Source organism: Miscanthus floridulus, chromosome 4 (genome assembly GCF_019320115.1).
Source record: "Miscanthus floridulus cultivar M001 chromosome 4, ASM1932011v1, whole genome shotgun sequence".
In the NCBI taxonomy this organism is placed as follows: Eukaryota; Viridiplantae; Streptophyta; class Magnoliopsida; order Poales; family Poaceae; genus Miscanthus; species Miscanthus floridulus.
This window is the reverse complement of record NC_089583.1, coordinates 4835908-4907191: the sequence shown is the minus strand read 5'-3', so window position 1 is coordinate 4907191 and position 71284 is coordinate 4835908. Positions and strand designations below refer to the sequence as shown.

The window sequence follows — 71284 nt, the reverse complement described above, 5'->3', positions numbered from 1 at the left end:
CCGGTCCTCCGACGGTGCTCCCCGCCGTGGCACGGCGAGGGCCGGCCGACTAGGCAAGAACGGCCGGCGGGCTCCGACGACACGATCTCCGCCCGGTCGGTTTCCACCGGCAGGTCGACATCGGTCCCCCACTGCTGCGCTCCGCCGACTCCTAGACACTTCAGTGCCAGAGCCGCCCCCTGCCCAGGAACCCATCACTGATGACAGTATTCCTAGGACGATCAGCAAGCGATGGAAGACGCCACTCTAGCCTCGTCGTCGTGCCTTGCTCCACGGAGCTGGAGGCCGCAGAGTGTGACCTCGGCCTGGCTCTGGTCGCCGTCATTGCCGGCACCAGGCCGCAAGTGTCCCCTGCGATGATGCGCGACTATCTTGCAACTTACCTTAGAATCGTTGACGCCACGGTGCAGATTCATGAACCGGAGGACTTCATCGTCAGATTCTCACGTCTCCAGGATTTGGAGGCGGTGCTGTACACCAGGGTGCCCAACCCCCCCTTCCGCCTCATCTGGCACTGGTGGAGGCGGACCTCGCTCGTGTCCGCCAGCTCCTTCCGCTACAGAGTTCTGGTGGGCATGACGCACGTTCCCCTTCACGCTCGCTCTGTCGTGGTGGCACAGACAATTCTGGGCCGGGGGTACGCCTAGATTGTGCCCGCACCACCAGAGGTGGCCCCAGTGGACGATGACCGCGAGTTCTTTGTTGCTGCCTGGTGCCTACACCCGCGGCTTATCTCAGACGAGGAGTCCATCTTCATCCCGGAGCCTAGGGCTCGCATCCCTGGTGATGCGCTCGACCTCTGCGTGGACTGAGACCGTCCTCCATGGCTTTTCGGGGCTATGCTATCGGGTACGCCTTCGCATTCGTCGAATGCCAAGACTGGAACACGCCGCCAGCCTCTTCGGAGGGGGGGGGGGGGGGGGGCTCGCTGGTGGCGACCCGGACGACGACGACTCGGATGACAGCAACTTCAACCGACTGGCACCCCGGCATGGACCGAGGCGGTGACTATACGCGCGGACCTCGTTTACACAGGTTCGCTGACGCCAATGATGATGCTCCACGTCTTGGTGGGCGACGCGAGACCACCTTCATGCCGCGACAGTGCATCACCGTCGGCTCCGTCAGATGTCCGCTTGTCTCCTTCGAACGGGTTGTGGTCGGACCCCGCTCGCTTGGTCCGACCCCCCCTCACCACAGACGCAACCGTTCCCTATCCGCAGCACACACTGCCGGATACTCGGCCGACCTGGAGCCCGTGCCACTCCTGCTGGAACACGCAGAGCACTCTCAGACACCAGCGGCCAATATCTCCTCCAACCCATTGCTTCAGGACTTCTGTGATGACACCCATCTCCTCGGTGGCGGCCCTACGGTTGAGCCGCAACACGGCTTCCTGGGCTCCCTTTTGGGCTCAGACCTATCTCTTCTCGAGGCCCCATGGTCGGTGCAGCTGGTGACGCTAGCTGAGACGACCCCTTCCTCACCGCCAGCGGACCTCTGCTTGCTCCTGGACTGGAGCCCCTCTGTATTTCGACCACCTACTTCACCCTCAGTCGTTGATGAAATCTTCGAATTGCAGCTTCAGCAGAACTGGGTTTGCACAGGTGCTGCTTACTCTCCTACGAGAGCACTGGCTGCGGACATGCTCAACGATGCCCTGCATGCCCAGACTCCCCAGCTAGTGGTATGCGCCTCACCTGGGAACCACCAGGGCGATGACACCACCGCCCCGTCGACGCCTATGGCCGATGTGCCTGCTGTGCAGCCTGCCACGGTATGCGCCTCACCTAGGAACCACCAGGGTGGTGACACCTCCGCCCCGCTGCCGCCTGTGGTAGATGTGCCTGTTGGGCAGCCTGCCGCACGCACTGCAGCCTCGGTTGCCTCCTTCATTGAATCGCTGAAGCTGCCACTGGAGGAGCCCCTGGTCTGCACCCCACCGCGCGCCCGGACAGCCAAGATCGTCGACGATGACTGGATTCTGCATCGCAGTGACCGATTGGCTGCCAAGTCGGCCTTCCGTGACGCGCAGCCAGAGAAGCAGGCGCGTCGCGTCCTGCTCAACAAATGGGCTGGGCGTCCGGACCACACGGCGACGGGAACGCTGGACGACTCGATTGCATCCCAATTCCACGAAGCTTTCGGTGGGTCCGTCTCTACCTCGAAAAGGGCGGCCATGCGCGAGATCTTCCCCATGCGCGGCGCACGCTGGGCGAGGACCGTGGCGAGGCTGGAGCTATAGCGCAGTTGGCCGAGCACCGCGGTATACGTCGCAACAACGTTCTACCATGAGTACGAACCACCTGTTAGTCTGGAATGCACGCGGCCTGAACAACCGTGCGCGCCGCAACGTAGTGCGTGACGTCGCCGAGCAACAGCGAGCTTCCATCGTTTGTCTTCAGGAAACCAAAGTCGCCAACTTGTCTGCCTCCATGAACACTGATCTTACTGGAAGCCGGTTTTGATTTTGCTTGTTTGCCTGCGATCGGCGTGGCCGGAGGGGCAAGAACCTCCTGGCGTCGAGACCTCTGGAGTGTCTCCAGCTCCTGCGTTCGCCGCTTCTCTGTCACTGTGAAGCTGTCACCTGCTGATGGCCACGCTGAACCTTGGTGGCTCACTAATGTTTATGGGCCAGCCACGAGAGCTGGGAAGCCGGATTTCTTCCAGGAGCTACGTGATAACCATGCAAGCTGCCCCGGCGCCTGCCTTGTTTGTGGAGACTTCAACGTCATCTACTTGGCATCTGACAAAAATAGTGGAAGGCTACACCGGGGACTCATGCGCCACTTCCGGAGCCTTATTGACGACTTGCAGATTGAGGAGCTCACCCTCTCGGGCCGCCTGTTCACTTGGTCTAACGGCCGGGATCAGCCGACGCTCGAGCGTCTAGACCGTGCGTTTCGCCATAGTTGAGTGGCTCGAGCGCTACTCGAGTCACCAGCTCCGCTGCCTCTCCTCGGACTGCTCCGACCACGCTCCTCTCCTCCTGGTGCTCAACACTGAACCTTGGGCGCGACCACGCTTCCGCTTCGACACGTACTGGACCAAGGTTGACGGCTTCCCGGACACCGTCAGCGCGGCTTGGGGGCCACCCAACCCCAACGTTGACGCCTGCAGATGCCTCGACCAGAAGCTACGCGCCCTGGCCAAGGCCCTACACAGCTGGCGCGCCACTCGGGTCGGCAACATTCGGCTGCAGCTCGCCGCAGCTAGGCTGATCATCTACGAATTCGACGTCGCGCAAGAGTCCTGTTCACTGTCGCCGGGCGAGCTGGAGCTCTACCGTGAACTTCAGGCGAATGTTCTAGGCCTAGCCTCGCTCGCTCGCTCAATGGCCAGACAGCATGCGCGGACTAGACACCTGCGAGAGGGAGAAGCCAACGTCTGGATAGCGGCCGGCTTCTGGAGCTTCACGCTGCTCTTCATGCCTACTGCCTAGCGGGCTTCCCCTAGCTCTCTGTCGCACAATTAGTCTAGACAGCACTACGACCTTGCTGCTCTACCGTTCGAGCCGGTGATCTTTGTATGTGTTCTACCCGTCGCGCCTATGGCAACTCGCCAACCGGGCCTTCGGGTTGTGTACCTTGATTCTCACTTCCTTTAATGAAGCATGTGCTAAGCACGCTTTCGAAAAAAGAAATACAAGAAATTAAACTACTCAACAGTGGCGAAGCTATATACATCATCTTAGGTGTGGATGTACCAGGAAAAATAGATTACCATTGAGTAGATCAATTTTTCATCATAGTAGCCGCTCAAGTCTACACATCTATAAGTCCTCTGATTTGCTCTACTTCGCCACTGCTACCAAACATATTTTTTTCCAAAACAGGACGGGCCCCATTTCCATTTTCAGCGAAACAGAAATACATGGGTTGCTAAGATAGAAGAGCAGAGAGGAGACAGTTCCTAGTAGATCTGAGCTCTGTCTTAGAGTCAGAAAACTACTACCTCTAAGACACACCCACAGTTTAAGCTAATCAGCAGGCTAAGAAAGAAGTAACCGGTTATTACAGACCAGAAGATCCCCAGGGCCACGCTGGCCAAAATAAGACTCCAAAGATAGCAGCTAGACAACAGAGCATTGCACCCATGCTTTCCGTCCATCCTTCCGCATCTCCATCGCTAGTTCTGATTGCCACCATCTGGACGATCATCTTGCTTCAGGCGCTTGTACTGGTCTTCAGCAGGATTCTGGGGAAGGAGAATGTTAGACGCCACCTTGAGCATGGTATTTACTCCATTGATGAGCATCCTTCTGTCGACTTCAGCATAGAGACCTGTCCAAAAACACATTAAAAAGCTGCAGCATGACATAAAATTTCTATTGGATTTCTTATAGTCTTTCCGTCGAAGCATTGCCCTGTTTCGGTCTTTCCAGATTGCCCAGCAAACGGCCGACACACCCCACAAATGAAACTTCTTGCCCAGTGGGAGCCATGATTCACACCATTCCCAACATCAGGAAATGGAGGTGGGTATATGTTAGTGGCGCCAATCACAGTTGCAATAACCCCCCAAACTACTTTTGCAATGGGGCACGTAAAAAAACAAGTGATCAATAGTTTTTGCCTAATAAGATTGTCCTAAGTTAATATAGCATCACTGGTCATCAACGAGATGAAAATTTTTATCTTTGGTGGTACTTTGCTTTTCCAAATTATTTCATGGTATAAGGACTTCACAGAAAACACCTTTTTTTGCCAAGTTGCCAAAGAACTTGGTCTTCTGAGTTCTGAAGCAGAAAATTATCAACATCAGTCATGATCTTATTCCAACATAAAAGCAGCTCATCTGTAAACCATCTTCTAAATGATATTTGGACCCTGCCCTCTTTTACCTCAGCAACACTTACTTCTTTTTTATCACACAGAATAAACAGGGTGGGAGCAATATATAGAATAGGCTTATCATAAATCCAAGGATCACACCAGAACCTAGTTCTTTCCCCATTTTGAATACAAACCCCCCCTACCCTGAAGGTATACTTCCTTAACTTTAAGAAGGTCATACCAAATAGGGGAATCAGTGGCTCTGTGTAGGGCTGGATATCGAGCCAGCTCGGCTCGGCTCGTTAATATTACGAGCTAGAGGGGCAGCTCAGCTCGGCTCGTTAGCGAGCTCGAGTTGGCTCGTTTAGCTCCCGAGCTACTACCAAAAAATAGGACACACATGTTTATAATGTTTATGCTACATTAATTCCAGAAGGTCACGTCCACCATTATGCAACCATACATGATTAATACATATCAGGTTCATCAAAAGTATCAACAATGCAACATAGTTGGTCCATCCATGATCCATGCAGTTCCAAAGTACTAATTAGTTGCTTGCCACCACAGACTTAGGAAAGTCCACAAATTCAATGTCAGCATCATCATTTTCTCCCTGTAAAACAATCCATAAATCAACATTTAAGTACCACGACAATTATAAAATCAAAATCAATATGAAACAACTGAAAATAAAGATAACATACCAATAGAATAGGTTGACATTTCTAGGTCAGCATCATCATCTTCTGGATTCATGGTCTTGGGCCGATAGGCCTCAGCTCGTTTCAACTTGTGAGCAGCTCGCGAGCTGGCTCGTTAAAACAGCGAGCTAGACTTCTAGCTTAACTTGTGAAAAAAGTTAAAACGAGCCGAGTCGAGCCGGCCACGAGTCAAGCGAGCCGTGAGTATTTTGTCCAGCAGTTAAGATTGAATTGTTTTGTTGTGAAGGTATTTTGCTTTAACAATATCCTGCCACAACCCTTCTTCCTACTCCAATTTCCACCACCACTTGGCTAGCAGGCTCACATTCATCTTCCTTAGATCCTTGATTCCAAGACCACCTTTTTTCTTACTTCTATAGATTTTACCCATCTCACTAAATGGTATTTTTTCTTGGTCCCACCACCTTGTCAAAAGAATGTTCTTATTAATTTTTTCATAAATTGTTTTGGGCACATGTATACAGACATTTGGGAGATAAGTGAATTATTAAGGCATGAGCATATCAATGTGGACCTTCCAGCTATTGACATCGTGCCCCCCCCCCCCCCCCCCCCCCCCCCCCCCCACACACACACACACATGTAGTCTTTTGTTACTTTTGTATACCAAAGGTGCCCAATCACTTAAGTGAAGTCTGCTGGGACTTACTGGGACCCCCAAGTATTTCATGGGAAACAAGCCAATTTGACAATTGAAAATATTAGCATACACTTGTCCCCAGTTATCATCATCATTGATCACAATTACCTCACTCTTACTGAAATTTATCTTCAATCCTGCCATCATCTCATACATATAGAGAAGTAATTTCAGGTTCCTGGCACCCTCAAGATCATGTTTGAGGAAGACAATAGTGTCATCGGCGTATTATAGTATATATAGCTACTCCATTTGGGATAATGTGATCAATCAAACCAGTGAATAACTTTCTTTCTTCAGCACTCTCTACCATCTTAGTTAAGCTGTCAGCAGCAAAATTGAATAAAATGGGGGACAGGGGGTCTCCCTGTCTGACCCCTTTGTAGCTGTTGATATAGGATCCCACTTTATCATTCATTTTAATGCTAACAGTCCCACCAGTGACTACTTGGGCAATCCAATTCCTCCATTTCTCATTAAAACCCCTCATTTGCATGTACTCAAATAAGCATTTCCAATTTACCTTGTCATATGCCTTTTCAAAATCACGTTTCAAAATAATTCCAACTTCTTTCTTCTTCTTAGTTTCCTGAAGAATCTCATGTAAGCACATAATACCAATCAGAATATTTCTACCTTTGAGAAAGGCAGTTTGAGCATTGTTAATCAACATATTAGCATAAGGCTCAACTCTAATGGTAAGAACTTTAGTAATCAGTTTATATAGGCAGTTGAGTAAGCAAATATGTCTGTATTGTTGAATCTTGTTTGCTTCTTCAATCTTTGGCAGAAGGGTAATGATCCCATGATTTAGCCTGCTGGCATCAGCTTTGTTGCTATGAAATTCATCAAATAGTTGGACAATATCAGATTTGACAATGCTCCAACATTTCTGAAAGAACTCAATACATATCTTGTCAGGGCCAGGGGCTTTATTTTTCTCCATCCGGAATAAGGCAACACTAATTTCTGCCTTAGAAAAAGGCTACAAAGGATTTCATTATCTGATTCAGATAATGTGTAACAATTATTCCAGATTGAAGGGTCCAAATGAATATCGTGCTTGATCCCTCAAAAAAAAAAAAATGAATATCGTGCTGAGGTACTGGACCAAATAGCTCAGAATAGTATTCAGAGGCATGTCTTAATAAATTGTCATCTCCTTCAATGCATGTTCCTTCACTCTGAAGAGTTATAATGGTATTCTTCCTCTTTCTACCATTTGCACATTTATGGAAATACTCAGTGTTGCTGTCTCCTTTAAGAAGCCATGACTCATGACTTCTTTGGAGAAAATATAATTCTTCCTGTTCTAGTAATCTAAGGTTTTCACATTAAATCCAGTGTTTTCTAAATATCTGCTCACTTGTTAAGTTCATGCTCTCTTCCAGCTCTTCTAAAGCAGCTAGCTCAATGTGAAGCTCCTTCCTGAGTTTTCTAGTTTCCCCTTGTTTGTTGTGGCCCCATCCCTTAAAGAATTGTTTGAGTAGTTTCAACTTCTGTTGAATTCTATCCAAGGCAGATCTGGTAGGGCCTGTTTGATAGAGCTCCATCTGATTTTGATTCTCTGATAGAAGTGATTTTGTGGCTAAAAGTGATTCTTTTTTATTCTTTAACATAAACTCTTGAAATCAAGATGGAGAATCACTTCACAGAATCAGGAGAAACTACTTTTTCAGTCTCAGCCTCCTAGTCCATTTTAGAGAATCACTTTACGGAATCAACAGAGAATCACTTCTCTCTAAAAAAATTGTTTGGCCGAGTTTCTGCTGGAGCAGAGAATCAGCTCTGGGAGCTCTGCCAAATGGGGCCTTACATGGTTTACTCCAGATCTTCCCAACTAGTGTATTAAAATCAGGATTGTTGAGCCAGCCTAGATCAAAATTTTCTAGTATTGAGGGATGACCAAAGGGTTGTGATCAGAGATTTTCCTAGGCAGTTTCCTAACCACAGCAAGAGGGAAAACATCTTCCCAATGTTTGGAGACAAGAATCCTGTCAAGTTTTTCTAGTGTTGGGGGATCTTGATTATTAGACCTGGTAAATAAACCACCAGTCATGACTAATTCCCTCAACTCAAAGAAATGAATAATGCTACCATACATAACGCTAATGAACATTTAAAAGCATCTCAGCTTTGCAACATGCCAACAGCGGCAGATTCAGCTTGGCCAACTATATCTTAGTAATGTTTATTAGTCCATCTCCGCTGGCAATGGCGATTTTCCACAAGCCCAATCTGGAAAGTAACAAGCACATATACAAGTTAAAAGTCATTTATATATACTAATTAACGTTACAAATGAGTTAATGCATGTCTTATCATCGATCAGTGCAATTCAAAAAATTGACAAGGTTGGGATTTATTTATAGTAGTGACAAAATATTAGCAACATAAAATTAAAGTGTTGGCCATGAAAAGGTTAGTTGAACCTTATAAATGAATAATTACATTTGGCATTGCATTGTCATATATTCAATTTGTCAAGCATGTGTGTTCATTCAACTAAAATCTACAAATTACTATCTATCAGAAGGTCAGAACATAGATATATAGCCATATACACATATAGGTCATATATACGGAAAAGTTCAGAACATAGAGGCCATATATTCACAGGAAGGATGACTACAAACAAGAAAGGGGCTTTACTATATACACCTATGTACCATGCATACCCGGAGAGTAGAACGTCATGAATACGGATTGTCGATCCAAGTGTCACATATCTTCCTTGCGCGCTCTGACTTGAGATCGATAACGAATGTGCCAGCATTTGTGCCCACGAAGATGGCATTCACACCCTCAGCAAAACCAATCACATTTGCACCATTGATGATACTACTATTGTCGTCATTCCCAGCGCCAGCAGGTGAAGATATCTTCATCGTCCGTAGATCTATGACCCTGGACTGCTCCCACCCTGCATTATTCGCCGTTCGCGATCACAGGTGAAGTGTAGAACGCCTAGTGCCGGCGAGCCCAAGCAATCCGTCCTCGGTTGTCATGAGCTCGACGTCGGTATCCTTGCTATAGAAGCCCGGCGAGTCAATCGCAGACAAGCAGTGCCTGCGCAGGTCATATTTCAGGATCTGGTCACCCAAGAACAACTGGAACAAGTAGACCTGGTATCCAATGACGACGGCACGGCTCTGGTGGAAATGATCAAAGCCACGGAGGTCCAAGTGAACCGGCGCGCCCCATGCGCAGAGCTGCGACATGTAGACGCGCGCACGCGTGTGCCACCCGGCCGGCGTACGGTGGAGGCCAACGTCAACGTAGAGCACAAGGATAGGGCTGCCGCGGCAGCTCGAGTGGTCGCAGCGGCGGCGGCGCACAACACCACCGCGACCTCAAGGCGGTTTTGAGCTAGGGCAGCTCGTGCCGGTCACTGGTGATGGGGTCCCAGACAAGGAAGGCATGGGCATCGTCTGCCATGTATCGCCGCTGGGGGAGGACGAGGCCATGGCGGCAGTCGAGGACCAGCCAAGGGCAGTGGTCGATCGCGAGTGCTCCCCCAGCCGCTGCGGCCACCGAAGAGGAGGGGGGCCTCGCTCCCGCTGCCATGGTTGGGATTGGGACGAAGCAAGGCCCGAGGTGGGAGTCGGAGGAGCAGAGGGTGAAGAAGCCAAGCAGCAGAGGGTTTCGGTGGTGGAGCCTATAGAGGCGGAGGAAGTCGGGGAGCGAGAGGACACGGCGCCACTGCTTGCACACGAGCGAGGCGCGAACGAGGTGCACTGGCTCTTCCGGCGGGAGGCGGAGGAGCATGTCTATGATGGTGTCATCGTCCAGCTCCGACGACGATCGTGTGCGTGGCGACGCCATGCATGGAACTTGGCTTTTCGGAGGCAACACTACCGGAGGCGGCTTCTTTGCTGAGTGCCTGAGGCACTCGACAAAGGACGATATACACTCGGCAAAGCTTTTGCCGTGTGTTACACTTGGCAAAGGGCGCTCGGTAAACAGTTTATCGGCAAAGACCTCTTTGACGAGTGCAGTTTATCGGGCACTCAGCAAAGGCTTTGCTGAGTGCCAATCCAACACTCGACAAAGAAAAGTGGCCATGATAGCGAGCGCCACCGTGACGGCAGCTTTGCCAAGTGTCAAGGTCAAGCACTCAGCAATGGTACCCCGATTTGCCAAGCGCCATTGACTTAGACACTCGGCAAAGGTGGCCACTTTGCCGAGTGTCTTGTCGGCGACACTCGGCAAAGTGGCCACCTTTGCCGAGTGCGAGTGCCTGGACCGTGGCACTTGTCAAATCTGTGATGTTTGCCGAGTGCAATGGCCATTGCACTCGGCAAAGCATGTTCCCAAGTAGTTCCCAGATGGTCACTTTGCCGAGTGTCATGGCCATTGCACTCGGCAAAGTGACTGAAAACAACCTTTTTTATTTGTTTTTTACATCCCATCCAAACAAACAGAAGATATATATAACAAACATCACCAACATCACATATATATCATCAACATCACATATATACCACCAACACCACATATATATCACAAACGTCACATATATATCACAAACATCACGTGTCTCACAATATATCACAAAAAAGTTCACAAGCAATCCAAGTGCTCCATCATCGTCAACCACAATTGCAAATAGAAGTATCATTAACAACCACAAGTATCGTCACTGATTTGGTGAAGAATTCGCTGAAGCATGAGGATCGTTCGATGCCGCCGATTGATTCTACACAAAGGAGAAGAGATTGCATGTGTGAGACAAGATAAATATATACCATACATGAATACAACTTTCATACTCCACTAGGTTTGACCATAAGCATGAACATACAAACTAAAACATTTATACTCACAGGAGTAGAATAGTGAGGAGGTGGAGGTGGAGGTGGAGCGAATAGCGAAGGTGGCGGAGCTACAACCGTAGTGGCCCCAAGACTTTGCATGTACTGAAGAATCTCCGCCATCCTCCGCTGCTCGGCCTCCTACTCGGCCTCCACCCTCTCCATCTTTGCCTGCATCTGCTCCCGTATCCTCCTCTCTTGTTCCAGCTGGGCCTACAATATATTCACCCCCAATGTTACAATAATACAAAGGAAAGGTATGAAAAAACCAATGAACGACGAATAAACCAGGAATAACCTCGAGTGCCTCCACCCGGTGGTGTGAAGTGTCCTACCGAGGTCGTATGGCCGGGCTCTTGCTCGTGCTGCTTGCTCGAATCTGGGAGAGACTGGGAGTAGCGGCCGAGTCGATTGCGCTGTCACCAATCTAATACCGCCCATGCTTCTTGCCTCCTCCCACCCTCATGACGACTTCTCCATCAAGGTCATCGGTGCTTGGATCGTACTCTAACCCATGGACCTCCCTTGCCATCGATGTGTACTTACTGAGGCGGTTGTGGACGGTCGCATTGCTGTACGCCTCGGGCCCGTCCTCCGGGTTGTAGCCGATGTCTGACGTTGCCTTGCCCTTGTGGGCCATACCAATGCCTTGAAGATGGAGCAAGGCTGGCCACCATGTGACGCCGACTGCGAGAAAAAATTCAAGATGATTAGAAATCATGCAGAATTGAGCGTTAGAATAAATAAATGAATTTGTGTACCCATGTTTCTGCGTATCCGCTAAGGCTGCGGCTACCTTGATGGTGTGCTACACCTGGCAGAATCAAACACCGCTCTCGGCACAAGTTGTGCGTCTCCTCTGACTCGCGTGAGCACCACCTGTCCACCATCTGTTCCTAGCACTAGGGATGCACGGCGCACCAATAAGGAATCATCTACAGGCCATCAAGTACATGACATATTAGAAGATGAAATTAAGCCTACTTAATCTCAAAAGGAATCAGTATTAATGTTCTATATTTACCTGCAGGTACTGGTCCTGGGTCAACATCATGGATCTTGCGTCCCTTTTGGTGACCTTCGTTCCAAGGATGGTCCCGTGGTAAGTTACGACGGCCTAGATACGCGCCTCGTAATGCATGTCCATGATGAGTTTTTTGCAGCATTTGGTAGCCATCGCATCCGCCCTGGCCTCATGTGCATCATGGCATCTAAAGAAATTCGGCATACAAACATGATGTATTCATTCATTATTTCAAGAATGTATTGAGCAATGTAGTGTGAGGAAGACTTACCCATAGCTCTTGCTTCACCCGCTCCGCCTTGTTGAATACCCTATGGGCCTGATCTGCAGCATCAGGGGCGGCAGCGTTGTGGTCAAACGAGTAGTCCGGCCCTGTCACTTCGGCGTACTCAACTAGGCCAGGGAAGTGCTCCTTGCACAGAAGACCAAGGATGCCATTAACTTGGCGTGTGTGACCACCTCCACTCACCACAATCGTCCAGTTCTTGCACAAGTGATTAAGAAAAATTATTAATTTCTATTTTGATTTTCAACATATCATATAAAGTAGTGATAACATCTAAAGTTACTTACTTTTCCCCCTCGGGTCGAATCAGCGGACGTCTCTCACGAGGTATCGGTCACTGAGGGAGGCTCGCAGGACCTCGCAAGTAGATGCTCGACGAACTAGAGGAAGCGGAACCCCCCGTTGTCACCTCATCCTCATCGTCCTCTTGCGCGTCCTCCTGCGCCTCCTCGGCGTCCTCCTGGGGCACCTACTCCTTCTCCTCCTCACGCGACGGGGCGGTAGGCGACGACTCCCTCCTACGGCTCCTCCTCCTCCTACTCCTACTCTCCCCCGGTGCAGTGGTCCTTGTCATTCGGTACAAGGACGTTAGCTTCCTCATCCCACCACCCACCATCTTTGTTCAATCACCTGCAATTAAAAAGAGTAAACCAATAAGCACAGATAAACAATAAGTACTTAGAAATAGATGCAAAATAAACAAAACGTAATTACATAAGGATTGAACCCATCTGTTGCTAGTGCAACACGTACATTACGAGCCTCTTTAGCTTTCTCATGATGAATGCCATCAAAGTGGGTCCATGCTTCACCATCGGATGCATGTACCATCCTAGCAGGATTGTATCGTTTGCCATTTTTGTGCCATGTCATCTATTTCGCGGATTCCTTGGTCATGTATAGCCGTTGGATCCTCGGTATGAACGGAAGGTGCCATAGGATTGTCACGGGAATGTTAAGCTGTCTCTTCTGGCCATCACCAGAATCTACCTCCAGGAACCTAGAGGATTTATACTTTGGACAATACTTTGCTTCCACATATTCTTTCCTAAATAGGACGCACCCCTTCAGACAAGCATGTATCTGCTCATACGGCATCTTAAGTGCACGAAGGAGTTTCTGTGACTCGTGCATGCTCTTTGGCAGAAGGTGACCCTCCGGAAGGAGGCTACCAATAACTGTCAACATACCATCGAAGGCGTCTCGACTTAGGCTATACTGGGACTTTAATACCATTATGCGTCCAATGGCATCCAGTTGAGAAACCTTTGTCTGGCCGTGACGGGGTTTCTGTGCCGCGGCAAACATATCGTAGAACGCCTTTGCGGTTGCCTCTGGCTCCTCCTCCATACGTCCTTCAGCGAACTGTGCCTCGTGATAGTCATTTAACATGTCTGCTACCCCCGCATCAGCATCATAATCCTCGACGCGTGGTCTCACCACCTCCTCTCTCATACGATCGGCTTCACCATGGTAGACCCACCGGGTATAGTCTGCCGTAAATCCATTCTTCCAAAGATGTTTCCCCATGACCTTCTTCGTTTGTATTTTCCTGTTTGCACATTTGCTGCAGGGACAACAAATTTTACTCGCTCCTTTAGCAGCCACGCCAAATGCTCGTTCCAAGAAAGCATCGGTCTTGTTGATCCATTCATTGGTGACCTAACCCTGACTTGCGCGGCCCGTGTACATCCACTCATGGTCCTCCATCCTCTAACATATATAGCGACAAGTAATACAAACATCAATTGCATCTACATGATGTTCCTACTATCTAATAGGTGAGGATAGGTCCTAATCCCACGCGAGGATGCGTATGTGGGGTTAGTTTCCATGCTCTACTCCTATCCAAGATAGAATTTCGGTAGTACCTCCCCGCTGTTCTCCAAATACATGTCCTGTCAGGGAGAGTGTGTATCTGGAGAACAACAGGGAGATGATGCCGAAACTCTATCTCGGATCGGAGCAGACCATGGAAACTAACCCCACCTATGCATCTGCGGGCTGTCCAAAAAACATGGACAATTAAAAAAAGATACGGTTTTAGATATGGAAATATCTGCATATTTCCAACTGTATCTCTTTCGAACGGGAGATGCCTAATTGGGTTACATGATCTACGACCATGATACGGAAAGAGGGGTTATACCTGGGTGGCGGTGGAGTCAGGCTAGCGGGGCCGTGGTGGGTTAGTGCAGTAGCGAGGTGACGCAATGCAGGCAGACCCGTAGTGGCGAGGAAGGCGATCGGGGTCACCGAGGTACTCTGGCTCCGCTCCGACGGGCTCTTCTCTACAAAAAAAGAAACATAAAACTGTCAATACAAAATTTCGGCAGCACCTCCCCTATACGGTGAGGTTTTCAAAATTTGCAAGAAAACCAACGACACGATGGCCGACATGCACAAGATTATATCCAACCACATATATATATAACAATGTCACAACCACTCCTACGACTACCACCACTGCTACTCTACCACTACTACTACCGTAACTACTAGTAATACTACGACGACGACGACGGTAGGGCATACCTAGTGGGCGTCGTAGGGCAGCGGTGGTGAAGGGGCCAGGGTGCCGGTGGACAAGGCAACGGCTAGGGAAGTGCCGGGGACGGCACAGGTGCGGGCGGGGGCAGCGGCGGGGCTGGCGCCTCCTTCTTCTTCTTCCTCCTTCCTCCTTCTTCCTCCTCCTCCTTCTCTTCCTCCTTCCTCCTCTCCTCCTCTCCTCCTCCTCCTCTCTTTCTCCTCCTCCTCCGGCGGCGCGGCGCAGGGGGCGATGCGGGCGAGGGCGGTGGCGGTGGGGCTGGCGCAGCGGCCTGGGTCGGGCCTAGTGTGGCGACGTGGGCGGGGGCTGCTGCGGGGCTGGCACGGCGGCACTGCCACAGGGGGCGCGGGCGACGGTGGCGGCACTGGCGCGGGCGTGCGTGCGGTGTGTGGGTCGGCTGGGCCAGGAGGTTAAATCCCCTCTTTGCCGAGTGCCAGAGTGCCATAGGTCCTAACACTCGGCAAAGAGACTTCTTTGCTGAGTGTCTTCTCCTGACACTCGGCAAAGAGGTTCCTTTACCGAGTGTCATTTTTTGACACTCGAGAAACCATATTTTTTTCACTTTTGACCTCCAAACTTTTTCTGCAGTCCTCAGACAATACCTGATACTCCATGTTCCAATGTGGCACATTTCTCGGACTTTTTCTATATTTCTTTCATTTATTTTATTTAATTGAATTTTCTTAGATAATTCAAATTATAACCGCTAGTCATTCGAATAATGAAAAAAATGAATGAAAAAAATGATATTCATGTTATTTAGTATAATGTGAGGCTGTATCCAGGAAACAGACCACCAATTTCGAACATCTTGTTCACGAAACATGACCACGAACTTGCGGTCGAGTTGTTTCTAAATTCTATAAAAAGCAAACGAAGTCCGAAAATCATGAAACTTGTCAAGATGTCAAGATATCATATGTGGAGGTTGTGATAAAAAATTGAGGAAGTTTCACGTAAGTTGTTATGTACGATGCTTGCAAACTGAAGTCGGCTAGTTCCGCTCGTTCCGGCTGGAATCTTCCGTTTCTTGGTTTCGGTACCGCCTTGCCACAGCATCTTTTGCAACGTGTACTCCAGACGGTCGTCCTGTACTCCTGCAGTCATTCGCCTAAAGGTTAAAGAACTCAGGCTGAAATGAATTGGCCAAAAGAGGCTCGTGTCATGTGTAGTTATGGGATAGATGACTAGAGAGGAGGTTTGATGCAGCTCCTTCGTCTCATAAAATACTACCGTACCTTTTAGGTATAGGAGATTAAATAGATATATGATGAAGATGCTCTACGGTGGTAGATGTTTAATAGAGACGTATGTAGTTATTGCAATTGCATCAATCTCGACACCCAACTCCTCTTAGGCTTTGTTTTGATACATGTATATTCATCTCAATCCATGTGTTGGAGTTGAATGGAATGAAATTTAGTTTAATTCCACTCCAATTCACTTGAACATATGTGGATTGAGATGAATACATACGCATTCAAACAAGGTCTTAAAGTTATTTGTGAGCGTCTACATCTAGTACTGTATTATATTGTTACCCTAGACGGAAGGAGCCACACGCGGGGACGTGGATGGAAATAAATAAAAGCGCGGCTATCTCGCAATGCAAAGTAGTGGCAGAGCACTATGTAGTATTGTGTGCTAGCCGTTGAAGCAAATTTTTTTTTGGTCTTGTTCTAAGAATCTGTCCCGAACCATTTTCTATGACCGCGGCCGATGGAGCTACTAGTTAGTACGTACTTCAGGAACGAAGAGGACACTATTGACTTGGCCATTTTGTTTTCCTTTCATGATGATGGCCGGATTAACATCAGACGTGATGACCAAATCAGCTATAGATTATTAACTAATCCCATGATGCCGATGTTCGATGATGCATAATGCTAGTTTCAATGCAGCTCTGATGCATGTCATACTGTCAGTTGTGCACCCAGCACCCACATGTGCGTACGTGTCTTCTGATTACAAAACGCAGGCAACGCGTATATCTCTCCATCTCGGTGGTAATAATTAACCTTGTTTACTCGTTTGACGGAGCTCGCCAGCTCGGTCGCATTTTCATATATCTCCTTTTTGTTTATGTCTCACGCGATCGGCGACCATCAATTTTTAATCGTGAATGAAGGTTCGTGAGACGCACGCTGATTTAATTTGAACCGGATCGGAATTCTTTCCTTCAGATCAAAGTCAACTTTGTTCGGAACATGCATGGACCCAGAAGCAAGTTCAGGAACAGCAAGAACAAGTCGCCCTTTATGTTTTCGCTGTGAATGATATGACTTGGTTAATGCTTAGGCCCTGTTTGTATCCCTATAGATAATAGCTATCGGCTAAAAGTTATCTCTTTTGCATCCAAACAGGTGTAACTTATAAAATAGGTAATTGCTCTAGATAATAATTATCTCATTAGTTGGATCAAATCAGATAATAACAGCTAATAGTTATCTTAGCAGCATTTTTCATAACTTGTATCAGTCCACTAGGGCGGTCGGGCCTTGCGCCGCTACTTCTAGACCTCCTAGGGCGCTCGTTTGAAGCGTGGCGTTGTGTTTAAACTCTTGTACCGTAATAAAAAAATAACCAAATCTTTTGCGCATTCACTGAAACTAGCCTTAGATAAAAAATGATTTAATTTATCTTGCCGAGATGAGGTTGATCGATTATTAGTTTTAGAAACCCTAGGTAGTTCATCTTTTCATCGTATCATACATGGGTTCTTACAACGGCTAAGAATAATTTGAGAGATGCGTGTTAACGATAAACTTAGCAAAAGTACCCGTGCATTGCAATGGGTCATTATCTGCTCTCCCTCACTCCTCACTCCTCACATAAGTTGGTGTGCTTGATAGTAACATATGATGAGTTGATGACAACTTTGAAGCGCCTATAGACACACATAATAGTTAGTTTGTCCACCTTCAACGTTGTAGTTGTGCACTTGTGGCCACTACTATAGTCTACATGTTTTCCTAACAAAGATTTTGCAGACAAAAATGGGGAAGAAATTTGCAGACGGAGGAGAGTGACTCAAACCGAGAATGGTGTATGAGGGACAATAGACAGAAGAGAGTGATGCCACAGAGTAGTTAAAGAGAGGGCCCGACCAAAAAAAGCCACTGAGTAGTTAGAGAGAAGCCAAAACCAAAATATAGTGAAGACATTTTGGCCCTTTAATATAGAAGTAACTATACCCGTGTGTTGCAACGGAACGTAATACATATAGAAATTGGACCTTGTATCATCATTATAATTTGTATCAACGCAGGTCATATGAGATACGTAGGACGAGATTCAATACGTATTGGAATTGGATATCGTATCCATCGTTCCTAGATGAGGCTGATCGATTATATTAGTTTTAGAATACCTAGGTAGTTCACCTTTTTTCTGGTATCATACATAGATTCTTACAACGACTAAGAATAATTTTAGAGGTGCGCGTTAACAATAAATTAATAAATGTTTAAGGAAATGAAGTTAGTATCGGATTGGTTAGTCAAAAAACTTGACTGAGTCATTGGAATCCTCGCATACTCTGAGGTGGCGTGCCAGGTCCTCCTTGTCTACGGGCTTGCCCCGGCACTCCACACCCAGGGGCGGCGTGAGGTTGCACGGCTCCATGGACACGGCCCGCCGGCACGGCGGCTCGGGAACCTTGTGGCCATACGCGGTGAGCAAGATCGTCGGCCGAACGCCAGCGAGGTTGCTGCTGACGTACCCGAACGTGGACCTCCCCGATGTGAGAAGCTCCTCAGAGAAGCTGAGCAAGTAGATCTCCGCGAGCGCTCTCTGGTTGTGCGCCAAGTTGTCTGTCGCCTGCCGCTCCTCGTGCGACGGCTGGAACACGGCCACCGTCTCGCCGCCCTTCGCCGCGTGCTCATAGTACCTCGACCTCAACCTCTCGTAGTAGTCCGCGTACAGAGACGCCACCAAGATGGCCGTGGAGTTGGAGCCATCGACATTGTCGTCGCTCCTCGTTGCCAGCACGCCATTGTCACTAGCACCGCCGCCGCCACCGCCGCCGCCGCCGGCGGTCTCCGGCAGTATGTGCTCCTGTCGCGAGCATGCGAGGATCTGGGTGTACATGTCGTCGGCGGGGATGGAGCCGTAACTGAACATCCTGATCTGCACACCGATCCTCCGCTTCGCCGAAGCCAGGTACGATCGGTAGTACCTGGTGGTCAGACTCCACACGGGGTTGGTCGGGTGGAAGAGGTACCGGGACAGGAGGTGGCTCACGCTCTCCTTTGCCGGGAACAGTCGCCGGAGCTCGTCCTGGAACTCGGCCACCGCGTACAGCGACTGCGCGAAGTAGAGGTCGCTGTACAGCAGCAGCCAGTTGACCTTGGCAAGCACGAGCTGGTGCTCACCGCAGAAGAAGAGCGGGTCCTTGAGCTGCCACCCCATGCTCAGGTACACGTACGCCGGCACGCCCGCCGTCGCGTTCGCGTCCGGGCCGACCACCTTGGCGTCGAGGAGCCTCGTGTACGACTTGTCGATGTGCTGCCCCCGCGGGACCAGGTCTTTGATGGGGAAGTCGTGGTCCACCGGGAGCCGCCACGTCGTGCCCGGGAACGGCTCGCAGAAGAGGTCAGCCGAGTCCGGCGGCAAGGCGGCGAGGAAGATGCGGTCGGTGAGCAGCGCGTAGAGGAAGGCGCTCACCATGGACAGCATGCGGTTGCCGAGGCCGTCGAAGGGGAGCCACACGACGTAGGTGCACTCCATGCCGTCGGCGCTGCGGCCGGACCGGAGCTGCTCCAAGGACTTGGCGTAGAGTGGCGTGCCGGGGGCGCACCGCCGGTGCCGAGCTTCGTAGGCGCGCAGCTTGCGCTGGAGGTACGGCGACGCCGCGTACGGGAAGTGCTTGTAGTACCGCCACGACTCGTACCAGCTCCGGCACGATCGCCGGTCCATGCCCGCCGGCAGAAGCCCGCCGAGGAGGTCGTCACGACCATGAGGAGCGTTCGTCGTAAGCCCTGGAGGCAGGTGACGTAGCTTAGTTTTGTCGATATGCAACAGTGCTCACATGCATACGAGGGAGGACCGTACTTACCTGCTGTTCCATTGTTCATGCCTGTGACCTTGGCGACGTCGATCTGCAGCCAGGCCACTGACGACGCGCTATCCCGGCGGAGGACGAAGCACGCGAGGAGCAGCAGCGTCATCAGGCTGCCGGCGGCGAGCAAAGCCCGGTGACACATACACACCTTCTTCAGCTTTGGCACGATGCTGGCTGCAGCGCCGCCACTCATCGTCATCTTCGTCAATCAGCTCTGTACCGTGCGCACATGGCCGATGACAACGACCGAGCTGCATGTAATGTACATGCAAGCGGCTGCGTGTGCCGGAGGTAGTCCAAGCTGGAGATGGACTTCCAGTGCTAGTGGTTTGCACGAACTAACGTGGGAGATTGGAGTGATGCGGTTGAGTTTTGTATATTCGATTTATTTATATTGGAATTCGAGGATCATGTAACATTTTTGTATCCTATAACGGTCTACCAAATCGAATTTTATTTATGATGGGTGCTAGCCCGTATGGAATTGCATATAAACTTTGACCAATAGTTACTCTATTCATATAATTTCTTTTTGACATAAATTAAATTAGCGTCCATGTACCATTTCATATTTGTTTTGAAAAATACTAACTATGATTATACTTTCTTATTCCCAATCAAAATAGCATCTTATACTGTATACATGACTAATGGTTTCCTGATCAAAATAAACTAGAAGCGTACCTGCGTGTTGCCGCGGGATTTTCTTAAAAATAAATCTGTTATATACGTAGCATCGTTGGTCTCCAGTAGTATGTTCTCCTGCTGGGAGCACGCGAGGATCTGGTTGAATATGTCATCGGTGGAGATGGAAGCGTAGCCGAACATCCTGATCTGCACACCGATCCTCGGCTTCGCCGGAGCCAGGTACGAGCGGTAGTAACTGGTGACCAGACTCCACACTGGGTTGTTCGGTGGAAGAGGTACCGAGACAGGAGGTGGCCCACGCTCTCCTTGGCCAGGAATAGCTGCTGGAGCTCGTCCTAGGAATTGGTCATATCCTATATATATACCTAATTCCATCACCAAATATAGGTATAGATGTTTAAACTAATGAATTCCACAAGTTTTGGTGAATTTATAAATATAGGAGGATTTATCCAGAAACTAGTCCCGGGACCACCATCATACACTTCAAACAAGAAAACGGACATCAATAAGTGATTCAACATGCGAAATATGCGAAAGTCAACTCTCAAGACGGAGTCTAGGCCCCGCCACCAGAGGGGGAGGCCCACCTGCCATTGGGGGAGGCCGGTAGGCCCCACCTATAGGCCGGCCAGCCTATGGGGCCCACATGTCACCCCCTCCTTCATACGTCGGTTTCCCACTGCCTCTAAGGTTCAATCTCCGCCATGGATCAAAGTCGGTTCGATTCGATAGTCCAGATTTGATGTTGCAATGAATTCATGGGACCACAGGACTCCTGGTGCCCCATATAAAAGGATCCCCAGACTCCCTCCAGAAGGCCATCGCATTCGAGAGAGACTAGTCCTCTAGTAGGCTCTACTCTTATTGTACATAGAAAATTGTGAGTTCAAGATTGAGTGAAAAGTTTGGAGGAAGTACCAGTCTGTTGGTGCTACCTCTACGCTTGTACTTTGGTGGATCTGGGCTTCTCCAAGTCTACATCTGAGATACTTCATGTAATTGATTTCTGTTTAAAGTAAGTATTGTGTTCTCTTTTTTCGGGTTGTGAGTTCTTTGAGATGCTTTAATCGTTGCTAGGCCTCTGGATTAGAGCAGTGATCGATAACATAAGCGTGGTGCTTGGGTTTTTGGTTACCTGAGTTTGCTCCCTGCTCCCTGGTCGCGTGGTAGCAGTGGGTGGTGACAGCCCCATTTATCCTCTGTAGTCGATCCCATGTTGAGCAGGTTCTTAAATTAGTAGGATCATAGCCGCGTCGTCAGAGTTATCTTTTAGCTGTGCTTTACCATCTAGCGGCATCCTGCAGTGAACACTAGAATCATAAGCCTTGCTTTGCATAGGGTCAAAACCATAAGAATCTTCTCTACTCATACTTTAAACCTTGTTGGTTATCCCTGGACAAACTAGTAATTAGACAACACACATGTTTCCCCTGTTGACACAGAAATTTGGTTCGAGATAGGAAATCCCTGAAGACACAAAATTATCAAGGGAAGCCGAGTCCTCCAATCAAATCTGCTAAACAGGTTGCCAGTTCAACTAGCGAAATGGCGACATCATGGGAATGGACCTTATTGGCAGGATCGGCAAGGCATGAAGCAAGAAGACACGTCGGACTCCACAAAAGGGAAAGATTGGAGTCCAAGTTATCTTAAATTAGGGAGTTTTTCTTTTTCAAGTTTGTAACCGGTCTTGTTCGACCTAGAATCGTAGTCAGTCCTTGGGTATAAATATTGAACCCCTGCCATTGTAACAGATATCTCCAAAGATCAACACAAATCTATACCTTTACTTTTTCGGCTCACACCACCCCTTAGGAGTAGGAGTAGAGTAGATTTCAACGAGTTCTTCGACGAGCAGGGCTGCATCGGTTAGCTCCGACCTCCGGTTTGTCTGTGAGTATCCATCACGACTTATACCTTGTTTGTAAGGCTGCATCAATTAGGTCTGACCTCTTGCAAGCTTTGTATAAGTTAGTTATCGTTAGTTGATTGTAAGGCTGCCCTCAGTTAAGTCTGATCTCTTGCAATTACTTATAGTTATCCTTGATTCTTATCAAAATCCACATGGCTGCCTGGGTTAAGTCTTATCTCGTATGAATTTTGATATGAATCCCCTACTCAGTTAAGATTGAGATACATCGGCTTTATATTTCTTTTTGAATCGTCATCTCATCGCACTACATTGTTTACATCCCGAGGTCCACCTTAAATTACTGATCAATCTTGCTCCCTTGTCAATTGTAGGTCAAATAGACTGGCATGCCCCCCGAGGTCACGATCGTCTGGTCCGGTGATGCTCTTCCAAAGCTCGGAGAGAAGCTCAGGATCTACTCCACGCAGGGCCTCTCGCCGACGTTGATCACTGTGTTCCCGTCGTTGGATTTTTGGTGTCGACACAGGTCTGGCACGCCCAGTGGGACAACAATCATTTGATCAGAAGTCAACCGCAGTCGTCAACGTGGAAAACAACAACGCCATTGTCAATATCAACCTTGAGGACTTGCCTAACGACCAAAAGGCGCTCATTGAGCAGGCAGCAGAAGAATTCAAAGAGAAGTGTTTGCTGTCTTATAGCAGGACGCGGGAATCCATTGTTCAGAAGACCCCGCTGCCAAGGGTTCTCCTACATATAGAGCTATCCAGATGGAGAAGCTGAAGCTAGACTTGCTACTCAGATGATCCACAAGACTATCAATGAAGTCATTACAAATCACAATCAGATGCTTGTCAATATGGTTGGCAATGTTATGAAGTCAGTCTTCTTTGGGGCACCGGTTGATCAGACTAGACCAGCATACTTCAGTGGCTTCAACCCTTCGGCTGTGGGAAGCGATGTGACTAGCTATAGTCAACAGCCAAACGGTGGGTAATATCAGCAGCCACCAGTGCAGCAACCTCCAAGAGGACAAGCTCCAGACCCTCAAGTTCAGCTAACCGCAGGAGGGCAAGTACCAACCCCGCCAATAGTAGGGGGGCTAGGTCAAGGACAAGTGACAGGGAGGCAACCACCAGGTGCCCCTGTCACATAGACAAATAAGCTTCCAACTGGACAAAACAAAGCTTATTCGATCTAGCAGCCAACCTCACCAATCAGTCAATAGGATGTGCAACGGCTGTCTCAGGGAAAGTTCGCTACTTCCTACTAGACACCTCAGTCGGCCCATAAAATTGCTCCATCAGTACTATGGATCACCAAGGATGTCGGTCCTAACTTCTTCAATAGTCGGTTACAAGGATATACCAATCACAAGACCTAGATTGACTATCCAGAAGGTTATCATCCAGTTTCTTACGTCAGCACGTACGAGATGACGCCACACCCTGGGTATTAGAAGCCTTATAACTACAACGTTCAGTAGCTTCAAGCCTAGGGACAACAACTAAAAGTTCAAGGACAACAGTCTCTGGCTCAGGGTCAACAAGTTCAAGCACAAGGATATCAAGCCTAGGCCCAAGGACAGCCGAGATAGGAAGCCTTTGTCATGGATGCTGACAAATTCGCCAATAGGATAGTTGCTATGATGTAGAGCCAGTTTAGTCTGAAGCCCAAAGGGCAGGTTGGCTCCTACCAGCACCCATACCTCGCTTGGTATGATATTGTGCATCTCCCTCCACGCTATAGGGTCCCAGCCTTCTCCAAATTTACTAGGGTAGACGAGATGACAACCATGGAACATATCAGCCGCTACCTCGTTCAGCTCGGAGATGCATCTGTTGAAGAGGGACATAGAGTTTGATTCTTCCCTTTGTCCCTCTCTGGACCAGCCTCTAGTTGGTTTTCTTCGCTCGAACCAAACTCTGTCACTGGGTGGGCCGATCTAGAAAACAAGTTCCACGCATACTTCTACAGTGGGACAGGAGAGAAGAAGCTTACAGATCTGACAAGTATGAGGCAGAGAAGCAATGAGTCAGGCTCTGAGTTCATTTAGAGATTCAGAGAAGTAAGGAGCCGTTGCTACTCATTGAATCTATCTGATGGCCAATTGGCTGGATTGACCCTTCAAGGGATGTATCCATTAATCAGAGAGAAGTTCGAAGGCCAGGACTTTAAAAGCTTGGCTCATTTAGTTCAGAGAGTGTCTTCTTTTGAAAGTCAGCACCGGACCCTGCGCAAAGAGATGTTTTTGAAGGGGAGTGCTGCTATGTTAGATCCCTATGATACAGACTCTGATGAAGATGAAGAAGTCGCAATTGCTAAATGGACATGGGGCAAGGCTCCAGTATCGTGTCCATGGGTGAAAGAAAAGAAAGATGTTTACGACTTCGATGTCAACAAAGCTGATACGATCTTTGACCTACTGCAAGAGAAGAAGCAGTTGAGACTACCTGCAAATCATGTGATCCCTTCGGTTGAAGAGTCAAAGGGGAAGAAATACTGCAAGTTCCACAATGCCACCACTCATAATACTAGTGATTGCAGAATCTTAAGCGTACATATTCAGAAGGCTATAGAGCAAGGAAAAACCAAGTTTGAGCTAGCCAAGAAAACATCAATGGGCGTAGATGGACATGCCCTCCTATGGGTGCATATAGTGGAGTTTCACTTGGCTAAGGGAAAGACAAAGGTCTTGACATCAGCTAAGGCTAAGAAAAATGGGTCAGTTGACCCCAAAGTTCAGATATTGGTGAATGAGTTCAAGAAGGATGATCAGCAAAAGAGCCAATACGAACAAGGCGAGACATCTAGAGCTAGTGCTTTACGTCCTCGGGTCACTTCTAGGATCTTGTTGAATAAGTGCAATGCCAGAAGGATAAGGACTATCAGCACCGGCTCAAACAAGAAGAATATGAGCGTCGGTGCGATGAGAAAAGGTACAAAAGAGAATAAGCTGAGCTACATTAGAGTTGTCCTTTCTTTAAACACAGTTGGAATGAAGGTTTGAAATTGCCTAGAAGACCGAACTACCCAGAATGTAGTAATCCGTATGCAGAGTTCAGGCAATCTCAAGCCAACCGCCGGTCCATCCATGAGCATTTGAATTGTCAATCTAACAACATGGATCGGTGCATAAAAAATAAAGGAGTTCATGATCGGTTAGGCAAGCGTGTCCATGATCAAAATTGGGCCAATCGTGATGATGAGAAAGAGTATATTTGGCAGGAGGGCCAATGGTGTCTAGGAGGTCTAACAAGGAGCCAAAAGAGAAGGGTTCAATGCCTGAGAAACAGAGAATTGGAAGCTCAGAAGTATAGTATACCTCAGACATGGCGCGTCAATCAAACAGCCGACAAGGGTAAGCTGTCGGCTAATGTTGATATGGTCTTCATCCTACCTGCAGAGTTCAGGGCTCCCTCCAAATACGAACAAGAAGAATCTGATGGGGAGGAGTATGAAGAAGAAGAACTGGAAGAAGCAATAGCTCAGTTAGCCCTCCAGTCCCAACAAGCTATATTTAACAAGCCATCTCAGCATCGGCACTTGAAGGCTTTATACATAAAATGATTTGTCGATGGAAAGCCGATGACTAAGATGTTAGTCGATGGAGGTGCTGCTGTTAATCTAAAGCCATATACTACTTTCCATAAGATCGAGAAGGGCCTAGAAGATCTGCTTGAAAAGGACATGATGTTGAAATACTTCGGTGGCAACGCGTCTAAGACCTAGGGGCCAATTAACGTCGAATTGACGATCGGAAGTAAAACCATGCTGACTACTTTCTTCGTCATCGATGGTAAAGGAACATATAGTATGCTCTTGGGTCATGACTAGATCCATGCTAATTGCTGCATCCCTTCCACAATGCACCAATGCCTTATCCAGTGGCAAGGAGACTACGTCGAAGTGGTTCAGGCACAGCTGTAAGCGTGGCAACAGCCGATCCAGCATACTAGGAATTTGAAGACTGTGAATGCTTCTCTGGTAGACTCTGGGAAGGAGGCATCATCAAAACCAACGATGGAAGTCAACAGCTTATCCAAACAATCGGCTCTGAGAATTTATTTTAACGACTTCTTTAGTTGGTTATCATGGATCGGCTAAACATTGCTTTTATGAGTTAAAATGTAGCCATTCTATTTTAACAAGTCAGATTTGGATTGCACAACACTTCGACAGAGCTTGACAACCAATGATTATTAAGTTTTCATAAAGATTTAGTACTTGAATCATCATCAGCTATTTTGAAACAATTTTTGTTATGAGATTTCACGTCCTGATGATTAAGGGTTAGCGCAGTGCAGATCATCACCAAGTCTGATAGTCGATACCAGCAGAGTATCGTCTTTAGAACAAAAAATAAATGATCCCAACTCAGCCTAACAAGGCAAAAGGCGTTGCAGTACGCATCGCCTATAGTGCAAAATAAATAGAAGAAAAATACAGAATCATATAGAAAAGAGCGTTAGTAGGATTCACAGAGTGAGACAGAGAATTCATCACCGGGGGGAAAGCACCCCTGACATTGACGAATCCGGTCGTGTAATCCGCATCCAGTTGGAAACTTTGAAGCTGCGCTGACAAAGCTGATGAAAAGAAGCCGTCAGAGTTCTATGTGGTTAGGGTTGTGAGAATAGAAGTCGCAACAAGGAATCTCACCTATGATTCTAGCCTCAGTTTTGTCCAACCTCGCTTGAGCGGAATTGGCCCTATTCTCTGAGACGGTGAGCGCATCCTGTAGAGCATTCAGGTGGAAGTCCATGCGCCCAAGGTCGTGAGCCGCATTAGAGTACCATAACTGGGCCTCATCTCTCTCCTGAAGAAGTCGACGAACGTCATTTCCATGGGAATCAGAGGATACCGTGGGGAATTTACTAGAGCCACCACCTGCACGCCTCTGGGACCGACGATTATGCGGAGACGAAGGCCACCGTTTGAGTCGGCCCTAAAGATATGAAAGGTTAGATTAATCCGCTCAAGGAACACGAAACCATGTTCATCCTTACTCTTGGATACGAGAACACTGGTGCAGCGGCACAAACTCATCTAGAATCTCATCAGTGGGTCGCTTGTTGTTCTCCATCTCTACAGAAAAGATGATGATTTAGGATTGGAAGATGAGGGGAATAGTTCGCGCTCAGGACGCAAGAAAATCAAGGTGTGGTAGATTGGTTTCTCATCCGCGACCATGGCCCGTATTTATAACCCAGAAGATGCGACGATAGGCCTCCTCAAGGCCGCGCAATCGATCGGAATTGGTTATGGAAAGGAATCATCACTCCAGAGATCGAGGGGACAGTTTGCGAAGAATTAGGAGATGCAACAGATTCGGAATTTATTGCTTTTCCATTATTATGATACCTCGGATCTTGGAGGATTATTACAAGAAAGATTACACCCAGAACCGGGTAGCCAACCCAAGAAGACTCCATTGGATTGAAGGGAGTCTAGACCCCCACAAAGCCGAAAAATGTGAGTCACATCGGCTAAGAGATGGAAGTAGCATTAGGGGCAGAAGGAAGTAGACCTATTCGTCAAGAATGCACTGTTAACCTCGCAGGCTTCTCGCCATAGACAGAGTAAATAAGGGGAAGGTGTCCACACATTCGAGCCCTTGCAAACACTGGAATAGCCTCATACCGATGGTGAGAAGACTCAAGTGATATCACAAGATTTCTTCTAGCCACGACAGTTGATTCCTTGGCTTGATAAGGCACTAAAATGGGCAACACGATCACCCTAAACACAAGAATTCTTCTAGCCACCAGGGGTTTTCATGGTGAACCGTTGGTCCAAAGAGGATCCAACGAAGCTGAGAGCGCTCAGAAAAATGATAGCAAGAAGAACGAGGCTGGATAGGCATGCTCGGTCGTTCTCATCAAGATCAGAGATTTATAGTCGACCAGTGAAGCTGTATTCAAACACCCAAGAAGAAATAGTGTACCTATGGAACTTTGGGACATAGGATGCCAACAAAGAAGTGGCATACCCGTGAAGCATGCAAACGACCGAGAGCATAAAGAAGAACAGAGCCAATGAGCCCTAGGGAAAAGTTCTCGGTCCCTGTTGAAGACATGTCGATGGCCTCAAGATAGCACAGAAGACAATTTCAGAATAAAATCACTTTTATCCTGAAATTGCGGGGCATGTGTTGACACAGAAATTTGGTTTGAGATAGGAAATCCATGAAGACAAGAAATTATCAAGGGAAACCGAGTCGTCCAATCAAATCGGCTAAACAGATTGCCAGTTCAGCTAGCGAAATGGCGACATCAAGGGAATGGACCCTATTGGCAGGATCGGCGAGGCACGAAGCAAGAAGACACATCGGACACCATGGAAGGGAAAGATTGGAGTCCAAGTTATCTCAAATTAGCGAGTTTTTCTTTTTCAAGTTTGTAACCGGTCTTATTCGACCAAAACTCATAGTCAGTCCTTGGGTATAAATATTGAACCTCGGCCATTGTAATGGATATCTCCAACAATCAACATAAATAACTACCTTTACTTTCTGGGCTCATACCACCCCTTAAGAGTAGGAGTAGAGTAGATTTCGATGAGTTCTTCGGCGAGCAGGGCTGCATCGGTTAGGTCCGACCTCCGGTTTGTCTGTGAGTATCAGTCACGACTTATACCTTGTTTATAAGGCTACATCGGTTAGGTCTGACCTCTTGCAAGCTTTATATAAGTTAGGTATCATCACTTGATTGTAAGGCTGCCTTCGGTTAAGTCTGATCTCTTATAATTGCTGATAGTTATCCTCGATTCTTATCAAAATCTGCACGGCTGCCCTCGGTTAAGTCTGATCTCGTACGAATTTTAATACGAATCCCCTGCCCGATTAAGATTGAGATAGATCGGCTTTATATTTCTTTTTGAATCATCATCTCGTCGCACTACAATGTTTACATCCCGCTTTGACGATGGTTCTTGCTAGTCTAGCTGTTCTGTTCCAATCTTGATTGAAGATAGCGTGTGGTCAAAGGCATATTTAGCCCTAGGTGAGGCTTGCTAGTTAATGAAATCTGGTCTAGAAGTGCTTTTATGGCTGTATCAGTTAGGTCTGACCCCCACTGCTAGCATCATAGATTGGAAATCGTCAGGTGGTAAGCCTTGGTTATGGCCAAGCATAGTCTTCGGCTGCATGCTATGTCTGCATCAGCTATTTAGCCAATTGCCTAAGCTCTCACGATCATAGAGTGTTCCCGCTATCTCATTAAGTGTTTATAGATCCATATGCTTTGAAGGTTTAATCTGTTATCCTTATTATAGCTATATCGGTTAAGTCTAACCCCCACTGATAAAGATAGTAGATTGGATCTGTTAGGCATACGGGTTTATACACGCTTAATAGTTGAGTGGTTGCATGCTATGACCCTTCTTTCACTGGAATCGGCTATTTAGACGATAGCCTATCTTTTGAGAATATATATTTGCTATTTATATGCTCTTTACTTGTTCGTGTCTTGGTTAAAAGCTAGATTGTTTCTCAATCAAATCATATACCTTCACGCCTTTCTTTTTACATCTTTTGTATGCTTTCATGATGATTGGCAGGTTAGATCTATATATTTGACTAACTGATGATTGTTGATATGCTCATTTTCTTATCATACATCATGAACATGCTGGATATCGACTCTCTAGTCGATAGCCTTATCTCGCTGGCCACTTGGGCGCACTTTTGGAACTGTTTGGACAAACGACCAGCATGTTCCACCTTAAATTACTGATCAATCTTGCTCCCTTGTCAATTGCAGGTCAAATTGACTGGCATGCCCCCTAGGTCACGACCGTCTGGTCCAGTGGTGCCCTTCCAAAGCCCGGAGAGAAGCTCGCGGTATGCTCCGCGCTGGGCCACTCACCGGCGTTGATCACTATGTTCTCGGCGTCGGATTTTTGACGTCGACATCCCCATGGATACGATACTCGATAATACTCTAGGTAAAAACTACTTCGATACCAGTGCACTTGCGGATTTTGTCTGTGTGCCACCATAGATGTCAACACTCGTCCATCGGGTACAGCGATGGCGTGAGGTAGAGGTCGCTATACAGCAACAATTAGATGACCTTGCTGAGCACGAGCTGGTGCTCACCGTAGAAGAAGAGCAGGTCCTTGAGCTAAAACCCTAAGCTTTGGTACACGTATGGCGGCACGCCCGCCGTCGCGTTCGTGGCCAGGCCGACCACCTTAGCCTTGAGTAGACTCGTGCTCGATACACTGTCCTTGCGGGACCAGGTTAGCGACGGGGAAGTCGTTTTCCATCAGGAGGCGCCACATCGTGCCCGAGAATGGCTCACAGTAGAGGTTGGTCGAGTCTGGGGGCGGGGTGACGAGTAAGACGTGGCCTGTGAACAGCGCGTAGAAGAAGGCGCTCACCATGGACTGCTTGTGGTTGACGAGTCTGTCGAAGGGCAGCCACACGACATAGGTGCGCTCCATGATGTAGGCGTTGCGGCCAGACCAGAGCTGCTCCATGGACTTGGCATAAAGCGGCGTGCTAGGTGCGCACCGCCTGTCCCGGGCCTCGTATGCGTGCAACTTGCCTTTGAGGTACAACGACGCTGCATACGGGAAGTGCTTATGTTACCGCCATGACTCATACCGGCTCCGGCACGACCGCCGGTCCATGCCCGCCGAGAGAAGCCTGCCGAGGAGCTCATCGCGACCATGAGGAGCTTTCATCGTCGAAAGCCATAGAGCCACTATGTACGAAGGGAACAAGGCCTGCGATATTTCGACCGAAAACTTGATAGTAAAGACGGTAGGGAGCATTCCGGGAGAGGCTTGTCGGAAGGTATATTGGAGACCCACTTGCGTATGGGAAAGGCAAGGCTATTCACGTAGTTACCCGACCTGGAGCTTGGCCCTTGCGGAGGCTTTCTTGCGAGAGGCTCCAATGAGCACTAGGGAAAGCTTGCGCATTTCTCGATACCTCGATAAAATTACTGGAGTCGTCGACGGTTGTTTGCGTCTCTACCTCATCTTTAGCTATCACATTTATATTGCAATCTTTGTTTTGTGCTTTACCTTTGTTAACATAGTTGATAGGCTAGTTGATAGGATTGGAACATGGATTTCATAACACTTTTACAGTAGAGATAGTAACACACTAGTAAAACTAAAGTTACACATTTAGATAGTTTATTTATTTGCATATGTTTTGCTAAGATGAGAATTAGAGGTATAGTTAGAAGTAGATTTTTAAGTTGCTTAATTCACACCCTCTTAGGTGTCACGGACCTTACCGAAGGAAAATGCATATGGAAAAGTAACAACGCCACGCCGCCTAGTCCAAAAAACATGACCCCATCCTTGAAATCCTCGCAGACCTTGATATGGCGTGCCAGGTCCTCCAAGTTAGCGGGCTTGTCCCGGCACTCGAGGCCCCGCGGCGGCGTGAGGTTGTAGGGCTCCATGGACACTGCCCGCCGGCACGGCGTCTCAGGAACCTTGTGGTTGAACGCGGTGAGCAGGATCGCTGGCCGGATGCCGGCGAGGCCACTGCTGACGTACCCAAACGTGGACAGGCCGGATGTGACCAGCTCCTCGGAGAAGCTGAGCAAGTATACACTACTACAGAAATGAGATCTAGTCCCGGTTGGGAACTAGCTCTACTCCCGGTTTCCCAACCGGGACTAACAATCCGGGGCTAAAGGTGTTGTTCTTTAGTCCCAGTTTGCCACAACCGGGACTAAAGATCCTCCTAGCTTTAAAAAAAAATAATGCCTCCCACCGCTGCGCCCTGTGAGATTCGAACCCAAGACCTCATGCACTGCCTCGCGCGTAGCTTACCACCCCACCTACACAACACATCTAACAATGGATGGGATGCTTTTCTTTTGAACTAACCCATCCGGGGACCTTTAGTCTACCAACCGGGACTAAAGGGTCTACCTTTAGTCTGGGTTGGTATTACCAACCGGGACTAAAGGTTGGAGGACTTTTAGTCCCGGTTTAGCCGTTGGGCAGGGATCTTCCTTTAGTCTCGGTTGGAGACACAAACCGGGACTAAAGGCCTTCTAGTCCCGGGGGCAAAAAATGCCAAGACTAATGCTAAATTGAGACATCGTTCTAAAGTCTGTTCTCTGGTAGTGATATTTCCACGAGCGCCTTCTGGTTGTGCGCCAGGTTCTCAGTCGCCTGCCGCTCCTCGTGTGTCCGCTAGAACACGCTTACCCTCGTCGCGCCGCCGCCCTTCGCCACGTGCGGCGTGGAGTACCTCGACCTCAGCCTCTTGTAGTAGTCGGAGTACAGCGACGCGATGAAGATGGCCGTGGAGTTGTTGGAGCCATTGCCATCTCCGCCAGTCACCGCGGTCGGTGTCACAGCCTTGTCATCGGCGTTGGTGGTTTCCGGTAGTATGTGCTCCTGCCTGGAGCAATTGAGGATCTGGTTGTACATGTCATCGGCCGGGATTGAGGAGTGTCCGTACATCCTGATCTGCACGCCGATCCTCCGTGTCGCCGGAGCCAGGTACGAGCGGTAGTACCTGATGACCAAGCTCCACACGGGGTTGGCCGGGTGGCGCAGGTACCGGGACAGGAGGTGGTGCACGCTCTCCTTCTCCGGGAACAGTCGCCCAAGCTCGTCCTGGAACTCGGCTACCTCATACAGCGACGGCGCGAAGTAGAGGTCGCTGTACAGCAGCAGCCAGTTGACCTTGCGGAGCACGCGCTGGTGCTCGCCGCAGAAGAAGATCCTATCCCTGAGTCGACACCCTAGGCTCAGGTACACGTACGACGGAGTCACGGCCGCCGTCGCGTTCGTGGCTGTGCCGACCACCTTGCCACCAACCAGCCTCGTGTACGACTGCTCCATGTTCTGCCCGACCCCGAACAGGTTGGTGACGGGGAAGTCCTCCACGTCGGGCCCGGGAACGGCTCGCAGAAGAGGTCGGCCGAGTCCGGGGCAAGGCGGCCAGGAGGACGCGATCGGTGAGCAGGGCGTAGAGGAAGCCGCTCAGCACGGATAGAATGCGGTTGCCGAGGCCGTCGAAGGGGAGCCACACAACGTAGGTGCACTCCATGCCCTCGGCGCTGCGGCCGGACCGGAGCTGCTCCACGGACTTGGCGTAGAGCGGCGTGCCGGGGGCGCACCGCCGGTGCCGAGCTAGCCTCGTAGGCGCGCAGCTTGCCCTGCAGGTACGGCGACTCCGCGTACGGGAAGTGCTTGTAGTATTGCCACGACTCGTACCGGCTCCGGCATGCCCACTGGTCCATGCCCGCCGGGAGAAGCCCGCCGAGAAGCTCGTCGCGGCTATGAGGAGCGTTCGTCGTAAGCCCTGGAGGTAGGTGGCGACTGAGGTTAGTTTTGCGGATATGCTACAGTGCTATAGCATGCAAAGCCCGGGAATGACATGGACATGCACGAGCTGACCGTATGTACCTGCTGTTCCATTGTTCATGGCTGTGAGCTTGGCGAGGTCGATCGCTGACGACGCGCTCTCCCGGCCGAGGACGAAGCACGCGAGGAGCAGCAGCGTCATCAGGCTGCCGGCGAGGAAAGCCTGGTGACGCACCTTCTTCTCCCTCACCGGCCATGGCCACGGCTCCGCCTCCACAGCTGGCGCCACCTCCCGATCGTCCACCGGTTTGGTACCATGCGTGCAGCGCCGCCGCCACTCGTCGTCATCTCCGTCGATCAGCTCTGTACCGTGCGTGCTTGCCGACGACCGTGCCGCGGTATTTATTGGATCCGATACGCGGCTGCGTGTACCAGAAGAGCAGTAGAAGCTGGAGCTGGAGTCCTCGTCACGTCGGTGATTGCAACGAACGTGGGAGATTTATGGTGATGGCGGCATGGGGCCGTGCGATCGAGTAGCTTTGGCAAAACTTTAACCCTGCACGTTTAGCTCTTTTTTTTTTTTTTGCTATGCGGATCCAAACAGAAGGGCTAAAAAATGAGCAAATGGCTAAAAAGTAGACTAAAATATTTTGCTCCTAAAGAGGGCCTAAATTAGGCTAAACCGGCGCTAAACGCCTCATACCCCTGTCGTTCCCCACGCTCTCCACGCGCGGTACAACCCTATCCCCTGGCTCGCTCATAATGCCGCCGCCGCTCTCGACCGCCCGAGCCCGAGCACCGCGACGCAGCGCCGCGCGAGGCCGACCGCACACCCGCACTCCTACTCCTTCCCCGCGCCGCCGCACTCGTTCTCCTCCCCCGCACCGCTGCGCTCCCAGCACTGAGCAGCGCCGCGCTCGCCCGACCGCCCTGCAGGCCAGCCTGACCGACACTGTCACTACCGGAAACACCTAATTTGCCGAGTGTCCCCGCCTTTGCCGTGGGCAAGATTTCGGGCACTCAGCAAACATGGTGTTTGCCGAGTGTCCCAAAGACGACACTCGGCAAAACTAAAACTCACGGCATAACAATTTACGCCGAGTGCTGACACTCGGCAAACAACAGACACACGGCAACTTCATGTCCGGGGTAACACCATCAACCTCTGTTATCATTTTGCCGAGTGCCACCCGTTAACACACGGCAAACCAACATATATGCCGAGTGTCAAAGTATAACACTCGGCAAATCCTACTATATGCCGAGTGTCAGAATATGACACTCGGCAAACAATTGTTTTTTTTATTTTGCCTCCCAAACTTTTTGTACTATTGTATTACAATACCTGTTGCTCTGTGTTGAAGTTTTGTACATTTCTGAGTTATTTTATTATATTTCGTCAATTTATTTTAGTCAAATGAATTTTCGGTAATTTTTTTATTTGAACTGCAAGTGCTTCGAATATCCGAAAAAGTGAATAAAAAAATGATATTCTTGTCACTGAGTCTGTTTTGAGACCGTATCTAGGGCCAGACTAGAAATTTCGAACATTGTGTTCGCGAAACATGAGCAGAAACGCGTGGCGGAAAAGTCTGAAAATTCTATAAAAAGCAAACGAAGTATGAAAATCACGAAATTCGTCGAGTTGTCATGATATCATACGTGGAGGCTATGGTAAAAAATTGAGAGTGTTTTGGCAAAGTTGATACGTACGCTGCATACAAATCGGATCATCTTCGAAGAAGTTTCTGAGATTTGAGAAAGATCCGGTAAGATGAGGAGACAATTTGAATGTCGATTTAGAGTTTCACTTCAAAAAATTTTGTATATACAATAGAGAACAAATATCGCTTCTTGTGAATTTTTAGCAATTTTTCGGAGCAATTTCATAATTTTAATTCTTTCGTCGCAATTATTGAATTTTAGATGCGTGATATACAAACACATGAAATAATAGTCCAATTTTTGTACAAGCTTGAAATTCACATTTGTGAGTGCACCTAACAAAGTGTAATGCAAGTTCATTTCATGAAATTAGTGAAACATGAAATAGAGGAAGGTAATTAAGTAGAGGAAAGAAAAGGGCAGCATGAAATATAGAAATAAGTTTGCCGAGTGCTGCATAGGTGGCACTCGGCAAAAATGTAATAAACTTTTTTTTTAAAATTTCTTGTTAAGGGAGAACAGGGATTTAGGTTTTTTAAGTAGTTTACCAAGTGCGCCATCGGCCGACACTCGGCAAACGGATGGGATTTTTTTAAAAAACGTTGCCGAGTGTCGTATCGGGCCGACACTCAGCAAACAGGCCGCAAAATATCTAGGCCGCTGGCCGGCTCTGGCCATTTCTCCATTCTATCCCCTCGCGCCGCCGTCGTCGACCTCCCTCCCCTCGCGCCGCCGTCGAGCTCCCCCCACGCGCCCTCCTCCCTGCCCACTCCATCGTGCTCCCCACGCCCGTCGCCGTCGAGCTCCCTCCCCACGCGCCGCCGACCGCACACCCTCCACCGCAACCCCTCCGCCGCACCCCTCCCTCCCCACTCCGCGGCCCCCTCCCTCCCCACCCCGCCCGCCTCCGCCGTCGACCTCCACCCCACCCGGCCGGTCTGCCACAGCCACCGGCTGGCCCACGCCCCTGTCCCCGCCGCGAAACCGAGCGCGAGCACGACCCCGCCCGCCTGCCCCAGCGAGTCCCTGCGCCACCTCGGTGCCCGCCCGCAGGGAGCCCCTTGCTCGACGCCACTCCGACGACCTCCTGGGCGGCTTCTACAGTGCGGCCGCCTCTCCGACGACAGCTGTTCTACGGCGACCCAGGTAACTCAAAGTCGCCCTGCTCGGTTGCTTCCGATTTGGGACTCGTTTCAGTTTTGATTTCGGTTTCAGAAGTGGCAAATTTTGATTTCGATTAGATAAGTGCATAGGGAATAATACGCGATGCATGCATTCATATGCATCTGTTGCTGATAAAGCTGATAAAGCAAGCAGCAGCAGGATTGGGGGGAGGGGAGGGGAGGGGTCAATCAACACAGCCATCTGACCCTAGCTATAATTTTGTTGTTGATTTGAAGAACACATTGTTCCTAGTCTTAAAATGTTTATGTGCTGGAGTATTTGGATGCCAAATTCATTTTCCAACAAATCCCACAAAGTAGCTGCAAAGGAAAATTACTGTCGTTGGGTGGAGCATTAGTCCAGATTAGTTCAGCCTTATTTAGCCTACCAGCAGTATTCTCTGCATTTGCTTGCCAACCCTTGTTCTAAATTGCATGGTGATTACTATGCAATATATAGATACTCTGCCATCTGGACTGGATGTGGTAGCAAATAAGAACTGGTTTTAGTTTTTTTTTTGTCAAGCTGAACATCCACTACCGGAGACCGGCTCTTTGCCGAGTGCCAGGTGGTTTGCCGAGTGTTGTTTTTCGGGCACTCGGCAAAGACGCCTTTGCCGAGTGTTTTTTTGACACTCGGCAAAGAGGCTATTTGCCGAGTGTTTTTTTTAACACTCGACAAAGAGTCTCTTTGCCGAGTGTTTTTTTTGACACTCGGCAAAGAGCTTCTTTGCCGAGTGTTATTTTTTTGACACTCGGCAAAGAAAATTTCAAAGCACATTTTGAAGCAGTAAATTAATTCAAATGAAAAAGTTTTCAACTACAAAGTTGTATAACTCATCAAGATGTACAATGTTTGTTTTGGTATTTTCTTCATACGGTACAAAGTGAAAATAAATTCGTTCACAAATCTGACATATCTCTCTTGTAGTTTATGAAACTACAAGAGAGATATATAAGATTTGTGAACAATGTTAGAACGACCATGTCGGATGAATAGATGACCAAACAACCAAAATAAACTTTGTAGATCTCGAAAAGTTATGAAACTTTGTAATTGGCAACTTTTTGATTTGAAAACATCTTGTCATGCAAAACTGTGTTTGAATTTCAAAATTTTAAAATTCAAACTTTTCAAACGACCTCGGATGAAAAAACAACCAAAATAAACTCTGTAGATCTCGAAAAGTTATGAAACATTGTAGTTGACAACTTTTTGATTTGAAAACATCTTGTCATGCAAAACTGTGTTTGAATTTCAAAATTTTAAAATTCAAATTTTGTAAACGACCTTAGATGGAAAAACTTCCTAAACTAAAAGTGTAGATCTCGAAAAGTTATGAAACTTTGTAGTTTACAACCTTTTGATTTGAAAACATCTTGTCATGCAAAACTGTGTTTGAATTTCAAAATTTTAAAATTCAAATTTTGTAAACGACCTCGGATGGAAAAACTTCCTAAACTAAAAGTGTAGATCTCGAAAAGTTATGAAACTTTGTAGTTTACAACTTTTTTATTTGAATTCGTTTAGGGCCTCAAACATGCAATTTACACTCGGTTTAGTATAATATATTGGGAACTAAAACGGAATCCAGACACAAGTGAGAGTGTGGTGTAGTGGTAGAGGAGGTACGTGCATAGCGGGAGGTCTCGGGTTCGAATCACGTCGGCCGCGTAGCCATGAAATTCACGCGAAAAATGTCATAGATGGGTGGACGCTGGCCGGTGGGGGCCTCCATCGATAAAAAAAAATTCTATTTTTTTGGGTAAAAATTCCCATTTTTTTCGGGTTTTTTTCGGTTTCAACTTTGCTGAGTGTCGGGCACTCGGCAAAGGCTTTGCCGAGTGCCCGATAAAAAACACTCGGCAAAGTTGGCTTTGCCGTCACTGTTTTTGATGAGTGCTGTCGGCGAACACTTTGCCGAGTGTTTTATGTCTTTTGCCGAGTGTTTCGGGCACTCGGCAAACTCAAGGAGTCCGGTAGTGATCTGTGCATGCCTTACTGAAAATCTGATTTCCTGGCATTATCCTCGTGTCTTTGGCAATTTCCATTTCGTGCACTGGGCAAGCTAAAAAAATATTTTCTTCTTGGAAAATTTCTAGATTACATTCAGTATTGTGTTGAGAACTTTCACGATCATGTGTACTGCTAGCTTCTTCATTTGAGATAGTAAATAGCTCGTCAGGCGTGCTTCTTGTTTGATTCAAATAGCTATCGTCCCTAATGTCCATATTGGTGGAACAAGCATAAGTTTCCTCACACATGCTTCTTTTACTACTCTGAGAAGTCCCAATCTTTTCAGTTAGCATAGAGTATATATTTCCACAGTGCAAATAATGTGCACCTCCAACCTTATTTGCGGACATATGCCTCCATGTGGATGATGCACCAATAACGCTATTGAATGGTGTGAGCATCAACATCTTCTTTACCGAAATAAGATCCTCATAAATTTTTTTAGGTGTAGACAAACAGTTTTGAGATCTCAGACCACTTCAGCTTTCCACATACCAAGGTGTCAGTATATTTCCTTGTTGATCCCTGCTAAAGCACACATGGTCTTCCCTACTCGAAGTCCCATGAATCTCAGATCTTTGAGTTGTGCCAGATGATTCAGGCTGGCCAACAAGATTCCAGATTCCAGCCAATGCAGATACAAACTGGGGAGTGGTCAATCTTCTGCAAGCATATGTTCTGCAAGATTGAGAACTTTGGCTTGATTGATGATTGGCATCTCGCTCCTTAGTAATCAAAGCATCTGGTTCAAATAAGTGGTGCTCATCTAATGAAAACCTGTGGTAATTGATTGTTGACTTTGCCGCTTTTGAAGCTCGGCGTGTCGAGTTCATCTTTTACTAGATTGCAAGGTAGTAATAAGTATATAAAAAAAAGTCCAACTAATCGGCTGCTTGAGATCTGCAGGAAGCAATAATGAACAGAGTATTTAGCTCACTGAAGTAATTCTCTAGAAGCTGAGTCATTTCAGTGGCTACCAAACAGAGAATATAGCTAGCACGTAGTATCCGACAGTAGCACCCTACCCTAGTAAGACCGAATCTCATGAGCATCAGCAATCTACAAAAACAGCCGAGCAAGCAGAAGCAATCCAGTTGCTGGAATAGGATGACCAGGATCTGAAGGCTCAGATAAATAGAGAAAAATTCACGGAAAGTCCGAATGCCAGCTACTCTGCTATACGGGGCATTTCTCCGAACACCGCGTGTGCGCGAGACGAAGAGCAAGCTCCCAGTCCCTGAGCGCCTCATCCCCCAGCATACGCGAGCTAACAAATGAAATTGAGACATGAGACCGATTCAGTTTGCTTGCTTCCGGTAGCAGATTATTTTCTGAAGCCTGCCCTTGTACACCTCACCCTACCACATCCAGTCTGTCACATCAGCTTAGATTGGGGTAGCAGATTATATTGGTACATAGCCCCTCTGTCAAACAATTTGCTAAAATCTATTGCTCACAGGTCACATCAGCTTAGTCTCACACAAACAATATTTTTCAGAGTTCAGAAACCGATCTGCCAGTAGTTTAGTAGAAATTTAGACTCCCTATGTATAGGCCTAGGCGAGAACTAAAAAAACTCACATCACACCAGGAGGCTGAAAAGTTCAGATCATGGTTTTTGGAGTAGGCCTTGAAACGTAGAGATGCTTTTAGGTCCTGTTTTTGGGAACCTAGCTAGCTAGCTTCTATTCGATGAAAAGTCCAGATCTTGTTTCTTTTTACTTTGTTTATGGTGATATAAAGGTAATTACTTACTCGTGTGAAATGACTTATTCTTTTAGGGAGGACTGAGGCTTCTGGCTGTTTGTTGGTGTTCCGTGGACCTTGTAGCGGTTGAGGCTTCTTCTGTTTGCGGGACAGCGAGGTGAGGCATAAAACACCCCTCTTTTCCGTATCATGCATGTTTATAGAGCACGTAACCTGGTTAGGCGTCTCCCGTTCGAAAGAGATACGGTTGGAAATATGCAGCTCTTTGCATATCGATAACCGTATCTGTTTCGAATTGTCCACGTTTTTTGGACAGCCCTAGGATGCGTAGATGGGTTAGTCTCCGTGGTCTACTCCGTTCCGAGGCAGAGTTTCGACAGCATCTCCCTGTTGTTCTCCGGATACACAATCTTCCTACCGGGACGTGTATTTGGAGAACAGCGGGGAGGTGCTACCGAAATTCTGTCTCGGATCGGAGTAGACCATGGAGACTAACCCCAGCTACGCATCCTCGGGTGGGATTAGGACCTATCCTGACCTATTAGATGGTAGGAACATCGTGTACATGCAATTGATTGTTAATGTCTCGCTGGTATATACATATATATATATATATATATATATATATATATATATATGTCAGAGGATGGATGACCGTAAGTGGATGTACACGGGCCGCCCAAGTCAGCGTGCTTTGACTGATGAATGGATTGAGAAGACGGAGGCTTTCATAGATAGAGCAGTTGCCCTAGTTCCAAGAGCGTTAGCCATTTGGTGTCCGTGTAGTAGATGTGCAAACAGGCGTCGGCAACCAAAGGATGTCATGTCTACTCATCTTTGCAAGAATGGATTCATGGCAGATTATACTCGGTGGATCTACCACGGTGAAGCCGATCGGATGAGAGAGGAGGTCGTGAGAGCACGCGTCGAAGATTTTGATGCTGATGCCGGGGTAGGTGACTGGCTAAATGACTTTCACGAAGCACACGTAGGTGAAGAAAGTGGGGAGGAGGAGCCAGAGGCAACCGCAAAGGCGTATTATGACATGTTGTCTTCGGCACAGAAACCCCTTCACGGCCACACAAAGGTTTCTCAATTGGATGCCATTGGATGGGTAATGGCCTTAAAGGCTCAGTTTAGCATGAGTCGAGATTGTTACGATGCTACGTTGGCAGTTATTGGCAGCTCGCTTCCAGAAGCTCACATTATGCCAAAGAGCATGTACGAGTCGCAGAAACTCCTTCGTGCACTCAAGATGCCATATGAGCAGATACATGCTTGTCCGAAGGGGTGCGTCCTATTTAGGAAAGAACACGAGAAAGCAAAGTACTGTCCAAAGTGTCAATCCTCTAGGTACCTGGAGGTAGAGTCTGGTGATGGTCAGAAGAGGCAGCTTGAGATCCCCGTGAAGATCCTACGGTACCTTCCATTCTTACCGAGGATCCAATGGCTATACATGACCGAGGAAACCGCGAAACAGATGACGTGGCACAAAAATGGCACTCGATACAGTCCTGAGAAGATGGTACATCCATCTGATGGTGAAGCATGGACCCACTTTGATGGGATTCATCGTGAGAAAGCTCTTGAGGCTCGTAATGTACGTGTTGCGCTGGCAATAGATGGGTTCAATCCTTATGGACTGATGGCTGCCCCATACACTTGTTGGCCAATCTTCGTTATCCCCCTCAATCTCCCCCCCCCCGGTGTCATGTTTCGACGACAGAATATATTCTTGTCATTGATAATTCCTAGACACCCGGAGAGTAAGATGGGTGTGTTCATGGAGACTCTGATTGATGAGCTGGTCCGTGCTTGGGAGGAAGGGGTGTTGACATATGACCGAGCTATGAAGAGGAACTTCAGCATGCATGTCTGGTACCACTACTCCCTGCACGACTTCTTAGCGTATGGGATATTCTGCGCCTGGTGTGTTCATGGGAGGTTCCCATGCCCATTATGGAAGACAGCTGTGCAGTTCATTTGGTTGAAGAAGGGTGGCAAGTATTCTTCATTCGACAAGCATCGATAGTTCCTCCCTATTGAGCATGCATTCAGACGAGACATCAAGAACTTTACGAAAGGTGTGGTAGTGACAGACCCCGCACTGCAGATCATGACTGGTGCCGAGGTTCGTGCTCAGATAGATGCTCTCGTCGTCAACCCACAAGGCGATGGTTTTGTGGGATATGGTCGTCAACATATGTGGACTCATAAGTCGGGCATGGAGAGGCTCCCCTATTATGATGACCTCCTTCTTCCACATAACATTGATGTGATGCACACTGAAAAGAATGTAGCCGAGGCACTTTGGGGAACACTCATGGACACTAAAAAGTCAAAGGACAACGTTAAGGCTAGAGTGGACCTAGCAACGTTATGCGATAGACCAAAGCAAGAAATGAAGCCTCCTAGAGGCGGCAAGACATGGAGCAAGCCTAAGGCCGATTTCGTCTTGACCAGGCCCCAAAGAAGGCAAGTACTTGAATGGATGCAAACGTTGATGTTCCCTGATGGGTATGTAGCGAATCTGAGGAGGGGAGTGAACTTATCTACTCTGCGAGTCAAAGGGATGAAGTGCCATGACTTCCACATATGGATTGAGCGGCTTCTTCCGGCGATGGTTCGTGGCTATGTCCCTGAGCATGTCTGGCTAGTGCTGGCAGAGTTGAGCTATTTCTTCCGCCAGCTTTGTGCCAAGGAGTTGTCTCAAAAAGTGGTTGAGGACTTGGAAAGAATGGCGCCGGTGCTTCTCTGTAAGTTGGAGAAGATATTTCCACCTGGCTTCTTTGTTCTGATGCAAGCATTTGATCTTGCACCTCCCGTATGAGGCACGAATGGGGGGGGGGGGGCCGTGCAGGGCTGTTGGTGCTATCCAATTGAGAGATGTCTAAAGGTTGTTCGAAGTAAATATAAGAATAAAGGCAAAATTGAGGCTTCCGTTGCAGAGGCATACATTCTGGAGGAGGTGTCAAACTTCACAACAAGTTACTATAGTGACAACCTTCCCAGCATGCATAATCCACCCCCTCGCTACAATGCTGGCAAAAATGAATCGAACCTCAGCCTTTTCTGAGGGCAGCTCGGAAGTGCAAGTGATTGGAAACCCAAGACATTGAGACATGAAGAGTGGCGCACTATCATGCACTATGTGTTGACCAACCTTTCCGAAGTGGAGCCGTACATGCAGTAAGTTCACAACGAACTTGTTAAATATGATGTCACTATTCGGTATCCAACTCTCTTGTTTCTCATTGTTATAGGGAATTTCTTGATCACTACTGGCATCTATCAAGGGAACCTACCCGCAGGAATGTGATACCCTTCTTAAACAGGGTGCGGGAAATGGAATGCCCGATTTCATTTCTTGGTTCGCACAGAAGGTATTGTCCAACTTTGCTCGTACTTAGTTTGACATTATAAGTTGCTCGTACTTAGTTTAATGATATATCCTGCTTGAGCTTGCAGGGCCAAACCGATGAGTCTATGGATCCCGAGTTAGCACAGGTGTCCAGTGGCTTTCTGTATAGGGTCAGGTCATTTACCGCTTATGACGTGAATGGATATCGCTTTCACACGACAGCACATGAGGAAAGTCGGCCCAATCGAAGAACCACAAATACCGGAGTTCTTACGCCCGACACTGATGGGGCCGATTATTATGGGAGAATCGAAGAAATCTACGAAGTCAAATTTCGTGGTTCCAAACCCCTTAAGCCTGTCATATTCAAATATCATTGGTTTGATCCGGCAGTAATGAGACGGAGCCCTAATCTTGGGCTGGTCGAAATTCATCAGGATTCCGTCTATCTAGGGGAAGATGTCTATGTTGTTGCTCAACAGGCGACGCAAGTTTATTATCTGCCATACGCGTGCCCAAATGATGATCATCTTAAGGGTTGGTATATTGTGCAGAAGACATCACCACATGGTAGACTACCTCTCCCAAATGATCAAGATTACAACTTACACCCAAACACATATGACGGGGAGATCTATCAAGAGGAGGGGCTAGAAGGGAGTTTTGAGATAGACTTAACCGGTGCAATCGAAATGGAAGTAGATAATGAAAGGGTTGATGAAGAGGACGATGGAGATGAGGTGGAAAATGTGCAAGACTTAGAATTACTTGAGCGAGTGCGTATAGGCAATGCCGATGATGACAACATTGGTCCTTCGGATAGTGTTGATTATTTCGACATGTGTGATAGTGATGATGAGAGTTATGATCCGGCTAATCCCGATCATGATGTCTATTTCTAATACAAGTAATACTATCATTTTCTAATTATGTTTTGTTTATTTTGCATTTCTTTTTCAGGTTGTCCTGTTTATATGTGCTTATTGGTTTACTCTTTTTAATTGTAGGTGATTGACAAAAGATGGTGGGCGGTATGAGGTCCGTCGGGTCGTTTTACCGGAGCTCGGCGTCCGCTCCAGCTGAGGAGCCGCGGCGGAGGCGCAGGGGTCGGCCGAGAGGCCAGGGTCGGCAGGTGCGTGCAGCGACTCGGCTGTCGTCGCCTGTACCTCCCTCGCCTCAGGAGGAGGCGGAGGAGGAGCAGCACTAGCACGAGGAGCACGAGGAGCAGGCCGAGCAGGAGGAGGGCAAGCACGAGGAGGGGGAGGTCGAGCACGAGGCAGAGGAGCCCTCGACGGGGGGTTCCTCTTCCTCTGCTTCAAAGATCTAGTTGCGAGGCCCTTCACACCTCCCGGAACAGCCTATACCTTTCACGAAACGGCCGGTGATTCGCCCCAATGGGCCAAGGTAAGTGTCTTAAAATGTTATCGCTACTTCTTTTGATATGTTTAACATGGCAAAATACAAACTAATATTTTTTCGTTAATCACTTGGACAGGGGATGGAAGGTTGTGGTTGTAGGTGATCACAATTGCCTTCCCGGTGGAATCCTGGGTCTTCTGTGTAGGGAACACTTCCCCGGCCTGGTGGACTAGGCAGGAGGGGTGGAGCCGGCCTACACGTTCGAGCACTACGCGTCTGCCCCCGATGCACGAGATTGGGAAGGCAGGAATTCGACAACAAGGCGCAGCGGGTTGTGAAAGAGCTGTGGGTAAGCCTTCCCCGCACTATCTTGCTCAATACATCGCATTCCTATCACATCCTTGAAATAATGACTACATACAAAATGTTTATATGCAGGATTTCTATAGATGTGATGAGGGATATGAGGAGAGGGCAGAGAGGCACGCTCACAAAGCCTGCTACAAGCTCATGAAGGACATGCACTACGAGGCGCGTATCCTGGCTGTACAACAATACAAAGCTGTCTTCGAGGAAGTGAAGATCGACAAAGACCTCGTAAGAACCTTGATGCTGACCAAAGAGCAATACATGCTGGTAAATACTGTTTCTTCCTGAGATTAAGTACACTTACTGTGTTCTTATATGACAAATGCTTGTTGACGTGTAGATGCCTCCAAATTGGGTGGCCGGTAAAGGCGAGTGCTGGAGTAGGATGGTGGACAAGTGGTGCTCCCCGGAGTGGTCGGAGACACACGCCGCTTGCCGGGAGCGGCGTTTGATGATGACAGGTGCACCACACCATCAGGGGAACCTTACCCTTGCCGAGTACGCGGAGAGATGGGTACGTGACTTCATTTATGTATTCCAACGCTTGCTTCTGCATAGTTTCTAATGATCTTGCTGTTTGTTTCACAGTCGGCGTCACATGGTGGCGCACCTTGCTCCCAGGTGAAGGCATGGGCTATGGCCCACAAGGGCAAGGCGACGTCCGCCGTCGACTTCAACCCGGAGGACCCCCCCTCGGCGTACAGCAATCCCTCCATCCACAGCCGTCTCATCACCGAGTACACAACGGCGGCCAAGGCGGTCCATGGGCCGGAGTACGATCCGAGCACCCAGGATTTCGAAGGAGACCTTGTCATGAGGGTGGGAGGAGGCAAGAAGCATGGCAGGTACTGGCTTGGCGACAGCGTCGTCGACACGACCACTACTCCCACTCTCTCCCAGATCCGAGCAAGCGACACGGGCCAGAGGCCGCCCATACGCCCACGGCTGACCAGTACACAGCACGCCATGCAGACTTTGTAGGTTATTACTCTTTTATTCGTCGTTCATTGTTTCTTACATACCTTTGATTTCCATTGTAACATTGGGGTGAAATTTTGTAGGCCGAGCTAGAAGAAGAGAGGAGGCAGAGAATAGCGTTGGAGGCGAAGATTGACGCTGATCGGCAGAGGCAGGAGCAGATGTTTCAGTGGATGCAAAATCTTGGCGCGAAGATGGGTGAACCTCTGCCACAAGCGCTATTCCTTCCTTCTCGTCCTCCTGAAGACACTCCTGTGAGTACATCTATCCCCATGTCCACTCACTCACACACACACTCACACACACACACCAGCACACACACACACACTCACACACACACCAGACGCTCTTCTTTTCCTCGTCATCAGACGCTCCCGTCCGAATCTCATCTACATGCATGCAAAAGAATAGCAATTAATTCAAATGTTAGTGGAAATCATAGTCATGGATCAAATCTGCGCAAGAGTAAAAAAGGCTGGTGCCAAACAGCAACAGCAATGCGACTTGGAACAAAGATGTTTCTTTTTCTTTTGCTTTACATGATACGCAACACTAAGATGCCACTATGCTTCAATTCTTGGCTTCAGTAGTTGCATTTTTACCTCACCCTTTTTTCTTAGCTACTGATACGTCAGATAGTTTTTCTCATTGGCAACCAAATTATGTATGCCACTGCAGGATACAGATTAGATGTTTGCCATCCTAGGGAAAAAGAGATTAGGAAAGTTTTGCCTGTTATGTTTTTATTTTACAATAATTTGATTGAAACGAACAAAAAATCCATAGTTGTGGTTTAATTAGATTTTCGTTGCAGAAACCTCGTGCCTTGTGTTTTGTTTTTCAGGTTCAGTGAGATCATTGCATATATAATGGACAAGGTCCATGAAATTCCCATTTTCTTTGTGCATCTACTTCAGACTAGAAATTTAATTGTTTATTTGTGATCACATGTGGAGATGTCTGGGTTTTAGGCAGCCGACGTCGCAACTTGCTCGAAACTTTCTCAATTTTTTACCAGGGCCTCCACATGTGATAAAAAGACACATCGACAAGTTTCGTGATTTTCGGACATCGTTTGGATTTTATATAATTTAAATAAACTTCCCCCGCGAGTACATCGTCATGTTACGACAACATGATGCGCGACATTTCATGCCACTTCCTGCATACGGCCTCGACATAGCCTAAATATCGTGAATACTATTTTTTGAATGACGAAATTCCATTATTTCATGTACCTGCAGTTCAAATTTGGAATAGTCGAAAAAATTCAATGAAACGGAAAAAATTAAGGAAATATAGTTAAAAAACTCATAATTGTCCCAAATTTTGAAATAGGGCTATATTTACTGTAGCAAGTCCCCACAAAAAAATGGGTCAAAAAAACAAAAAAAAAATTTGCCGGGTGCCAGGTCATGGGGCACCCCGCAAAGAAATTAAAAAAAAATAAATAAATTCTTTGCCGGGTGCCGTCGTCACCTGGCACCCGGCAAAGGCCCATGACTAAAAAGGCTGGCCCGTCCCAACCCTATCCTATTCCAGCAGACCGACCCTGCGCCTGCGGTCCGTAGCCGTCGCCGCCGCGCTCCGCCGCCGCCGCCTCGCGCTCCGCCGCGCCCGTGCCGCGCCGGTCTGCCGCGCCCGCGCCTCTCCCGCGCCTCGCTGCTCTGCCCGCCCAGTCTCGGCGACCACGCAGCGCCAGCACCGGCGGCCCAGCGCCCGCGCGAGCCGCGCCCACGCCCGGCGGTGCTCCGCCCGACGGCCGGCCGGCGCCCCCGCCCGGATCCGGCGGCCCTACGGCCGCGGCCCACCACCGACAACCCCGGCGCGCTCTCCTGGCCCTCCTGCCTGGCCCCTGCCCCAGCCTTGCCGCCGCCGCGGCCACACGGCCGGCCAGCAGTAGAGGAGGTAGGTGGAAGAAGGGAGGAGGAAGGAAGAAAAGAAAAAAAAAGGGGGAGGAGGAAGAGGAAAAAAGAGAAGGGGAGGAGGAAGAAGAGGAAGAAAGAGAAGGGGGAGGAGAAGAGGAAGGTGCCGACCCGACCGCCCGTCGATCCCCGCGCCGTTCCGACCGGCCGTCTTTTCCTCCTGTTTCTTCCTCCCCTGCCCCGCCTTCTTCGCCATTCCCTCTCTCTTCTTGCCGTTCTTGCCGCCAAGGTAAGCCCTACCCTTGTAGTGTAGTAGTAGTAGTAGTAGTTAGTAGTAGTATATTGTTAGTAGTAGTTAGTTGTAGTGTTAGTAGTAGTAGTTAGTAGTTTTAGTTGTAGTGTTAGTTGTAGTAGTTAGTAGTGTTAGTTGTAGGGTTAGTAAATAGTAGTAGTTAGTAAGTAGTAGTGGTTAGTAGTAGTAGTTGTTAATAGTTAAGTAGTTCTTACTTTTAGCATTGTTAGTAGTTAAGTAGTTGTTAGTAGTAGTGTTAGTAGTAGTTGTAGGGTTAGTAGTAATTGTTGTTGTACTACTTCAATACTTTCATGTGCATGGAAAGAGAACTAAAGTACATGGCTCCTCTTGATATATTGGTGGTTGTTGGCCTTCGTGTCCATGTTTGGTATATATGTGGTTGTTGGCCTTCGTGCCATGTTTGGTATATATGTGGTTGTTGGCCTTCGTGTCACGTTTTTTGTAGGTTTTGGGAACCTCCCCGTGCAGGGGAGGTGCTGCCGAAATTTTGAGTCGACACTAACCACTTTTGCCCTTTTTTGCAGGAGGAGGACCTGTGGGAGGGACTCGGCGACCCCGATCGTCTTCGTCAGTGCTGCGGGTCTTCCTGCACCGCGTCGACTCGCCACTGCACCGACTCTCCACCGCCCCGCTACCCGGACCTCACCGCCACCCTAGGTATAACCCCTCTATCCGTATGTGGTTTTTGGTCGCGTAACCTAGTTAGGTGTCTCCCATTCGAAAGAGATACGGTCGGAGATATGCGGACCTTTGCATATCTACGACCGTATCTATTTCGGATTGTCCACGCTTTTTGGACAGTCCGCGAATGCGTAGTTGAGGTTAGTTTTCATGCTCCGCTCCGGTTCGAGATGGTGTTTCGGCATCACCTCTCCATTGTTCTCCGGATACACACTCTCCCTTGCAGGACGTGTATCGGGAGAACGGTGGGGAGGTGCTGTCGAAATTCCGTCTCGGATAGGAGCGGAGCATGGAAACTAACCTCATCTATGCATCCGTGGGTGGGATTAGGACCTATCCTCACCTATTAGAGAGTAGGGACACCGCGTAGATGCAATTGATGGTCACCTGTGGTGATGTTATATATGCTAGAGGATGGAGGACCGTCAGTGGATGTACACGCGCCGGACAAGTCAGGGTGATGCCAGCTATGAATGGATGCAGAAGAGCGATTACATTTAGATGATGACGATGAAGGCAACATTGAACCTTCGGACAGTCTTGTTTATTTGGACAATTTTGATAGTGATGACGAGACATATGATCCAGATAATCCCAATAATGATGATTACTTCTAATACATGTAATACTATGTTATTTTGTAATCGTGTTTTGTCTATTTACTTAGCATCTATTTCTAATACATGTAATGATGTCTTGTTTGTTTCTTTTTAATTGCAGGTGATTGAACAAAGATGGCGGGCGGCAGTGGGCCAAGGAACGTGAACTTGAGGTACCAGAGAGCACGTCAGGACGCAGATGCCGGAGAGAACGCATCGGACAGGAGGAGGCAGAGGGCTAGGAGCAGCGGCAGCGGGAGCGGGAGTAGGAGGGGCCAGCCTCCTCTAGTTAGGCCACGTGACGTGCCGGAGGAGCGCCGTACCATGGACTCCTCGGAGGACGAGCATGTTCTGGCGACGGACAGCGAGGGAGAGGCACAGGAGGGCGGCGAGGCCGGAAGTAGTTCCACTGCCTCTGCTACGGCTAGCCCCTACTTGCAAGGTCCCTCAAAACTCCCTGGGCCTCCGCTTCCTCCCCTACGCCCAGTGATCCGCCCCCAGGGGGACAGGTAACTAACTTTAGATTTAATCACAGCTACTTCATATAACCTATTGAAAATTGTCAGAGAAACTAATAATGTTTGTTAATGACTTGTGCAGGCACTGGGAGGTTGTGTTGCCTGGTGACTCACGCAACCCCAACCACATTTGGGGCTTGTGTGTAGGCACTATTACCCCAGCATTGTCACGCACAAGGGGACTGTGGGGCCGGCCAAATTGTGGGACCACTACAAATCTACCCCCGACGTAGATTATGAAGACAAGCAGGAGCGGGTTAGGAGAGAGTTCTGGGTAAGTCTCGTTCGCACAACTTTGATCAATACATCGCATTCATTTGACACTTTTGACATAATGAATTGATACATTATGTCTGTCTGCAGACTTTTTTCAGGTGTGAAGAGGGACAGGAGGAGAGGGCGGAGAAGAACTTGGTGAAAAGTGCCAGGAAATGCATCAGCGACATGCACTACGAGGAGCGCCTCACTTGCATCATCAAGTACTACGCCACGCGACTTGGTCAGAAAGTCAGCAAGACACAGGCAAGACAGATGCCTCTGACCCGGGAACAGTACATTGAGGTAAATGAAGAAGAATAATACTGATTCATTTTGAGATTAAGTAGCTTTCATTTGGTCGTCTTACATCTCAAATTCGTTATGACATGTAGATGATTCCATGGTGGTGCGAGTCCTTTGCCGACTGCTGGGAGATGATCATGGATAGGTGGTTCACAGAGGGTTATATCCAGGAACACGAAGCCCACCAGGAGCGGGCTTTGCAGGCGATAGGCCCCACACACCACCAAGGCAGCCGCAGCCTTGACGCGTACAAGCAAGCTTGGGTACGTGAATTCATTTTTAGTATTCTGACGCTCCATTCTGCATGTTTCTTCTAATCATCTTGTTGTCTTTCTCACAGTCGGCGTTGCATGGTGGCCAGCCTTTGTCCACGTTCATGGCATATGGACTGGCCCACAAGGGAAAGGCGACTTCCGCTGTCACCTTCAGCCCGGATGACCCACCCAAGTCGTACAGCAACCCGAGCGCCCACACCCGCATCAGCTCCTATGCGTCGGACGCAAGGTCGGTCCAGGGGCTAGACTGGGATCCGAGCACCGACGACATTGATGGCACAACTGTCATGAGGATCGAATAGGGCAAGAAGCATGGGCGGTACTGGCTTGGCGATGGCACCCTCGAGTCCGGCTCTGTTCCCTCCCTCTCCCAGATCCGAGCAAGTACCCCGAGCGGAGGCCCGGCCATACGCCAACGGCCATCCCCTTCACAGCAGCGGGTCGACGCACTCCAGGTTAGTCCAGTTTAACTCTTCGTACATTGATCTTTACATAACTTAGTTACCTTTACTTTACTAAAACATTCAATTGAAATGTTGTAGGCCGATAATGAGAGGATGGCTCAGGAGCTGCGGGACCTGGCGGCGAGGACCGAGGTGGCCGAGCGGGAAAGACAAGCCGAGCGGGAGAGATAGGCCAAGCAGCTGGCGGAGATTACGATGTTCCTGCAGAACTTTGGGCAAGTGAACGGTGTACCTGTGCCGATGTTCGCTCCAGCGCCGCCGCCAGTTGTAGCTAGTCCAGTGAGTATGAATCCATATTGCTTCGACTAGTGCTTTCATTAGATGACCCACTCTAAGCGCCTGAATCTCTTGTCCTTTATGCAGCCTCCGTCGGCGGGTTCGAATGACCCATCTCAGGCGCAAGCAGGCGGTGCCGAGTTTCCTTCACCAGACACTCAGTTTCCTCCCCACCTTTAGTTTGTATCTCTTTTCACCGCTTGATGGACATGTGATACACTGTGATCCACTATTGACTTGTTTCGATGGTAATTGGACCTATTATGTTTGTGATGTCGTGTATGTGAGGTATTGTATTCGCGATGTGATATATATGTGTGGGATTGAGTTTGTGATGAGATGGATGTGATATATATATGCTTTGTGATGCTTCAGATGTGATATATATCTTTTATATGCTGTGTTTGTGATTATAGAATCAAAAAACAAAATAAAAAAATTAATTTTTGAGGCTTTGCCGGGTGCCCTGGCCCTGGCACTCGGCAAAGCTGGGAATTCTAAAAGGAATTCCCAGCTTTGCCGAGTGCCAGGGCCAGGGCACCCGGCAAAGTTTTTTCAAAAAAAAAATTCTTTGCCGGGTGCCCCATGACCTGGCACCCGGCAAAGAAATTACGAAAAAAATAAAAAACTCTTTGCCGGGTGCCCCCGCGGTGCGACACCCGGCAAAGAAATTATAAAAAAAATAAAAAAATCTTTGCCGGGTGCCTCCCGGCACGGCACCCGGCAAAGAAAATTTGAAAAAAAAAATTAAAAAAATCTTTGCCGGGTGCCTCTGACATGGCACCCGGCAAAGCAAGGGATGACGGAGCCGGCGCCGTAACGACCACTTTTCTTTGCTGGGTGCCGGGTTTGCACTCGGCAAAGTCTTTGCCGGGTGCCCGATAAAAAGCACCCGGCAAAGAAATCTTTGCCGACTAATTTTTTGCCGGAGGCTCTTTGCCGAGTGCTGCACCCGGCAAAGGCTTTGCCGAGTGCAAAGTAGCCTTTGCCGGGTGCATTCGGCACCCGGCAAAGCGCCTGAATCCAGTAGTGTGCGACATTTATATATATATATATATATATATATATATATATATATATATATATATATATATATATATATATATATATATATATATATATGAATAAAAGTTGGATGATCTATTGCATACTTTTTATGGATTTTTTTCCTGGGTTTGTTACGAATCATAAGTAATCTCATGACCCACCGCAGCAGTCGCCGTGGTCTAATTGGTGATTTGCTTCTTTTCATGTGTTGAACTTATTCCTTGTGTTGCACTTATGCTTGTAATGCACTTGTGGTGGATACTTTAAACTCGAACCTTATGTTGGTATTGTGGTATGACATTTGTGTACCATTGTGGATTATTGTGATGTATGTGATATGTGGTGTGTGGAGATGATATATATATGTGATATATGTGCTGTGTAATATATCTGTGCTGTGAAACATATCTGTGCTGTGATATATATAACTGCTGTGAAATGTAATGCAAAAACAAAAAAAAATCAGATTTCTGAGGCTTTGCCGAGTGTTATGACCAAGACACTCGGCAAAGCAAACACAATTTGCCGAGTGTTATCACCAAGACACTCGGCGAAAAGCTATTTAAAAAAAAATCTAAATACTGTTTGAAAAATGTTTGCCGAGTGTCTTACAGTGCCACACTCAGCATATGTTTATCATTTGCCGAGTGCAGCACTTGGCGAAAAGGATTTTAAAAAAAACCAAATACTGTTTGAAAAATGTTTGTCGAGTGTCTGACAGTTCAACACTCGGCATATGTTTAGCATTTGCCGAGTGCAGCACTCGGCGACAAGGAATTCTAAAAACCAAAAATATTTAAAAAAAATAGTTGCCGAGTGCCTTGCCGTTTGACACTTGGCGAAGTCACTGTTAACGGCGGGTCTGGTGTTATGACCGTTTCTTTTCGCCGAGAGCCAAACTGCACACGGCAAAATGTTTGCCGAGTGCCCGATAAATGGCACTCGGCAAAGTTGGCTTTGCCGGAAGTGTTTATGGCGAGTGCTGTTCGCCGAGTGTTACACTCGGCGAATAATTTGCCGAGTGTTTTCGGTATTTTGCCGAGTGTTTCGGGCACTCGGCAAACTCAAGGAGTCCGGTAGTGTGTGTAATAGGTGAACTATTTCGAAATGCATTCATGCTTGCCTGTGCATGGCTACCGCCCAGCAGGCCAGCAGCACCTAGCGCCAGCGAGCACGGGGTAGCGCCCAGCACGCCAGCAGCAGCTAGCGCCGGCGAGCAACAGCGCGCGCTCAGCAGCCCAGCATGTATCGCTGTGCATGAATAATTAATTGAGGGCAAATCAGTCATTGTAGATCAGAGGACTAAAGTTTAGCCTATGAATCCAAACACCCCAGCAGGAGTAAACTTTAGCGGCTAAACTTGAGTACTTGGACTAGTGATCCAAACACCACCTTTGTCGCTCCTGTACTTCACTTGTGTGACAAACCAAAGTAATAAATGGACCGACCTGAATTCGAGGATGAGGCAATATAATGAAGTAGTACCAAATTGAATTTTATTACACGGCTCTGATGAAACTGGCAAACCTTTGGACAATAATTATTCTCTACGTAAACAATGTGTCACATAGTCGATGTCAATTTGTCATTACACAGTTGTTTTGAAAAATAGTTACTTATACTACCTACAGGTTGCTAAAAGAAGTCGTTTTGGATAAGGCTTGAGTCAAGCATTGAGAACATAAATCATGAATAATTTTTAAGTTGTTGAGTTTGAAAATGGGAAAACCACATGAATAGATTTGTCTTGAAAAATACTTTCATAAAAATAGACACATATCACTTTTTAATAAATAGTTTTATAAAAATAAGAAGTCAAAGTTATGTTTTGTAGACCGTGTCGTTGTCTAAACCGGCTACTTTTACCAACCTCGAAGGAGTACTTTTTATCACGTAAATGGAACATTAATCATCCGTCCAAACCTTCTCCTAACTAAATGAAAGAGTGGAATTTACAGGGGTCCCTAAACTTGCACAAAGACCACAACAGCCTAGTGTAAACCTGTGCTGTGCAGGAGTAGATTTGACTTGATAATATAGTTGTGCAGAACTTCCGGCATTGACTTGGCTGCTGAGTGCTGACTAAGGCACTGATGCATGCCTTTTTAAGAAAGCAACTGATGAACGGCGCCTCTAAGCAATCCAGTCTTGACTCTTTGAGGCCATATGCATGCAGCATGCACACAGACAGGGGAGGGAACCAGCTCAAGAACATGCACTGCACAATGCTCGAGGAAGTACTGTAGTTGAATAATGCCTTTATATTACTGTATGTATTATATATCGAAATGGAGGCTACGATGCAACGGCTAATTAGGCATGCATGCAGCAACACAAGCACCGAAATGACTAGCAAAACAATAATGTATGTGTATGAAGCAAGTTTACATCATGATTTTAAGCTTGGCCTAAATCTGGGAATTAGTGCGGCCTGCGGCCTCAGCTAATTAATAATTAAATCATGAAAGCATCCAGGTTGCCTTAAGATGCCAGCCATTGCGCCGGACAGAGAGGTGGTCTGATCCTCTGTTGCCGAAGTCAACTGTGTAATTTGTCAAGCGAACACCCGAGAAAATTCAAGCGAACGCTGTCAGTCGAAATTCAGTGGGCCTGTGCATACTAGTTTACTGAAACTGAAGCATACCTAACGTTGCACCGGACAACAAATTCAGTAGCCGTGGAAACTAAGGGCGTGATTGGTAGGCAGGTTCCGGCTTTGAGTTGGTTCTGTGTGGTGATTGGTTGTCTGGCAGCACGCAAAACCCCACTTCGATCGGGCCTAGCTCTGGGTAAACCAGAACCGTTTCCGTTTCTTCTGGGCCTGGCTCACGGGGGCATGACGCCATGGCCCGTGTGAGAGAGAGCGAGCGCAGATATGAGCCAATAAGCAGCAAACCAAACAACCGATGTGCTCATCTAGTATATACTCATATAATCAACTAATCTTGAGTTCGTTGGATATAGTAGGCCTGGCCTAGCTCAGCCTGGCCGTAGGAGCGAGCAAGCCAGACTCCTCTGATCACTGAACCAACCATGCCCTAATCATATACTAGATTGAGGCTTGGGGCCTGGGCAGACATGTTCATGTCTAACTGAAAACTGAAAAACTCACAAAAGGAAACGAAACCATAGCCATTTTAGAGGAATTATGAAACGGCATCGCCTGCTGCAGAAACTAAGGCTTGTTATATATATCCAGCAATGTCTACAGCAGTCATATGATCAATAATAAGACCTAGCGTACTAGTAGTAAATTGACATGTGTACTTCCATAAAAAATCAGTGTTTGATGCAGCCATACTTCAGCCTCTATGATGAGTGCATCATGTAGAAACCAGAAAATGTTTCTTCTGTTTTTTTTCCCAGTCAGTCATAAACTATTGGTCACGACAATTGCATAGCTGAATGTAGAAAGAAAAAAATATGATGAACTCTTTCTTTCCTTCAACTGCACAACTTAGAATTAAACATACTTAATGTCCATGAGAACCTAGCTATTTTTTATACTCAACTGTCAAACAGTAGCAGGATCATGTTCATGGATGAATCATTGCATCTTCATGGTAGTGACAGTTTGCCCTTAGCAAGATCTGAAAAGATACAATCCATTACTTTGATATTTGCAAATATTTGATAAGGTACCGCTAAATGATTATATGGCTTGGTACTTCTGCATCACATGGCCTAAAAGTTAATACAAATTAATATATCTTTAAGTTCCTATAGATATGTTGATAGTATATCACTAAAATAGATATGTGGAATTCCGATTGACCTTACATTCCTAAAAGATCATTTACAAGTCACGGCTCAAAAATATATATATAAATCATGTTATATGCAATGGCTTTAAGGGTTATGGATAGGTGACAGTAATTGTTCTGCATATCTGAACACCATCTTGTATTATTCAGATCCAATGGCTCCGGTTTATGACTACTTGACAGAAGTAAATGAAATTTTGGACATAGCTATAACATTTGTAAAACAGGTGTATAATAAAGAAAGCCACAAAGCTACTATACCTTGGGAGTGTAGAAGCTCGTGTAAGGCAAGATGAGGTCGAATCGGTCGCCCTCTCTTTCGCTAACCTTTCTCACTTTCTTTGACTTAAGGTCAACTGTGAAGATTTCAGTAGATATGTTAACGAAAATAGTATTTGTGCCCTCGGCGAAGCCAACCACTTGATATGACTTGTATGGTACACGACTTGGGAGCAACGTCCCAAGCTTCATAACCTTGTGTTTCACCCACCCATCAATGTCATTTGTAACATCTTGTCGTGACCACATATGGATGCAATTGTCGTCAGACAGGGTGGCAAGTCCCAGCCCTCCATCCTCTGTCGTCATGAGAACTGCCCTAGACATACCTCGTGGCATGTTGATCTCAGATAGCCAATGTGTACACAGGTCATACTTGAGGATGCTTGTGGTATAATGAAAGGGGAAGTATATGACATCTCCAATAAGATGACTGGGTTTGCGGCCGGCTCTGAAGCAGTAGTGGTTGGAGTTGTGAGTGATATGATTGGGGGTGGGAGCGGGAGCGCTCCACGCACCGGTCAGCGATGAGTAACTGGTCGCAGATGCGAATATAGGGCTGGGAAGGTTGGTCTCTACAAAGACCACACGGAACGGACCATCGTGGCAGTCGAGGTGGTCGCAGCCGTCTTTGGCACACAGCACCGACCCTGTGTAGTTGTAGGACGAGTAGGACGGGTATCTATCAGAGGGCAATCTCAGGTGCTGTTGGCTGCCGGTGATGGGGTCCCAGATGACAAGTCTTCTCTTTGACGCGTCCCTAAAGTGGATCAGCACCAAAGTTTTAAATAGCCGGCTATAGCTGAAGCTATAGCCGGAGATAGCTGCTGGACAAGGTAGAAGCTAAGATATGCAATTTTTTGCGCTATGAAACCAATGCAGCTAATAGCCGGAGATATCCGGAGATAGCCGCTATAGCTGGGCACATTTTAGCGGCAGCCCAGCAACTCCTACCGCGCGAGAGCCCAAGATTTTCGCCGGCCCAGCAGCGGCCCCCACCCCCATCATAAGGACCCAGCAAGCAGCGACCAGAAACCCTAGCTCCAAGTCCCATCCCTCTCGGTCTCTCTACCGCGCAAAAGGAGGGCGGCGGCGGCGGCTGCTTCTTCTGGGCTTCAGCGGCGGCGGCGGCAAGGGTTCCCCAAGCGGCGCGGCGGCCTCGCCTAACTTGCTCGCTACTCCGTCGCTTCCGGTCCCCTGCGCGACGCCCCACATCTCTTCCTGTTCCCTAGGCAGCGGCTAAGGCAGAGCGGCTACGAGCGGTGGTGGCCTGTCCACCAAATCGGCGCCGGACCGGAGAAGATGGCGCGACGGCGATGCCCCACATCTCTTCGTCTCCTCCAAGAAGCGGCGCTACGGCTGCGAGCAGTGGCGGCCGGTCCATGGAGCCCCGAAGTCGGCGGCACAGCGCCCCACATCTCTTCCTCTTCCCCAACCGAAGGCACGACGGCTAGAAGGCAGAGCGGCCACTCTGCCGTGCAATCTGGCAAGTTGTCTTGTGCTTGTACCTTATAGAGTGTAGATACATTCAGCAAAGATGTGCTTAGGAATCAATTTGTAACTCAATAATGGTTATCAGGTATACTCAGGTTATGCGCTTGGGCTAAGGATCTGTATTTTTTCGTGATTTTTGCCAAAAAAAAAACAGCTAAATAGCTTAACTGCGGCTATCTCCGGCTATAGCTGGACTTAGCTGTTGCGGAGGACAACAGCTAAGAGGCTTAGCCGGAGATTTAAAACCTTGATCAGCACGCGGCCGTGGCGGCAGTCAAGGGCGACCGGCCAGCTGCTGTTTTCGACCGTCGGCATGCGAACGATGGAGGCCACGGAGGTCGTCGCGGGGACGAATTGCATGGATGAGGCGTCGGAGTAGCGGTTCTGGATGTAGCCGAGCAGCGGCAGTTCTCCATGGAATCCGCGGGAGCGGCGAACGAAGCAGTCCCGGTCGGAGAGGACGCGGCGCCAGGCCTTGCAGACGAGGCTGGCGCGGACCAGGTGCACTGGCTCGTCCGCGGGGACGCGCACGAGGATCTCTTGGACGAGCTCCTCCGGCAATGAAGACGCCATGCAAGTCGTCGGTGGGTTGGGATTGGAGGAATTGAAACGACGGCACGTACGTACGTAGAATCGGAATCGCTATATATATCAATTTATATGGCACAAAAATCTGAGCAACAAGTACGTACGGACTCCCAGCCTTTGCCGAGAGCCCGAAGCTCTCGGCAAAGACGAGTTCACGCTCGGCAACCTATTTGCCGAGAGCAGCTCTCGGCAAGGAGCCGTCGGCAAAACATCTACCGCAAAGGATTCTTTACCGAGAGCCCCTCTCGGCAAAATATTTACCGAGAGTAATGTCAAGGCTCTCGGCTAACTATAGGTCTCGGCAAACTGGGTTGCCCTAGTAACGGCCAACCGAACGCTAACGGTGTGACAGCTTCTTTGCCGAGAGCGACCGTCGGCAAAGAACTTCTTTGCCGAGAGCTACCGTTGGCAAAGAACTTCTTTGCCGAGAGCGACCGTCGGCAAAGAATTGTTAAAAAAAACAAATATTTGCGGAGGCGGTTTTCAAAAAAAAAATAGGTTTGCCGAGAGCCGAGAACCAAGCTCTCGGCAAAGAGGCAGATGTGCCGAGAGCTAGGCTCTCGGCAAAGAGGAAGATTTGCCGAGAGCCCAGAGAGCCCTACTCTCGGCAAAGAGTCCAGAGAGCATTTTTTTTTGTTTATATTTCCAGCTTCAACAACACATATTTCACAAATATAACACATCATCCACATCACATATATCACAAATATGTCATCCACATCACATATATCACAAATATGTCATCCATCTAAACACATGTCCATCTCAAAGTGCTAAGTTCATCTCACACAAGTTCATGTCACAAAGTGCTAATACATGATGAAGAACAACAGGCTCACCCCCAAGGCTCCCACCCCCCCCGACCCTCCCGACGGCGGCTGCTGCTGCGGTGGTTGGTACCCCGACGGCGGCTGCTGATGCGGCGGCTGGTACCCCGACGGCGGCTGATGCGGCTGCTGATGCGGCTGGTACCCCGACCCTCCCGACGGCTGCTGATGCGGCGGAAGTTGTGGATACGGTTGGTGCCACGACCCTCCCGATGGCGGCTGCTCAGGCACATCATTCGAACCCGCCGATTGATTCTGCACAAAGGAGAAGAAAAATTAGTAATTATAGTAATACTAAGGCATATAATTGTAATCTAAGCGTAGACAAGTCAAAATTTGCAGAACTAGGTATAAAATTGTAATCTAAGCCTAGACACATCAAAATTTGGGCAGCACCTCCCCTGCACGGTGGGGTTTCCAAAACCTGCAAGAAAACCAATGGCACGATGGCTGCCCACCACATATCAACGGCACGATGGCCGGCACACATATATATCAACGGCACGAAGGCCTCCCATCACATATCAACGGCACGATGGCCGACATGCACAGTAAAGAGCTTTTGTTAGAGAAGTTGAACTCACGTATGAGTAAGGCGGGTATGGGTAAGGCGGTGGAGGAGCGAACAACTCTAGTGGCGCTGGACGACCCATCGTGACGCCAAGACTTGCCACGTACTGAGCCAAGGCGTCAAACCTCGCCCGCTCGGCCTCCCACCTCTGTCGCTCGGCCTCCCGCTCCCTCTATCGCTCTTCCTCCACCCTAGCCTTATGCTCCTCAAGCGCATGCACCTGGGCCTATAATTTTTCACCGCATTGTTACAAGCAATTTTGAGGAATGTAAAACCAATGAACGACGAATAAAACAGAAATAACCTATAGTGCTGCCACACGATGCGTCGAAGTGTCCTGCCTTGGGCGTATGGGCACGCTACCGCTCGTGCTGCTTGTCCGGACCTGTGAGAGAGTGGGAGTGGTGTGCGGGTCGAGCATGCTGTTGCCGATGAGGTACCGCCCATGCTTCTTGCCTCCTCCCACCCTCATGACGATGTCGCCGTCAATGTCCGCGGTGTGTGGATCCCAGTCTGCCCCATGGACTCCCCTTGCCGCCTCGGTGTACTGACTGATGCGCTCGGGGATGCTCTCGTTGGTGAACGACTCGGCTGGGTCGTCCGGGTTCTAGTCGATGTTGTCTATCGCCTTGCCCTTGTGGGCCAGAACCCATGACTTGAGCTCTCCACATGGCTGGTTTTGATGTGCAGCCGACTGCGAGAAAAACAAGACGATTATAAATCATGCAGGAATAAATGTCTGAAAGAATAAATGAAGCTACACCAAGTCACGTACCCATCTAGCCCCGAATTCGTGGATGTTAAGGTTGCCCTGGTGGTGTGATACACCTGGCATCAGCAAACGCCATTCCTGGAGGACGGTGTGGTTATCCGCCCAATTGCCACTCACCCACCTATCGACCATCATCTGCCAGGCTAGCGGGGCCGTGGCAGGTCGGTGCAGTGGCGAGGCGACGCGGTGCGAGCAGACCTGGGGACACCGGGGTACTCCGACTCGGCTCCTACAAAAAGAAAGAAAGAAGGAAAATAACGTCAACTCAAAAATTCGGCAGCATCTCCCCTGAACGGTGAGGTTTCCAAACCTAAAAGAAAACCACGGCACGATGGCCGACAACCACATATATATCAAGGAATCACATGCAGCTTAAGTATCAACTACTACTACTCTAACTACTACAACTACAACTACAACTACACTAACTACTACTACCACTACTAATACCACTACTACAACTACTAACTACTAACTACTATTAATACCACTACTAATACCACTACTACAACTACTAACTACTACTCACTACTACTACCACTAATACTACTTAGTATACCTTGTTCCTCTCCGCGGCGATGGCGAGGGCGAGGGCGAGGCCAACGGCAAGGACGAGGCCGAGGGCGAGGCCGACGGTGAGGACGAGGCCGAGGCCGAGGGCGAGTCGAGGCGCGCGCGAGGGCGAGTCAGAGCGCGGGCGAGGATGAGCCCGAGGGCGAGGACGAGGAGGGGCGCGGGCGAGGACGAGGGTGAATCGGGGCGCGCGCGAGGGCGAGTTAGGGCGCGGGCGAGGACGAGCCCGAGGGCGAGGACGAGGAGGGGCGCGCGCGGCGGGGCGGGAGAGGAGGTGCGCGGCCGGCGCCGGGGCGTGGCGTGGCTGGGGCTGGGCGGGCTTGGACGGCCTAGCCGGCCGTGGAGGGGCTGGGGCGGGTCGGCGGCCGCCGCCGGCGCGCGTGGGCGGGCGTGGCGGGATGGGGCGGGCTGCGGCGGCGGCGTGGCTCGGGCGGCGGCGTAGCTCGCGGCGACGGCGTGGCTTGCGGCGGCGGCGAGGCTCGGGCGGAGCGGCGGCGGCAGCGCGTGCGGCCGGGCTGCGGCGGCGGTGTGGCTCGGGCGGTGGCGTGGCTCGGGCGGCGGCGTAGCTCGTGGCAACGGCGTGGCTCGCGGCGGCAGCGAGGCTCGGGCGGAGCGGCGGCGGCAGCGCGCGCGGCCGGGCGTGGCGGGCTGTGGCGAGCAGGAGCGGGTTGCGGGGCTGCGGCGGCGAGAGAGTGAGAGAGATAAGGCCCGAAACGGTTAAGTGGGAAGGCACTTTGCCGAGAGCCAGATCTGGGAGGCTCTCGGCAAACCTTCCACCTTTGCCGAGAGCCCCCCGATCCGGCTCTCGGCAAAGTTTTTTTTTTCAAATTTCGTTCGAAATTTTTAACTAGCTAACTGCACAAAAAAATATTTAAAAAAAATTATTGTTTGCCGAGAGCTACTCTCGGCAAAGAAAAGTTTTTTTAAATATTTTTTATTCGTCTAACAAACTGAACAAAAAATGATATTTCTCAAAAAAAAATTAAATATTTGCCGAGAGCAGCTCTCGGCAAACCTATTCGCCGAGAGCCAGCTCTCGGCAAACCATTGATCCAGGCTAGGTAAAAAAAAGAAATCTGCGCTGAGAGCGGGCCCAGTTGCTCTCGGCAAAGAAGCTTTGCCGAGAGCAATCCCCTGAAGCTCTCGGCAAAGAATATCCAAAAAAAAATTAATAAATAGCAAACGGCTCCGGAAAAATACGAAATTTTGCCGTGTTGCAACTTATGCTCTCTAATGGCTATACAAAAAGTTTGGAACTCCAAAACTAATTCGACCGTGACATTGTTTGAAAATCCTAGTGGATCCTTCTCAACTTTATGAAACTTATTCGGAGATGTCTCAGATTATAAGAATCATACGCAACCACTTGCGCGAAACATTTTCAATTTTTTACCACAGCCTCCAAGTGTGATACCATGACTTCATTGCAAATATCACAATTTTTCGAATTCGTTTCCTTTTATTAAGAATTTTTAAATCGTTCGGCGACATATGTTCGTGGTCTTCGATTCGTAAAATAAAAGGTGAAAAAAACGTCAACAAGATGTTATTTGCCCCCAATAATGCATAAATAGCATGAATATCATTTTCTACTTAATTTGTTCCCGTGTTTAAATCAATCGCTGTTCAAATTTTAATCGATTAAAAAAACTCCTTGAAATGCAATTAATTAATTATATATAGCAAATAATTACAAAAATACACAAAATTTTAATATTGAGTACAACCTGTAGTATGTGTATAGAGAAAAAAAGTTTGGAGCATATGAAAGAAAAAACAATTTAATTGGAGAGAGTTAGGAGAAGAGAAACACATGCACATGAAATATAGAAACCACGTTTGCCGAGAGCCTGGGAGGGGCTCTCGGCAAATATTCGCCGAGAGCAGCTCTCGGCAAACAGTTTTGCCGAGAGCCATAACGTTGGGGCTCTCGGCAAAGTGGTGACGCCGTCAGGGCAAGTCACGGCGATGGGCCCACGGCAATGTTTTGCCGAGAGCCTAATTTTGCCGAGAGTGCAGCCCACGGCAAAGGCCCATTTTGCCGAAGGTCATTTTTTGCCGAGCGGGGCTCTCGGCAAAATGGCCCACTTCGCCGAGAGTTGTTGTTTGCCGAGATGCAGGCCCACGGCAATCTTGTGAGTTCCCGACGGCCCGTGTTTGCCGAGAGCCGCGCTCGGCAAACGGTTTCTTTGCCGAGATCCTGCGTTTTTGCTCTCGGCAAAAATCGCGGCTCTGGGCAAAGGACGTTTTTCCGGTAGTGTCCAGATGCGATACGATCGATCCTCCAGTTCCAGGGACTAAGCAATCGATCGAGCGTGTGGTAGACGGACGGCGACACGATCGGGGACTAATACACAGATTTGGATCCGAACCGGACGCGGACGCTGTGATGATGATTTCTTGATCAGAATGGTCCAAGACGATCCATCCGACTCAGATGGCTATTATGATGTATTGAAAGGCTGAATGCACTTTGGAAAATAACTTTGTTATCAACGTATATATATCTAGAGTTAATTTACGTAAACTTGAACAGCAAAAATACTTAGCTTCAGTTTTTGTGCACATGGAGGGTTGCTCATCCCTTGGATCACAAGTTCACAAGTTTGGTGGAATCATTTACAACGACGTTTATAGACAAAGAGATGCCCGAATGAGGCACACTGGACGCCAAGATCTCTCCCTAGTAGTCTACTAGTATTTGTTTTCATAAAGGACGTCGCTAGTGCCCACACGCTGGGACGTCGGTGCTTGCTGCTCTATTTCACGCGTGTCCGCGCATATGAGGGAACCTCCGTGCCTCCTGTCTGGAGGCCCACGCCCCCTCTGCTTCCTGTGCCCACATGCACGCAGGGCCATGCGCCCCTGCCTCCATCCTCCTCCGCTTCCCACGCCCGCGGCATGCACGGCGCCCTAGCAGCTTTCGTTTCACACGTCTGGGACCGCCCGTGCCCCTACCTCCATCCCCCTCCGTTTCCCACACACATGCACGGCCGCTGCAGCAGGTGGACCCCATTCTAACATGTGCAACACCAATTCTACTTATGCAACATTCAGATGAAACACTTGCAACATACGTCCGAATCAGTTAAAAACAATGGCAACATACGTATCAAACACTTGCAAACACCTTAAAACACTTGAAACATATGTGTAGCCATTGCAAGACATATGCAACATCCAGATGAAACACGTGCAACATACTTATGAAACACCTGAAACACTTAAAACATACTCTTGCAACATGCGTGCATTTGCAACATCCAGATCTACTTTTGTAACATCCACATGAAACACTTGAAACATACGTATGAAATACTTGAAAACAGACGCTTGTAACATGTGTATATTGTCATTGCATCATATGCAACATCTCAAATATACTTTCACAACATCTAGATGAAACACATGCCACAAATTATGAAGCACCTGAAACACTTGAAACACAGCGTCGTTGGCGTCCACGGCCTACAAGGTGGAGGACTGCAGTAGCTAGCAAGCTCAGGCCAGGCGAACGTCGGCCCAGCGTACACGTCCACTGTAGGACTTCCCTTCTTGCAGTGGTGTCTTCGGCTAGCCGCGGGAGACGATGTCCCGACCGGTGACGACCTCCTACTCGTGGCGCCGGGCTGGTAGAGGCCCGATGACGACCTCCTACTGGTGGCACGGCTTCTCTTGTGCGGCACCAGCCATTGAAGCCGCTCATACACTGCCGGCTTGCTCTCCTCCCGCTCGTGCGGCGCCTGACTCACGTGCTCCGTGCACTCGTGCCCTTGGGCGTGGCCCATTGGTCCTCCTGTGATTCTCCCGCTCCTACTCACGGCCCAAGCTCGCGCTCATCGGCGCGGCCCCTCTGTTGCTCGGCCGCAGTTGTCCAGCACCGTCCGCTCGCGGGGGATGGGGCACAACACGACTGTGGTTGGGGTGCCGTGCAGTAGGGGGAAGGGCATGGCGCGGCGGGGGTGGGGCACGACGGGATGGAGTGGGGTAGGTGGATGTGTGGTGACGCTGCGACACTGATGCGAGTGTGAGTGGGGAAATTTTCAGAGATGGAAGAGATGCAGAGGCAAGCATGCCTTTTGGTCCTATCCGCTGCGTAGGCCCACGAAGGCAATGCCCGAACGAGGCGGACGCCAGTGTGCAAGCATTTGTGTTAGCTTCCACATGGTGCTCCATATATACGCCTCTATTAATCAAAAAATAAATTAAAGCTAGCCTAGGCTGTCCAATCAGCTAGCTAAGGCCTCGATCTAGGTCACGAGGGTGTCGCCGCCACACCATCGTGCTGTCCTATGTCTTAGCTTCCACATGGACTTCTATGTCAATGCCACCACACTGCCACACCTCCATCCCATCTGCCCACCTCCACGAGGACCTTTGCGTCCATGCCGCCATGCCTGTGAAGAGGGAGGGGGAGAGAGACAGACAGAGAGCAAGTTTGAGCGCCGATGCCCTCGAGGTTGAGAGAGAAGGGTGAGAGCAAGGGCACACCTTGGTCTTCATGCCTACACCCAAGAGATCCCTCTACCGAGAGATTTGCGGCCTCCTTGCCAAGATCCACCGCCTCCTCGTGCCTCCTCTCCCTGAGGTCCGTCGTTTCAAGTAGGGGACGCTAGTATGGGATGCTAGGAGGGAGAGGGGGCGCTACTGGTAGGTGACACCAGCAGAGAGGGGATGCCTGCGCATGCTTCGGATCTCGACACCCCCATGTGCTGGATCTTGAAGTGCTTTTGTTTATAGCTTTCGCTTGCTGCTGGCAGGTGACAAAAGGAGGGAGTTGGATTCTTGAGCCATTCACTACGGGAATCAGGATATTTGCCAGAGTGCCAGGGGCACTCAGCAAAGCCTAAAAAACACTCGGCAAAGGGTTTGCCGAGTGTCGACACTCGGCAAACGACACTCAACGAATTTTAGTCGGCAAATAGACTTTGCCGAGTGTTTTTTGTCGGGCACTCGGCAAAGCCTTTGCCGAGTGCCGGAAAAGCACTAGGCAAAGATTTACACTCGGCAAAATAAAAATGCGAAAAAACCTAAAAATAATAGCAAAATTTTTCAAAAATTTTTTTCAAGGGAGACCGCCACCGGCCAGCGCCTGCCCGCTAACGTGGCCGGCAGGATACGAACTCACGACCTCTCCCTCGCGTATCTGCTGCTCTGCCACTACACTACACTGTCACTTATGTCTAGATTCCATTATCTATCCTCATATATTATACTAAACTGAGAGTAAATTGCTTATTTGAGGCCCTAAACGAATTCAAATCAAAAAATGGTCAACTACAAAGTTTCATAACTTTTCGAGATCTACAATTTTCATTTAGGAAGTTTTTCCATCCGAGGTCGTTTGAAAAATTCGAATTTCAAATTTGAGAGATTCAAACGTAGTTTTGCATGATAAGATGATTTCAAATCAAAAAGTTGTCAACTACATAGTTTCATAACTTCTGGAGATCTACAATTTTCATTTAGGAAGTTTTTCCATCCGAGGTCTTTTGAAAAATTCAAATTTTCAAATTCAAACGTCGTTTTTGCATGACAAGATAATTTCAAATCAAAATGTTGCCAACTACAAAATTTCATAACTTCTCAAGATCTACAAAGTTTATTTTGGTCATTTGTTCATCCGACATAGTGGTAGTAACATTGTTCACAAATCTTATATATCTCTCTTTTAATTTCATGAAACTAATGAGAGATATGAGAGATGTAGATTTTATGAACAACGTTATTGTCGCTTTGTCAAATGAAGAAATGACCAAAATAAACTTTGTAGATCTTGAGAAGTTATACAACTTTGTAGTTGAAAAATTTTTCATTTGAATTCATTTAGGGCATCAAAAATTGTTTTGAAAAACTGATTTGCCGAGGGCCAAAAAAATACACACGGCAAAATGCCTCTTTGCCGAGTGCCAAAACAAAGGCACTCGGCAAAATACATCTTTGCCGAGTGCCAGAAAAAAGGCACTCGGCAAAGACGCATTTTGCCGTGTGCCGAAAAATAGCACTCGGCAAAATACATCTTTGCTGAGTGCCAGAAAAAAGGCACTCGGCAAAGACGCATTTTGCCATGTGCCGAAAAATAGCACTCGGCAAAATACATCTTTGCCGAGTGCTAGAAAAAAGACACTCGGCAAAGACGCATTTTGTCGAGTGTTTTTTTTGCCGAGTGTATTTTATTTGGCACTCGGCAAAGACCGTCTTTGCCAAGTGCCCGATAAAATACACTCGGCAAAGCCTCCGGCACTCGGCAAAGTGCCGGTTTCGAGTAGTGATTGTTGTCGATTGGATAGTGGTGTGGTAGCAGCAACAACATCTACAATGGGTGAGAGCGAGTGGGAAAGAAGGAAGAGGGAAGGGCGAAGTGGGAAGGAGAGGGAACCTTCGAAACAATGTCCACTCAGCCTCACGTGCAGCACATGTGACCCATGCGTCATGTTGGCTGATTACATGGACTGTGTTACGCTGGATCTATTCCCCAAACAAAGGGTATGGACCTACATTGAATGGCTTAAAAGGTTGATGGCCCAAATTTGATGGACCTGAATGACATAGATACCAGAAAGTTAGTGCACCTAGGGTGCATTCACATGGTGCTGAAGGGACCCATGTGCCATGTTGCCTGACATAGACTGCCACAATGGATCTATTTACCAAAAGAAGATTGGTGAACTAGCAGTGAACTACTTCAAAAGTTTATGGACCCAAATCTGCAATTTCATAATTACATAGCCTGAAAAGTTAATGGACCTACAATGCATTTATCTCTATCTAAAAAAATCAGAATGACTCATAATTTGAAACGGAGGGAGCCAGTCATATTTGACTTGAATATAAGAAAATCACTCATAAGCAAAATCGTACTAGTTTAAGAAAGATAGAGATGATGTGTAAGGCAGTACCTCCATAGTGATGAGCAAAACATGTCCAAAAAAGTAATTCGAGAAGTAATTCACAGGTATATGAATCAAAGACATTTCTTGTGTGCCCAAATCATACTTTAGATGCCCGTGCAGTCTTCTCTCAAGAAGTAGAGTGCATTACCCTCAACCACACTGGCTTTCGGCGTTTGGCCAACACTGCAGTGTGGATGCTGCCTACAGGTTGTCTTACTCCATGAACCAGCCTCCAGTGAGTAGACATAAGTCAACATCTCCCTTTTCTTGGGGCCAACTACCACAACAAGGAAGTGTCTTCTGTGGCACTCTTGGTGGTGGCAGCCTCGCTGGTGCCACCTAGCCTGGCGGCGCAGAGCACAAGCTGCATTCGAGCTGTGAGCCTGTGACGGCGAAGGATCCCAGACAATGAAGGCGTAGTCCGTGCTTTTTTCGTGCACTCTGACGCAGCCGTGGTGGGCGTTGATGACCTTGCACTTGCGGTGGAGGAGGTGCGGACCAAGTAGGATTTCATCCCACCTTTACAAAAGAAGCCGAGCATGTGGGTGGGGGGGGGGGGGGGGGGGGGGGTTCTGTGTAACTCCCGGAACCTGCAGCTGAAGGCAGAGCTGTAGATGAAGTGGCACCATCGCGGCACGCTGTGTAACTCTCGGAACCTGCACGCAGGGTTGCCGGCAGGAAGCAGAGGAGGACCTCCTCGATAAGCTCTTCCAGCAGGCGGCAGCTCCGGTGGTTAGCGCTGGATAGACCCGTTGGCTGGCTCTGATACTCGGAGGATGCGAAGCGACGGAATCAATGGGGTGCTGATGTAGTTTTCGGCGGGCCCAACAGCGCTGGTGGCGGGAGGGTGCTGCGCCGGCACCATGCTGCGTGGTTGGTAACAGAAAACTGGGCCATAACAAATCTTTCAGTTCCAAAGATGTGTCATGAAAAGGCTCAAGGTATTGCTGAGTAACCGACTTCATTTTTCCAAACAACGAATACCAAGCGAAAACATACAGAAACTGGAACACATTTTGTCATTCATGATCACAAGTGAGATTGTGAGCAGAATTGACATTGCTTCTAGGAAGCTGAACTGAATCGCACGGGTGCTTTGCTAAGTATTAAGATATGTGGCTTTCAGAAATCAGAACAACAATTGGCAAGAAGTCACAATAAAAAAACTTTCTTGTGTTGACTAACAAATGGCCCAACTGTGTTCACTACTGGAGGCGCATGCTTTGCCGAGGGCCTCTGGCCCTCGGTAAAGGACTAGAAACCCTCGGCAAAGGCTTTGCCGAGGGCTGCCCTCAGCAAAGACCCCTCGGGGAATTTTTAGACGGCGAAGGGGTCTTTGCCGAGGGCCCTTTATCGGGCACTCGGCAAAGCCTTTGCCGAGGGCCAGGATGGCCCTCGGCAAAGAAAAGACGCCGTCAGATGCCGGCGCCGTTGGCGGTTTCTTTGCCGAGGGCCGACCCTCGGCAAAGAAATGATTTTTTTTGAATTTGTTTGCCGAGGGCCGACCCTCGGCAAATAAAAGTTTTTATTTTTTTTTTAAAATCTTTGCCGAGGGCCTCCTCTATGGCCCTCGGCAAAGAAATTTTCAGGATTTTTTAAAAATTCTTTGCCGAGGGCCGACCCTCGGCAAAGAAATGGTTTTTTTGAATTTTTTAACCCTTTGCCGAGGGCCTACTCCCTGGCCCTCGGCAAAGAAATTGGCAGGATTTTTTAAAAATTCTTTGCCGAGGGCCAGGGAGTAGGCCCTCGGCAAAGAAATTTTTAGGATTTTTTAAAAATTCTTTGCCGAGGGCCGGCCCTCGGCAGAGAAATGGTTTTTTTGAATTTTTTAACCCTTTGCCGAGGGCCTACTCCCTGGCCCTCGGCAAAGAAATTGGCAGGATTTTTTAAAAATTCTTTGCCGAGGGCCGGCCCTCGGCAAAGAAATGGTTTTTTTTGAATTTTTTTTAACCCTTTGCCGAGGGCCTACTCCCTGGCCCTCGGCAAAGAAATTGGTAGGATTTTTTCCAAAAAATCTTTGCCGAGGGCTATTGCTTGGGCCCTCGGCAAAGGACACTTCTTTGCCGAGGGCCTTGGTCATTGCCCTCGGCAAAGAGGCAGAAATTTAATTTTTTTTTGTTTTTTGCATTCCATCGACACAAGCATTTCATATATATACATATATATATATCACACAGAACCCATTTTCTCACAATATATCACAACCATAATTGTGAACCACAAATCATAATATATTACAACGACAAGTCACATGTTCATCATCATTCACATGTTTATTACGACAAGTTAATAAAATCCAAGCACAAGTCACAACCATAAATCACAAATCACGCTAAAGTCCAACCACATCACCTAGCACGAGTCCTCATCAAGCTAGCCTATGAGACGATGGTTAAGGAAAAGCAGGATCACCCGGTGACGCACTAGCGGGTTGATTGGAACCCGCGGACTGAAGCTGCACAAAGAAGCAGAGATTGCATGTGTGAGTAATCCGGGAAAACAGTTTTGAAACTTAGAGATTGCATCTAGTATTGTAGGAATACAAAAAGATTAGACTCAATTGAAAATTTCGGCAGCACCTCCCCTGCACGGGGAGGTTTCCAAAACCTGCAAGA

General features: G+C 48.4%; 4 protein-coding genes and 2 pseudogenes across 4 annotated transcripts; 1 reads left to right on the top strand and 5 right to left on the bottom strand.

The window, feature by feature from the left end:
- Window positions 1-9509: 9509 nt before the first annotated feature.
- LOC136547948 (uncharacterized) lies at window positions 9510-9965 on the bottom strand. Its single transcript, XM_066539626.1, has one exon. The coding sequence runs from the start codon at window positions 9963-9965 to the stop codon at window positions 9510-9512; it is 456 nt and encodes a 151-aa protein (XP_066395723.1).
- Window positions 9966-18307: 8342 nt separating this feature from the next.
- LOC136547947 (probable fucosyltransferase 8) lies at window positions 18308-20073 on the bottom strand. Its single transcript, XM_066539625.1, has 2 exons — window positions 19869-20073; window positions 18308-19791 (listed from the first exon to the last, which is right to left on the bottom strand). The coding sequence occupies exons 1-2, from the start codon at window positions 20071-20073 to the stop codon at window positions 18308-18310; spliced, it is 1689 nt and encodes a 562-aa protein (XP_066395722.1).
- Window positions 20074-20546: 473 nt separating this feature from the next.
- On the bottom strand, window positions 20547-31089 carry LOC136547946 (galactoside 2-alpha-L-fucosyltransferase-like; annotated as a pseudogene).
- Window positions 31090-31622: 533 nt separating this feature from the next.
- LOC136547945 (probable fucosyltransferase 8) lies at window positions 31623-35064 on the bottom strand (annotated as a pseudogene).
- Window positions 35065-40888: 5824 nt separating this feature from the next.
- Window positions 40889-45619, top strand: LOC136547944 (uncharacterized). The gene is made up of 4 exons (XM_066539624.1): window positions 40889-41486; window positions 42768-43066; window positions 44611-44634; window positions 45401-45619. The coding sequence occupies exons 1-4, from the start codon at window positions 40889-40891 to the stop codon at window positions 45617-45619; spliced, it is 1140 nt and encodes a 379-aa protein (XP_066395721.1).
- Window positions 45620-56927: 11308 nt separating this feature from the next.
- Window positions 56928-59018, bottom strand: LOC136547943 (uncharacterized). Its single transcript, XM_066539623.1, has 2 exons — window positions 58678-59018; window positions 56928-57711 (listed from the first exon to the last, which is right to left on the bottom strand). The coding sequence occupies exons 1-2, from the start codon at window positions 59016-59018 to the stop codon at window positions 56928-56930; spliced, it is 1125 nt and encodes a 374-aa protein (XP_066395720.1).
- Between the last annotated feature and the right edge of the window lie 12266 nt (window positions 59019-71284).

Bases quoted from the DNA above. Each gene is read 5' to 3' on its own strand.
- LOC136547948 (XM_066539626.1), bottom strand. From the start codon at position 9,965: ATGGCGTCGCCACGCACACGATCGTCGTCGGAGCTGGACGATGACACC.
- LOC136547944 (XM_066539624.1), top strand. From the start codon at position 40,889: ATGGATGACCGTAAGTGGATGTACACGGGCCGCCCAAGTCAGCGTGCT. The intron at 41,487-42,767 runs GTGCACTCAAGA...ATGGGTATGTAG, and splicing joins CGAGTCGCAGAAACTCCTTC to CGAATCTGAGGAGGGGAGTG. The intron at 44,635-45,400 runs GTATGAGGTCCG...GTTTATATGCAG, and splicing joins TTGACAAAAGATGGTGGGCG to GATTTCTATAGATGTGATGA.
- LOC136547943 (XM_066539623.1), bottom strand. From the start codon at position 59,018: ATGGCGTCTTCATTGCCGGAGGAGCTCGTCCAAGAGATCCTCGTGCGC. The intron at 57,712-58,677 runs GCTAAGCCTCTT...GATCCACTTTAG, and splicing joins ATCAAGGTTTTAAATCTCCG to GGACGCGTCAAAGAGAAGAC.
- LOC136547947 (XM_066539625.1), bottom strand. From the start codon at position 20,073: ATGACGATGAGTGGCGGCGCTGCAGCCAGCATCGTGCCAAAGCTGAAG. The intron at 19,792-19,868 runs GTAAGTACGGTC...ACCTGCCTCCAG, and splicing joins CATGAACAATGGAACAGCAG to GGCTTACGACGAACGCTCCT.